This window comes from Aegilops tauschii, chromosome 3 (assembly GCF_002575655.3).
Source record: "Aegilops tauschii subsp. strangulata cultivar AL8/78 chromosome 3, Aet v6.0, whole genome shotgun sequence".
NCBI lineage: Eukaryota > Viridiplantae > Streptophyta > Magnoliopsida > Poales > Poaceae > Aegilops > Aegilops tauschii.
In genome coordinates this window covers 485,444,998-485,517,086 of record NC_053037.3, presented here as the reverse complement: position 1 = coordinate 485,517,086, position 72,089 = coordinate 485,444,998, and positions in this window count along the sequence as shown.

Genomic DNA, 72,089 nt, shown 5'->3' with positions numbered 1-72,089 from the left:
ATTTCCTTGCCAATGAATACCCGAGCCTTCTTGGAGCTGCTCTTCTTGTGAGATGAAGACTTTGAGGATTTTGATGATGAAGATTTTGAGGATTTCTTCTTTTTCTTCGCATCATCAGAACTGTAATCCTTGTATTTCTTCTTCTTTGATTCCTTTTCCCACTGAGGACAATCTTGAATGTAGTGTCCAGGTTTCTTGCATTTGTGACAAAGCCTCTTCTTGTAGTCATTGGATGAGGAATCATTGCTCCTTGAGGGTCTTCCAAAGCGACCACGTCTTGAGAACTTCTGAAATTTCTTCACGAGCAGTGCTAGTTCATGGCTCAGTTCTTCGGGATCACCAAGGCTGCTGCCAGAGTCTTCATCTTCAGACTCAGAAACTGCCTTGGCCTTCAGTGCACGTGATCTGCCATAGCTCGAACCATAGAGATCTCTCTTTTCAGCAAGCTGGAACTCATGAGTATTTAGCCTCTCGAGGATATCAGCGGGATCAAGTGACTTGTAATCAGCACGTTCTTGTATCATCAATGCCAGAGTATCAAATGAGGAATCAAGCGATCTCAACAATTTCTTCACCACCTCATGGTCGGTGATGTCAGTGGCACCAAGCGCTTGAAGCTCATTTGAGATGTCAGTGTGGCGATCGAAGGTTTGTTGAACATTTTCATTGTCGAGTCTTTTGAAGCGGTTGAAGAGATTGCGAGGAACATCAACTCGAGAGTCACGCTGTGTTGAGATTCCTTCATTGACTTTGGATAGCCTATCCCAGATAAGCTTAGCAGTTTCCAAAGCACTCACTCTTCCACACTGTCCTTTGCTCAGATGGCCACAAATGATATTCTTCGCTTGAGAATCGAGTTGCTTGAATCTCTTCACATCAGCAGCATTCAGAGAAGGTGTGACTGAGGGAACACCATTTTCCACAACATACCAGAGATCGTTATCAATTGCCTCAAGATGCATTCGCATCTTATTCTTCCAGTAGGGGTAGTCCGTCCCATCGAAGGTAGGTGTAGCGACCAGACCTCAAATGGCCTGTGCTGCTGTGCACCAGTGTCATCCCTGGATCAGTAATGCTGACACGCACAGTACAAATGGAGGATTTATAACAGAGTAGCAATCACACACTTATTACATCGAATATCTCCGAAGAGATTAAGTATGATAAACATGGCTTAAGGCCATCTAATAACGATAACAGCGGAAGACTTGGAAGAATAGTGAGTCCATCAACTCCAGCGGCATCACTGAGTATAAGACCACGACCTAAGGCACCTTACTCGTCGTCTGAAAAGTCTGCAACATGAAACGTTGCAGCCCGAAAACGGGTCAGCACATAGAATATGCTGGCAAAGTAACACATAGAGGACAATGAACAATGATAAGGCTATACTATATGCATATATGGCTGGTGGAAAGCTCTATGGTTACAGTTTTTGCGAAAAGCCAATTTTATCCTACTGCAAAGGAATAAATTTTATTTAACTATCATGGTGGTTGAAACATTGAGAAGGTACCTCCAACTCAATCCCAATTAAGTATCATCATTAACCCAACAAAATTAATTATAAGTATCACGGTGATGAGATTCAAATGATAATCCAGATACTAGATACTCAAGTTGTCCATAACCGGGGACACGGCTAATCATGATCAGTTTGTACACTCTACAGAGGTTTGCGCACTTTTCCCCACAAGACTCGATCGCCTCCGCTTGATTCTCGCACTGCATGTTGTTTGAGAAACGGATGACCGAGACACAGTCTTTCAGAAACAGTCACTCTCTACTCTGGATGGACCGGTACACCTACTTTCCCCTACATCTGCTAGTCCACCTCTTCAAGAGATCCTGTAACCTACTCAGCTATGCTAGAGCCCATAATAGCTTGTGGCTGCACACGGAAGTTTCTAGCATGAATAATCTTATGATCCCTTTGAGCTTGGGCGGCGGACCTTATACATACAGACAACACTGGGTTCTCCAGGTGCCTCAATCCACCCAGATGTGAGTTTTAATTGCCACCTTAAGTTGAACCATTATTAAATATCTCACATCTGTCATGAATATCTCTCAAACCCAATCCACGTCTACGAGCATAGCATGGCAATAAGAATAGCAACGTAGAAGTAACTCCCAAGGGTTTGATAAATGAAATAGGTAATAGGTACTACCTCAACTACTTCCCAATACCCACAGTTTAATTAGATCCTAATCATGCAATGTGTTTGAGGAATAGATCTAATGCAATAAAAACTGGGTATGAACGGGGTATGATCAAAGTGTTACTTGCCTTGCTGATGATCCGCAAAACCTAGCGAGTCGAAGTAACAAGCGGCACACTCCGAGTATTCTATCGCAAACAAACAAGCATACAATCAGTACTCATCTAATGCACAGGTAAAACTCGAATGAAAGATCCAACCAGAAAGTTCAACTTAAGAACTCCGGTTTGCAAAAGAATCAACTCGAAAGAAGCAACGAAAGTCAAACGGCGAAAGAAAGAAACTTCGTTTGCTAATCTGGATCTAGGTCAAATTTTACTGTAGAAAAAACTTGTTTGAGTAGGTTAAATGGAAAGAGAATTTCGAGACGAAACTCTAGGCGCTTGAATCACCTGATTCCGATAAACGAGCGAAAAGTTAAACAGGTTTGAAAATTCGATCAGAAATCGAATCTAAGAAAATAACGAGAAAATCCGACGAAAAAGAAAAACGGACGAACGGTTAAATAACGGACGTTCGTTAACAGAGAAAAACCGATGAACGCGTTCGTTAAAACGAACGGTTCGGTGAACGCTCGTGAAATAAGAAAACCAAAAAAAAAACCGATCTAGGGTTTTTTTAAACAAAAGGTTTTTTTTACAGAAAACCGGTCAACACGAGACGACCGGCGGCAGTACCTCGTGGCGGGGCTCCGGCGAGGGGGCTCCGGCGGGCGGGGCTCGGCGGCGAGGGGTGCGGGCTCGGGGGGGGGGGGGGGCTCCGGCGGCGAGGGGTGCGGGCTCGGGCGCTCCTGGCGGCGGGCGGCGGCGGCGGCGGCGGGCTCCTCCGGCGGCGGTGATGAGGAAAATGGAGGGGGGGTATTTATGAGGGGGGTGCGGGCGGCTTGGGGGAGGGGCAAACCCGAGGCGGCGGCGGCGTCGTGGCGAGCTCGGACTCCGGCGGCGTCGCGCCGTGGGGAGAGAGGAGAGGGGCGACGGGCGGGTCGTCGGCTGGGCTCGGCCCAGTCGGCGCGGGCGCGTTTGTTTTTTTTAAAGGTTCCGCGGGAAAAATTGCGTAGAAAAATAAATAAAAATCAGAAAAATATGAAATAAATTTTCCTCGTCTAGTTAGAAAATCTAGAATAGGGTGAACAGTTTTAAAATCAAAAATAAATACTTTGAAAACATGCATATTTTTAAATGCAATAAAAATTGCAAATAAAATCCAAATAAATTCCAAATAATGATTTTAACATTTTTCCTCCAGTATTTCAATGTTTTGGAGAAGTCATATTTTCTCCTCTCATTTTTTTTAAAATGAAATATTTTTTCGGAGAGAAAAATAATTAAAATCCCAATCCTCGTTTGAAAAATCAAATAAGAAAATTTGAGAAAATCCCCAACTCTCTCCGAGGGTCCTTGAGTTGCTTAGGATTTATCGAGGATTTGTCAAAATGCAACAAAGCATGATATGCAAATGATGATCTATGTATAACATTCCAAATTGAAAATTTGGGATGTTACAAACCTACCCCCCTTAAGATGAATCTCGCCCTCGAGATTCGGGTTGGCTAGAAAACAGGTGGGAGTGGTTTTTCCGTAGATCTTCCTCTCGCTCCCAGGTGGCCTCATCTTCTGTGTGGTGACTCCACTGGACTTTGCAAAACTTGATAACCTTGCTGCGGGTAACTCGGCTGGCATACTTGAGAATCTTAACTGGTTTCTCCTCATAGGTCAAATCACTTTCCAGCTGAATCGCTTCCAGTGGCACAGTATCTCTTAGCGGTATCTCAACCATCTCTGCGTGGCATTTCTTCAACTGCGAAACATGAAATACATCATGTACTCTAGACAATCCTTCGGGCAATTCCAGCTTATAGGCAACTTCTCCCATACGTTCCAACACTCTGTATGGTCCGATAAAATGAGGCGTTAACTTTCCCTTAACTCCAAAGCGCTTTACTCCTCGAAGTGGTGATACTCGAAGATACACTCTGTCTCCGACTTCGTGAACGGTCTCCTTGCGTTTAGAATCAGCATAACTCTTCTGCCTGGACTGGGCTACCTTGAGCCTATCGCGAATCAACCTTACTTTCTGTTCAGACTCCTTAATCAAATCTGGTCCAAACAACTGACGATCTCCAACTTCGTCCCATAACAACGGTGTTCTACACCTCCTTCCGTACAAAGCTTCGAAAGGGGCCATCTTCAAACTGGTTTGATAACTGTTGTTATACGAAAACTCCGCATATGGAAAATTGTCGTCCCAACTAGATCCATAATCTAGTGCACATGCTCTCAACATGTCCTCCAAAATCTGGTTGACTCTCTCGGTCTGTCCATCTGTCTGTGGGTGAAATGTTGTACTAAATTCCAGCCTGGTTCCCAATGTTTCATGTAACTGCTTCCAAAACTTCGAGGTAAATTGGGTTCCTCTGTCGGATACAATGGTCCTCGGAACTCCATGCAAACATACTATCCTGGTCATGTATATCTTCGCCAACTTAGCACTGGTGTAAGTGGTCTTTACTGGAATGAAATGAGCCACTTTCGTCAAACGGTCGACTACAACCCATATCGAGTCATAGCCTGAACGAGTCCTGGGTAATCCTGTGATAAAATCCATGCCTATTTTATCCCACTTCCATTCGGGTATCGGCAATGGTTGTAGCAATCCTGCTGGCTTCTGATGCTCTGCCTTCACTCTCTGACATACATCACAAACTGCTACAAACTCCGCAATATCCTTCTTCATTCCGGTCCACCAGAAAGTATTCTTCAAATCCAAATACATCTTGGTATTCCCTGGGTGAATCGAGTATGGTGAATCATGGGCTTCTTGAAAAATCAACTTCCTGATCTCCGGATCATTTGGCACATATACACGGTCCTCGAACCATAAGGTATCGTGCTCATCCTCACGAAATCCCTTGGCTTTTCCTTTGCTCATCTTCTCCTTTATCTCTTCAATCTCCTTGTCTGCCTTCTGAGCTTCTCTGATCCTTTCCATCAAGGTAGACTGAATCTCCAATGTCGCTAAATAGCCTCTAGGGACTATCTCCAAACATAGCTCGCGTAGGTCCTCGGCTAACTTCTGAGGTAACTCTCCTGTCATGAGGGTGTTGACATGACTCTTGCGGCTCAACGCGTCGGCTACTACGTTAGCCTTTCCAGGGTGATAATGCAATCTCATATCATAGTCTTTGATGAGCTCCAACCATCTCCTTTGTCTGAGGTTTAACTCCTTCTGCGTGAAAATTTACTTCAAACTCTTGTGATCCGTGTACACCTCACAATGGTTTCCGATGAGAAAATGTCTCCATGTCTTCAATGCATGCACCACGGCTGCTAATTCCAAATCATGCGTAGCATAATTCTTCTCATGGGGTTTAAGTTGTCGTGAAGCATACGAAACAACTCTTCCTTCCTGCATAAGCACTGCTCCAAGTCCTCGATGAGAAGCGTCGCAATAAACTTCATAGTCCTTGCGTTGATCTGGCAGAATCAACACTGGTGAGGTAACCAATCGTTTCTTCAACTCTTGGAAACTAGCTTCACACTCCTCAGTCCAATTGAATTTGGTGTCCTTCTTCAATAGCTCAGTCATGGGTTTAGCAATCCTTGAGAAATTCTCGATAAATCTCCGGTAGTATCCTGCAAGTCCAAGAAAACTCCGTATTTCTCCAACTGTCGTGGGTGATTCCCAACTTGTCACTGTGTCAACCTTGGCAGGGTCTACTGCTATTCCTTCTCCCGAAATAACATGTCCAAGGAATCCAACTTCCTTCAACCAAAACTCACATTTGCTGAACTTGGCATATAACTGATGTTCTCTGAGCTTCTCAAGTACCAATCGTAAATGCTCCTCATGCTCTTCTTCATCCTTGGAAAAGATTAAAATATCATCAATGAACACCACGACGAACTTATCCAAAAACTCCATAAACACTTTGTTCATCAGGTTCATGAAATAGGCCGGTGCGTTAGTCAGTCCAAATGACATAACGGTATACTCATACAATCCATATCTGGTGGTAAATGCTGTCTTGGGTATATCCTGCTCTCGAATCTTCAACTGATGGTATCCTGATCGTAGATCGATCTTGGAAAATACTTTAGCTCCTTGCAGGCGGTCAAACAAATCATTGATCATCGGCAGTGGGTACTTGTTTTTGATGGTCACTTCATTCAATCCTCGGTAATCAACAACCATCCTTAGTGATCCATCTTTCTTCTCTACTAGAAGTACTGGTGATCCCCACGGTGACGAACTTGGGCGAATATAGCCTTTATCCAGTAACTCCTTGATCTGCTTCTTAATTTCCTCCAAATCCTTTGCGGGCATCCTGTACGGTCTCTTAGATATTGGCCCTGTGCCTGGCAAAAGTTCAATCAAGAACTCAATGTCTCTATCTGGTGGCATGCCTGGCAACTCTTCTGGAAATACATCCGGATAATCCTTCACCACTCGTACTTCCTCCTGTACGACTCCTGATAAAGAATTCACTTGAGTCCTCTTAGGCATATGCCCGGATACATACTTGATACTTTTTCCTTCCGGGGTGGTAAGCAAAATCATCTTGCTGGCACAATCGATGTTTCCTCCATACAACGATAGCCAATCCATTCCCAAAATCACATCCAAACCTTGTGATTCCAAAACAATGAGGTCTGTGGGGAAAACATGCCTTCCAATGGCCAACGGTATCTGAAAACATCCTTGGGTGGCCATATACTCTGCTCCTGACGAGGTTACTAACATGGGGCTTTTGAGGACTTGGGTGGACATCTTAAACTTGTTTACGAATCCCCTTGATATGTATGAATGCGATGCACCAGTATCGAAAAGAACAGTTGCAGTAAATGACTTAACCAAAAACTTACCTATTACTGCATCAGGCTGAGCTTCAATCTCCTCCACGCTCACGTGGTTCACATGTCCTTTGTTGAACGGGTTCGGCTTCTTCCCAGAGCTTCCATTGCCATTTCCATTTTGGGCTTCGGGACAATCAGTAGCATAATGTCCCGTCTTCTGGCACTTGAAACAAGTAATGTGACTTAGATCCCTCTTGGTTGGGGTAGATGGGTTGGTGCGGTTCTGTCCGTTTCCTCCTCCATTCCCATTACCATTCTTGGAGCCATTATGGTTGTGCGAACTACCTCCTCCATGGGTATGCTGAAACTGTCCTCCCGGCTTCGGGGTAAATCGTGGCTTCTGCTGGGCTCCAGAATTGTACTTCCCTTGTCCATACTTCCTCTTGCGGTTTTCAATCTGCTGTTGCTTCCCTTCAATCATGAGAGCTCTATCTACCAGCTCCTGGTAGTTGTTGAAGGTTGCTACCATCAACTGCATACTCAGCTCATCATTCAGTCCTTCCAGAAATTTCTCCTGCTTGGCAGCATCCGTAGCAACGTCATCTGGTGCATAACGTGCTAACTTACTGAAATCCTCCACATACTGGCCTACGGTGCGTCCTCCTTGGCGTAGGTTGCGAAACTCACGCTTCTTCATAGCCATAGCTCCTGCTGAAACATGAGCTGTACGGAAAGCTTGCTGAAACTGGTCCCATGTGACAGTGTCAATAGGGTGCGTGGCTGTATAATTCTCCCACCATGATGCTGCGGGTCCATCAAGCTGATGTGCGGCAAAACGCACTCTTTCCGCATCTGTGCATCCTGCAGTGGTCAACTCCCTTCCAACTTTGCGGAGCCAATCATCTGCTACAATCGGCTCGGTGCTACTGGAAAACACCGGCGGGTTTAGCCTTAAGAAACGGGCTAAGTGATCAACATGTGGTGGTGGCTGTGGGTTGTTGTTGTTGTTGTTGCCTTGGTTCTAAACTAACACTTGCATCAAGGCATTCTGTTGCTGAATCAACTGGGTGATCTTTGGCGGGAAAACAAATCCGGTGTCGCGTCTCGGAGGCATCTGATAGTTTTAGAAAAGATGAGATTTAAGAATAGAATGAGGTCTAGAGAGAAAACACTACCCATATGCTCATGAGACAAATACAATCAATATCACTCAATCAATCCAAACAAGGCAAAACAATCGATCTATCTAGCGTTACAAAGTGCTTGAACTATACTACTAAATGGGGGAAAAACTACTACTGATATGGTAGTCTACTAAAAATTCTGATCCGTTGAAGACTCCATGATGTCTGCTCCAGCTTCATCAATCCATTCGTTTTCACTTGGTTCCGAGTCGGTGTCGTCGATGATGATGTAGTTATCCGGACAAGTGCATTCGTCGACTTCTGCTTTTGGCACTGGATTTCCCACGAATGCTCCAATCTTATTCTCCAGGTCGTCAATCTTCCCGACTAGTGCGTTGATTTCCTCCAAGTAATCTTCGCGTGTAGTCTTGAGTTCTTCTTGGAGCTCCTTGATCTTCGCGAATGCCTTCTTTAGTTCTTCCTTGTCCGTGCACATCTGATTCTCCTGGCGTCGAATATGTTGGTTCTGCTCCTGGATGAAAGCTGCAATTGATCCATCCTTCTTGGTCTTGATCATCTCCCATTGCGCGTCTCGACGTCCACAAATTTGATAAATGGTATCCTTAAGCTCCTGATGATAGACTTCTCTAATGCGTCCCATGGCGATATGTGCGGCCATGCTCTTCCCTAAGCTCCAAGTTGGTGCTTCGAAAACCAATCTTATGGGTTCCGTAATTGGCGCAAACGTTCTTCCTGGAATGATAACTTGAATCTTCCAGCTCTCCTCTTCAGGTAATGTAGCGTTGTAGGTTCCGGTGACGCTTGGTATTCCTATGTTCAAGTACTTGGTGACTTCCTTCAAGTGTCGTCCAAACGGCGTGTCTTCATCTCATGATCAGATAAGAGAGTGTTATGATGACCTTGAAGGTTGTCAAACCTAGTCTGAAGTCTCTGAAGATTTTCAGTCAAGGTTTTAGTGCGATCCATTTCTTCACCCAACATATCATCACTTTTGTCTAGCATGTTTTGAACCTTTTCAAAAGCCCTTTGTTGTTTCACAGCAATCTTAGCAAGTTTAGAGTAGCTGGGCTTGAGGTTTTCATCAGATTCATTCTCACTAGATTCAGGGGAGGTATATCTGAGTACCTTGGCACCCTTTTCCATGAAGCAATAGGTGGGAGCGTAGTCATCATTGCCTTCATCAGCCTTGTTGGTGAAGCCATTTTCTTCAGAGTTGAAGATAGACTTGCTGACGAATGCAGTAGCGAGAGCTAGACTTGCTACTCCAGATTCGGACTCCTCAGATGCCTCCTCTTCCTCATGTTCCTCAGATTCAGCTTCAGAGTCCATTTCCTTGCCAATGAATACCCGGGCCTTCTTGGAGCTGCTCTTCTTGTGAGATGAAGACTTTGAGGATTTTGATGATGAAGATTTTGAGGATTTCTTCTTTTTCTTCGCATCATCAGAACTGTAATCCTTGTATTTCTTCTTCTTTGATTCCTTTTCCCACTGAGGACAATCTTGAATGTAGTGTCCAGGTTTCTTGCATTTGTGACAAAGCCTCTTCTTGTAGTCATTGGATGAGGAATCATTGCTCCTTGAGGGTCTTCCAAAGCGACCACGTCTTGAGAACTTCTGAAATTTCTTCACGAGCAGTGCTAGTTCATGGCTCAGTTCTTCGGGATCACCAAGGCTGCTGCCAGAGTCTTCATCTTCAGACTCAGAAACTGCCTTGGCCTTCAGTGCACGTGATCTGCCATAGCTCGAACCATAGAGATCTCTCTTTTCAGCAAGCTGGAACTCATGAGTATTTAGCCTCTCGAGGATATCAGCGGGATCAAGTGACTTGTAATCAGCACGTTCTTGTATCATCAATGCCAGAGTATCAAATGAGGAATCAAGCGATCTCAACAATTTCTTCACCACCTCATGGTCGGTGATGTCAGTGGCACCAAGCGCTTGAAGCTCATTTGAGATGTCAGTGTGGCGATCGAAGGTTTGTTGAACATTTTCATTGTCGAGTCTTTTGAAGCGGTTGAAGAGATTGCGAAGAACATCAACTCAAGAGTCACGCTGTGTTGAGATTCCTTCATTGACTTTGGATAGCCTATCCCAGATAAGCTTAGCAGTTTCCAAAGCACTCACTCTTCCACACTGTCCTTTGCTCAGATGGCCACAAATGATATTCTTCGCTTGAGAATCGAGTTGCTTGAATCTCTTCACATCAGCAGCATTCAGAGAAGGTGTGACTGAGGGAACACCATTTTCCACAACATACCAGAGATCGTTATCAATTGCCTCAAGATGCATTCGCATCTTATTCTTCCAGTAGGGGTAGTCCGTCCCATCGAAGGTAGGTGTAGCGACCAGACCTCAAATGGCCTGTGCTGCTGTGCACCAGTGTCATCCCTGGATCAGTAATGCTGACACGCACAGTACAAATGGAGGATTTATAACAGAGTAGCAATCACACACTTATTACATCGAATATCTCCGAAGAGATTAAGTATGATAAACATGGCTTAAGGCCATCTAATAACGATAACAGCGGAAGACTTGGAAGAATAGTGAGTCCATCAACTCCAGCGGCATCACTGAGTATAAGACCACGACCTAAGGCACCTTACTCGTCGTCTGAAAAGTCTGCAACATGAAACGTTGCAGCCCGAAAACGGGTCAGCACATAGAATATGCTGGCAAAGTAACACATAGAGGACAATGAACAATGATAAGGCTATACTATATGCATATATGGCTGGTGGAAAGCTCTATGGTTACAGTTTTTGCGAAAAGCCAATTTTATCCTACTGCAAAGGAATAAATTTTATTTAACTATCATGGTGGTTGAAACATTGAGAAGGTACCTCCAACTCAATCCCAATTAAGTATCATCATTAACCCAACAAAATTAATTATAAGTATCACGGTGATGAGATTCAAATGATAATCCAGATACTAGATACTCAAGTTGTCCATAACCGGGGACACGGCTAATCATGATCAGTTTGTACACTCTACAGAGGTTTGCGCACTTTTCCCCACAAGACTCGATCGCCTCCGCTTGATTCTCGCACTGCATGTTGTTTGAGAAACGGATGACCGAGACACAGTCTTTCAGAAACAGTCACTCTCTACTCTGGATGGACCGGTACACCTACTTTCCCCTACATCTGCTAGTCCACCTCTTCAAGAGATCCTGTAACCTACTCAGCTATGCTAGAGCCCATAATAGCTTGTGGCTGCACACGGAAGTTTCTAGCATGAATAATCTTATGATCCCTTTGAGCTTGGGCGGCGGACCTTATACATACAGACAACACTGGGTTCTCCAGGTGCCTCAATCCACCCAGATGTGAGTTTTAGTTGCCACCTTAAGTTGAACCATTATTAAATATCTCACATCTGTCATGAATATCTCTCAAACCCAATCCACGTCTACGAGCATAGCATGGCAATAAGAATAGCAACGTAGAAGGAACTCCCAAGGGTTTGATAAATGAAATAGGTAATAGGTACTACCTCAACTACTTCCCAATACCCACAGTTTAATTAGATCCTAATCATGCAATGTGTTTGAGGAATAGATCTAATGCAATAAAAACTGGGTATGAACGGGGTATGATCAAAGTGTTACTTGCCTTGCTGATGATCCGCAAAACCTAGCGAGTCAAAGTAACAAGCGGCACACTCCGAGTATTCTATCGCAAACAAACAAGCATACAATCAGTACTCATCTAATGCACAGGTAAAACTCGAATGAAAGATCCAACCAGAAAGTTCAACTTAAGAACTCCGGTTTGCAAAAGAATCAACTCGAAAGAAGCAACGAAAGTCAAACGGCGAAAGAAAGAAACTTCGTTTGCTAATCTGGATCTAGGTCAAATTTTACTGTAGCAAAAACTTGTTTGAGTAGGTTAAACGGAAAGAGAATTTCGAGACGAAACTCTAGGCGCTTGAATCACCTGATTCCGATAAACGAGCGAAAAGTTAAACAGGTTTGAAAATTCGATCAGAAATCGAATCTGAGAAAATAACGAGAAAATCCGACGAAAAAGAAAAATGGACGAACGGTTAAATAACGGACGTTCGTTAACAGAAAAAAACCGACGAACGCGTTCGTTAAAACGAACGGTTCGGTGAACGCCCGTGAAATAAGAAAACCGAAAAAAACCGATCTAGGGTTTTTTTAAAAACAAAAGGTTTTTTTTACAGAAAACCGGTCAACACGAGACGACCGGCGGCAGTACCTCGTGGCGGGGCTCCGGCGGGCGGGGCTCGGCGGCGAGGGGTGCGGGCTCGGGGGGGGGGTCCGGCGGCGAGGGGTGCGGGCTCGGGCGCTCCTGGCGGCGGGCGACAAGGCAACGGCGGGCGGCGGCGGCGGCTAGATGCGGCGGCGGCGGCGGGCTCCTCCGGCGGCGGTGATGAGGAAAACGGAGGGGGGGGGTATTTATGAGGGGGGGGTGCGGGCGGCTTGGGGGAGGGGCAAACCCGAGGCGGCGGTGGCGTCGTGGCGAGCTCAGACTCCGGCGGCGTCGCGTCGTGGGGAGAGAGGAGAGGGGCGACGGGCAGGCCGTTGGCTGGGCTCGGCCCAGTCGGCGCGGGCGCGTTTTTTTTAAGGTTCCGCGGGAAAAATTGCGTAGAAAAATAAATAAAAATCAGAAAAATATGAAATAAATTTTCCCCGTCTGTTAGAAAATCTAGAATAGGGTGAACATTTTTAAAATCAAAAATAAATACTTTGAAAACATGCATATTTTGAAATGCAATAAAAATTGCAAATAAAATCCAAATAAATTCCAAATAATGATTTTAACATTTTTCCTCCAGTATTTCAATGTTTTGGAGAAGTCATATTTTCTCCTCTCGTTTTTTTAAATGAAATATTTTTCCGGAGAGAAAAATAATTAAAATCCCAATCCTCGTTTGAAAAATCAAATAAGAAAATTTGAGAAAATCCCCAACTCTCTCCGAGGGTCCTTGAGTTGCTTAGGATTTATCGAGGATTTGTCAAAATGCAACAAAGCATGATATGCAAATGATGATCTATGTATAACATTCCAAATTGAAAATTTGGGATGTTACAGTAGGACACCCAGCAGAGACCTTGATCATACCTGCGGTCGACATAACTAAAACTCCAGGCGGTTAAACCAAAATCACACAGAACAAGGGAGTACCTCACTCTGATACCAATTGAAAGTGCGTTATATCGACTAGAGGGGGGGTGAATAGGCGATTTTTACGAATTCTTCACTAGGAACTTGCCGGTGAGGAAATTCCTTAGCAAAGAACTACTTGTAGCGGAATAAGTACTCAAAAGTATGCATAACATAATACAAGCATGGTCATCCTGATGAAATGAAGACAAGCACAGAGTACAGAAAGCGTAATCACAGGATAACACAGGATGAAGACAAACAGACTGAAAAAATTGAACTGAGGAAATTGAGAAAGTCTTCAAACACAGATATGAACAAGCGCACAACACCGTTATGAGGAAATGAAAGAGTTGAGGAACTAGAACCAGTAAGCTTGGTGAAGACAATGATTTGGTAGACCAGTTCCAACTGTTGTCTCAGTTGTACATCTGCTTGGAGCGGCTAGGTATTTAAACCCGAGGACACACAGTCCTCACCGTATTCTCCTTGAGCTAAGGTCACACAGACCTCGCCCAATCACTCGTGGTAAGTCTTCAGGTGACTTCCGAACCTTCACAAACTCGGTCACTCGGCGATCCACAATTCCTCTTGGATACTCTAGACCATGACGCCTAACCGTCTGGAAGAAGCACGGTCTTCAAAGGTAACAAGCGTCGGATCCACGCGGGATCACTCTATTCAGTGATGCTCAATCACTTTGGGTTTGAAGGTGTTTGGGTTTGGGTTTTCCTCACTCGATGATTTTCGCTCAAAGTCCTCGGAGGATGGGATGCTCTTAAATGACAAGTGTCAGTTTCTCTCGGAGCAGCCAACCAGCTAGTGGTTGTAGGGGGTGGCTATTTATAGCCTAGGGAGCAGCCCGACATGATAAGACATAAATGCCCTTCAATGATATGACCGTTAGGTGGGTAGATATTTTGGGACAGCTGGCGTGTAGCACAGCAACGGTCGGAAATTTGAGACTCAAATTTCTCAGAGCTATCATGTTCCTCACTGTGTAGGCAATCCGCACTGGCGAATTCCTAACTCCTCAGTCAGAACAAATTCCTCAGAGACCAGAAGAACTTTGTCTGTGTCACTGAAGAATATGACTGAACTATATGAGATTTCCAATGGCTTCACTCGAAGGGATTGGTAGGTGTAGGATTTTGAGTTGAGCATCACTTGGAAAATTTTCCTTAGTATTTCCTCGACCCCCTTTAACAGTACGGTGTTTCCTATGACTCAAGAAAGAGAAAATGAAACTACGAAAACAAAAGTCTTCACGCTTCATGTTCCTCGAATGAATACCAAGTCTTCAAGGTCACACCAATTTCTTCACTTTCAAAGTCTTCAGAAGTCCAAAGTCTTCAGTCGAAGAACTTCATTTTTAGGGGTCGACTTTCTCTGTAAATATCAAACTCCTCATAGACTTATAGACCTGTGTACACTCATAAACACATTAGTTCCTTAACCTATAAGTCTTCAATACACCAAAATCACTAAGGGGCACTAGATGCACTTACACTATGGAAATGACATAATAGGTAGGTATGGTGGCTGTTTTGAAGAAGGTATATGGTGGGTGTATGATACCGGCGAAGGTTGCACGGCACTAGAGAGGCTAGCAATGGTGGAACGGTGAGAGTGCGTATAATCCATGGACTCAACATTAGTCATAAAGAACTCACATACTTATTGCAAAAATCTATTAGTCATAAAAAGTACTATGTGCATGCTCCTAGGGGGATAGATTGGTAGGAAAAGTCCATCGCTCGTCCCCGGCCGCCACTCATAAGGAAGACAATCAATAAATTAATCATGCTCCGACTTCATCACATAACGGTTCACCATACGTGTATGCTACGGGAATCACAAACCTTAACACAAGTATTTCTTCAATTCACAATTACTCACTAGCATGACTCTAATATCACCATCTCTATATCTCAAAACAATCATAAGGAATCAAACTTCTCATAGTATTCAATGCACTTTATATGAAAGTTTTTATTATACCCCTCTTGGATGCCTATCATAGTAGGACTAAATTCATAACCAAAGCAAATTACCATGTTGTTTAAAGACTCTCAAAATAATATAAGTGAATCATGAGAGTTCAATAATTTCTACAAAATAAAGCCACTGCCGTGCTCTAAAAAGATATAAGTGAAGCACTAGAGCAAAATTGTCTAGCTCAAAAGATATAAGTGAAACACATAGAGTATTCTAATAAATCACGACTCATGCGTGTCCCTCTAAAAAGGTGTGTACAGCAAGGATGATTGTGGCAAACTAAAAAGTAAAGACTCATATCATACAAAATGCTCCAAGCAAAACACATATCATGTGGTGAATAAAAATATAACCTCAAGTAAAGTTACCGATAGACGAAGATGAAAGAGGGGATGCCTTTCGGGGCATCCCCAAGCCTAGGCTATTGGTTGTCCTTGAATATTACCTTGAGGTGCCTTGGGAATCCCCAAGCTTAGGCTCTTGCCACTCGTTATTCCATAGTCCATCAAATCCTTACCCAAAACTTGAAAACTTCACAACACAAAACTCAACAGAAAATCTCATAAGCTCCGTTAGTATAAGAAAATAAATCACCACTTTTGATACTGTTGTGAACTCATTCTTTATTTATTTTGGTGTAATATCTACTGTATTCCAGCTCTTCCATGGTTCATACTGTTGGAGATATGCCCTAGAGGCAATCATGTGATGATGATATTTCCATATGTATTCATGAGTCCTTTGTATTGTCCTTGAACATCATCAATGATATGTATCAATAAGTATGTGACTTGTTTGTGGAACTATGTGTTGTATGATGATTGTTCTAATGGTCCCTAGTTGATAAGGTTATGCGGACACATATCCTTGACTAGTATACAACTCGGTTGATGACTATGTTTCACAAGTCATGTGCATGGAGATGCTAAACCGATAGTATGGACTCGGGGATGGAGATCACCGAGTCGGACAGACCCACTTTGAGACGCAGCGAGAGATTGTCATCTGTTAGTCTCAAGTACAATGTCTATGGCATGTCCTAGACCTGAGGTCCTCACATGTTCTCGGGATGAGGATCGACTCACTTAGGGTCTATCAAACGCTACTCCGTAACTGGGTAGTTATAAAGGTAGCTTTCGGGTGAGTCGTGAGACATGCCGCGAGACATGGTTGACCAAGATGGGATTTGCCCCTCCTATTTGGAGAGATATTCTCTGGGCCCTCTCGAGTGATCAGATTCAGAAAGCATGGCCATGCGTCTTGGGTTAAGTGTTAACCCAGTTCGGGAATCTGTATCACGGTTTCGAGAAGAGAGGTCGAGCTATCACAAGGGTGACAAGTACTCGCCTTGAGCTCGATAACAAATATCATGAGGCAAAAGGAATGTTGCATATGACACATTGTCGAGGTTCGTCAAACGACTTTACGCACACATGGGAGTTGGCATGTTCTGCTAGGAGCCGCTACCAACTATCGACTTGGTCGTGTCCATGTGTACGTGAACCTATAGGGTTGCACACTTAAGGGGCTGCAGCCCGTTCGGATTGGATCCGAGTGGAAAATGGACGCAGACTCCTAGTGGGCTCAAGTGCTGAGCCCAACTCGGAGGTCTATATAAAGGGGAGTGGGCGCCCCACTTAGGGTTGATCTTGATCCATCCCTCGATAGCCGCCGCCACTCCCCACGCCCATGACGTGTGACTGGACCTAGCAGTCCGCCGCCCGCCGCTGCACCCCGCACGTGTGGATACCTTGGAGGCATCGCATCTGCGGTGCTTGGACGAACCGTTCGAGGGAACCGCGAGGCGCCGTTCATGGGTCTTCGCTGTTCACGGGAGATCACCGTTCACGGGTCTTCGCTGTTCACGGGAGATCGACGACGCGAGGAGGAGACGGCTCGGGAGATCGGCTACACGCATCACCAACTCTACTTCCGCTGCGGTGACTGCGCGTCTACTGGTAAACCCGATCCCGTGACCTATTTCCAGCAACATGATCTTGGGTGCGCGGTAGAAAATTTTATTTGGCGCTAGCGTAGCGTACCGCGTGTTCCAACAGTGGTATCAGAGCCTCCGCTATGTGGTGATAGATTTGATGATATGCATATGAGATATGTAGATCGGTTCAAGTGCGGGTCGATGAGACCGGTCGCGCACGTCAGTGTTGAAGGTTGGTTTCGTGATCTTGTTTCCGTGATTGTGACGCAGAGGTCGTGACACGACTTACCCCTACCGGTCGGTTTCCGCCATCGGGGTAGACAGTGAAACGTAAATCCGGATACAACACGCGAAGATCAATGAGATTGATCGAATCGGAACATAGATCAACACCTTGGAAATGTGACTCCCGCGGTGCTGAAATCTGTTGGAGCGGTCTCGGTAAAACGGCTGTAACTTTTGCATACGAACTCCGATTTTGCTCCACGACCTATCAAACTGAAGCTAACGAAAAGTTGGATTAGCGGCGAAATTCGAAACGAGATTTTGGTGATTCTGGCTAGGCCAAAATCCGCTTGGAAGATAGAGTTTCAGGAGGTTTTATCTTCGGCGGTAGAATGTCTGACTCGTTTTTGCAGGGAATGACTGTGATTTGGTATAGTCCATGTATGTTGCTTGTATATTATTGTTTCATGATCTGCATGTCATGAGTGCGGCAACCGGCAGGAGCCATATGGTTGTTCCATTATTGTATTAATGACCCGCGTGTCAACATGAGAAGCCATGTAATGTAATTTAATTTCAGTAGCTATTAGTTTTTAATAGCATAGTATCTTATGTAACATTCGGCGGTTGACACCATGGTGTGGAGATGGAGATCACCACGAGGACAACAACGCATGGGCAGACCGCGCACGTGGAGATGGAGATCACCATGCGCTGTGAAAAGGGGCTATACCATATCACACATATATAAACTGCATGTGAAAGTTTATCCCTTTTATGCACCCTTCTTTTGCATGGTAGATGTTTTAAGTAGGGTGATCCCTCAAAGAATGTCAAGTACAAATGCCTCCCCAATTGCTGCACCTTCACATGTCAAGTATATTTAGTGGCGGGCCTATGAAATTAGGGTGCCATTAGATCTCCTTGAAGTGATGGGTTTGTGTCGGACACTTACACGCGAAGCATTGGTTGACTTGTCGTGGCTATCAAAACAGTTTTGGGCCACGAGGCATAGGAGTTGGCGAGGCATGAGATGTCCCCAACAATAAGAGTCGTATGGAGATACGATTAGCAAGAGTTTCTTACCGAGTGATCTTGTCCTCTAGCGGTGATGCAAAAGCTCACTAGTTGACATGTTGATCTTGGATCTTGAATCACTAAGTATCAACCGAGGGACGTTGATTTTAGTGGGAGTAATGATCTTATTAAAATGTTTAATATGAATTACTCTTCATGAATACATGTCTTAGTGTTTTGCATATTTCTGTTGTAGATCAATGGCACCACCTACTCAAGTTACCCCTTTTGCGTTGAAATCAATCCTGGAAAAAGATAAATTGAATGGAACAAACTTTACCACCTGGTATAGAAACTTGAGAATTGTTCTTAGGCATGAGAAAAAGGAACAAGTTCTAGAGAATCCGCTTCCAGAGGAACCTGCCGATAATGCTAATGCCACAGCCAGAAATGCCTACCAGAAACTCGTTGATGAATCAAACAAGATCAGCTGTCTCATACTGGCTTCTATGGAGCCCGATCTGCAGCAGCAGTTCGAAAATATTGAGGCTTTCAATATGATCGAGAACCTTAAGAGCATGTTTCAAATGCAGGCTAGGACCGAAAGGTTCAACGTCTGGCGATCCTTGATGGATTGTAAGCTGAAAGAGGGTGATCCACTGAGCCCGCATGTGATCAAGATGATCGGGTACATGCAAGCTCTGGATAGGCTGGGCTTCCCACTTGGGGATGAGTTGTCCACAGATACAATTTTGTCTTCTCTTTCGGATAGCTATGGGTCGTTCATCTCGAACTACCATATGCATGGGATGGAAAAGAAGCTCACTAAATTGCATGGGATGCTCAAAGTGGCAGAGCAGGATATCAAGAAAGGTACGCATCGTCAAGTGTTGATGGTGCAGAATTCGGCTAAGTTCAAGAAGAGCAGGTCCAAGAAAAAGGCTAAGGCAAAGGGCAAGGAGGCAATTCCAACTACCGCTGCTGCGCCTAAGTCAGGGATGGCCTCGGGAAGTATTTGCTTTCATTGCAAGGAACCCGGACACTGGAAAAGGAACTGCAGCAAGTGGCTTGCCGAGAAGGGCAAGAAGACTGGAAATATGACTTCTTCTTGAGGCACACTTGTTGTATATGTTATAGACAATTATCTTGCTGATGTTTCTAGTAGCTCTTGGGTATATGATACCGGATCGATTGTTCACATATGCAACTCGATGCAGGGGCTAAGCAGAACTAGGAATGTCGCAAGAGGAGAAGTCGACATACGCGTCGGGAATAAAGCAAGAGTTGCTGCATTGGTTGTTGGCACTATGCAACTTAATTTACCTTCAGGATTTGTAATGGAACTTGATAATTGTTATTATGTTCCTGCTTTGAGTCGAAACATTATTTCTGCCTCATGTTTGATGAGACAAGGTTATGAATTCAGTATTAAGGACAATGGTTGTTCTATTTACTTGAATAATATGTTTCATGGCTTTGCACCCATTGTGAATGGGTTATTTATCCTAGATCTTGAAGGTGAACCAGTCTATAACATAAATGTCAAGAGGCATAAGCCTAATGATATAAATCCGACTTACATCTGGCATTGTCGACTAGGACACATTAGTCAAAAGCGCATGAAGAAGCTCCATGATGATGGAATTCTAACTTCGTTTGAGTTTGAATCATTCGAGACATGCGAGTCTTGCCTACTCGGTAAGATGATTAAGACTCCTTTTGCAGAGAGTTGCGAGAGGGCATCCGAGCTGTTGGAACTTATACATAGTGATGTATGTGGACCAATGAGAACGACAACCAGAGGTGGTTTCCAATACTTCATGACTTTCACCGACGACTTGAGTAGATATGGATATGTTTACTTGATGAGGCACAAGTCATAAACTTTTGAAAATTTCAAGGAGTTTCAGAACGAAGTGGAAAATCAACTTGGCAAGAGAATCAAACTTCTACGATCTGATCGTGGCGGTGAGTATATGAGCCAGGAGTTTGATGATCATCTGAAGAGTCATGGAATAGTTCCACAACTAACTCCTTCGGGTACGCCACAGAGAAATGGTGTGTCAGAACGAAGGAATCGAACCCTGTTGGACATGGTCCGATCGATGATGAGTCAGTCGGATTTACCCTTGTCATTTTAGGGATACGCTCTAGAAACTGCAGCTTTCACACTAAACAGGGTACCATCTACATCCGTAGATAAGACACCATATGAGATATGGACTGCGAAGAGTCACAATTTGTCTTTTCTGAAAGTTTGGGATGTGAAGCATATGTCAAGCGACTCCAGTCGGATAAGCTCACACCCAAATCGGACAAGTGCATATTTGTGGGATATCCAAGGGAAACCTTGGGATATTACTTCTACAACCGTGAAGAGGGCAAAGTGTTTGTCGCTCGACATGGAGTTTTCCTTGAGAAAGAGTTTCTCAATCGGAAGGCTAGTGGGAGGACGGTCCGACTGGAAGAAATTCGAGAACCACACGGGGACGTTCCGGTAGGTGATACTATCACACCAGAGTTAGTCAGGGAACCCGTAGTGGAGTCGACACCGGTTCCACGGAGGTCAGAAAGGTTGGGAAATTTGCATGACTGCAATGTGTTGTTCTTGGAGAACAACGAGCCGACTATGTATGCGGAAGCGATGGAGAGCCCTGATTCCGAGTTATGGCTTGAGGCCATGAGATCCAAATTAAAGTCCATGGATGACAATCAAGTTTGGAACTTGGTTGATCTGCCAGATGGCGTTCGAGCCATTGAGTGCAAGTGGATCTTTAAGAAGAAAACTGATATGGACGGAAATGTCACAGTCCAAATCAGCCCCTTACGAAGCAACTCATAAACTAGGGTTTAAGCTTCTGTCACTCTAGCAACCCATCATCTACTTATTACTTCGCAATGCCTTCCTCCAGGCCCAAACAATGGTGAAGTGTCATGTAGTCGACGTTCACATAACACCACTAGAGGAAAGACAACATACATCTCATCAAAATATTGAACGATTACCAAATTCACATGACTACTTATAGCAAGACTTCTCCCATGTCCTCAGGAACAAATGTAGCTACTCACAAATCATACTCATGTTCATAATCAGAGGGGTATTAATATGCATTAAGGATCTGAACATATGATCTTGCACCAAATAAACCAACTAGCATCAACTACAAGGAGTAATCAATACTACTAGCAACCCACAGGTACCAATCTGAGGCTTTGGGACAAAGATTGGATACAAGAGATGAACTAGGGTTTTAGAGGAGATGGTGCTGGTGAAGATGTTGATGGAAATTGACCCCCTCCCAATGAGAGGATTGTTGGTGATGACAATGGCGATGATTTCCCCCTCCCGGAGGGAAGTTTCCCCGGCAGAACAGCTCCGTCGGAGCCCTAGATTGGTTCCGCCTCGTGGCGGCGGTGTTTCTTCCCGAAAGCTTGCTTATGATTTTTTCCAGGGTAAAAGACCTCATATAGCAGAAGATGGGCATCGGAGGCCTGCCAGGGGGCCCACGAGGCAGGGGCGCGCCCAGGGGGGGTAGGGCGTTCAACTTTAATAGGTGCAACTACTTTTACTTCAGTGGGAGGATTATAGTTAAACCACTTCTCCTTAGGGAGATCAACATGAGTAGCAAAGGATTCACAGAAAGAAGCTACTATCTCAGAGTCAAGTCCATATTTAGTGCTAAATTCACGGAAAACATCGGTATCCATAAAAGATTTAACACGATCAAACTTAGGTGTCATACCTGACTCCGTACCTTCGTTGAGATCCCAATCTTCAGAGTTGCCTTTAATTCTTTCCAGTAAATCCCATTTGAATTCAATAGTCTTCATCATAAAAGAACCAGTACAAGAAGTATCGAGCATGGAGCGATTGTTGAGAGAAAGCCGAGCATAAAATTTTTGAATAATAATTTCTCTTGAGAGCTCATGGTTGGGGCATGAATATAACATTGACTTAAGCCTCCCCCAAGCTTGAGCGATGCTTTCTCCTTCGCGAGGCCAAAGATTATATATATAATTACGATCACGATGAACAAGATGCATAGGATAAAACTTCTGATAAAATTCCAATTTCAATCGGTTGTAGTTCCATGATCCCATATCATCACATAGCCTAAACCATGTCAATGCCTTTCCCTTCAAAGCTAAAGGGAATACCTTCTTCTTGATAACGTCCTCAGGCATACCTGCAAGCTTAAATAATCCACAAACTTCATCCACATAGATTAGGTGCAAATCGGGATGTAATGTTCCATCACATGTAAAAGGATTAGCTAGCAGTTTCTCTATCATACTCGAAGGAATTTCAAAGTAAACATTTTCAGTAGGTTGAGGAGCAACTCTTTGCTCTACTGGTCGGGGTGAAGATACCCCGAACAAGCCCCTCAAAGGATTATGTTCCATAGTAACAAGTGACAGTAAATTTCAGCACACTATATAAATTTTCCTTACCAAATTCCACCTACCAAAGGCGCTACCTCCCCGGCAACGGCGCCAGAAAAGAGTCTTGATGACCCAGAAGTATAGGGGATCTATCGTAGTCCTTTCGATAAGTAAGAGTGTCGAACCCAACGAGGAGCAGAAGGAAATGACAAGCGGTTTTCAGTAAGGTATTCTCTGCAAGCACTGAAATTATCGGTAACAGATAGTTTTGTGATAAGGTAATTGTAACGAGTAACAAGTAATGAAAGTAAATAAGATGCAGCAAGATGGCCCAATCCTTTTTGTAGCAAAGGACAAGCCTGGACAAACTCTTATATAGGGAAAAGCGCTCCCGAGGACACATGGGAATTATCGTCAAGCTAGTTTTCATCACGCTCATATGATTCGCGTTCGTTACTTTGATAATTTGGTATGTGGGTGGACCGGTGCTTGGGTGTTGTCCTTTCTTGTACAAGCATCCCACTTATGATTAACCCCTATTGCAAGCATCCGCAACTACAAGAGAAGTGTTAAGGTAAACCTAACCATAGCATGAAACATATGGATCCAAATCAGCCCCTTACGAAGCAACTCATAAACTAGGGTTTAAGCTTCTGTCACTCTAGCAACCCATCATCTACTTATTACTTCCCAATGCCTTCCTCTAGGCCCAAACCATGGTGAAGTGTCATGTAGTCGATGTTCACATAACACCACTAGAGGAAAGACAACATACATCTCATCAAAATATCGAACGAATACCAAATTCACATGACTATTTATATCAAGACTTCTCACATGTCCTCAGGAACAAACGTAACTACTCACAAATCATACTCATGTTCATAATCAGAGGGGTATTAATATGCATTAAGGATCTGAACATATGATCTTCCACCAAATAAACCAACTAGCATCAACTACAAGGAGTAATCAACACTACTAGCAACCCACAGGTACCAATCCGAGGCTTTGGGACAAAGATTGGATACAGGAGATGAACTAGGGTTTTAGAGGAGATGGTGCTGGTGAAGATGTTGATGGAGATTGACCCCCTCCTGATGAGAGGATCATTGGTGATGACGATGGCGATGATTTCCCCCTCCCGGAGGGAAGTTTCCCCGGCAGAATAGCTCCGCCGGAGCCCTAGATTGGTTCCGCCTCGTGGCGGCGGTGTTTCTTCCCGAAAGCTTGCTTATGATTTTTTCCAGGGTAAAAGACCTCATATAGCAGAAGATGGGCATCGGAGGCCTGCCAGGGGGCCCACGAGGCAGGGGCGCGCCCAGGGGGGTAGGGCGTGCCCCCACCCTTGTGGCCAGGGTGTGGGCCCCCTCTGATTAATTCTTTCTCCAGTATTTTTTATTAATTCCAAAAACTACCTCCGTAAAGTTTCAGGACTTTTGGAGCTGTGCAGAATAGGTCTCTAATATTTGCTCCTTTTCCAGCCCAGAACTCCAGCTGCCGGCATTCTCCCTCTTCATATAAACCTGGTAAAATAAGAGAAAATAGGCATAAGTAATGTGACATAACGTTTAATAACAGCCCATAATGCAATAAATATTGATATAAAAGCATGATGCAAAATGGACGTATCAACTCCCCCAAGCTTAGACCTCGCTTGTCCTCAAGCGGAAGCCGATATAGAAAAATATGTCCACATGTTTAGAGATAGAGGTGTCGATAAAATAAAATACAGACATGAGGGCATCATGATCATTCTTATAACAAAAACATATATAAATATTGTCATATGATTTCTTATGCTCAAGTAACAATCTATTCACAATGTAAAGTATGAATCAGAAACTTCATTGAGAACCAACAAACTATAATCTCAGTCATTGAAGTAATTGCAATTTATCATAACATCGGAAAGAGTCAATATAAGAGCTTTTCAACAAGTCCACATACTCAACTATCATTTAGTCTTTCATAATTGCTAACACTCATGCAATACTTATGGGTATGGAGTTTTAATCGGACACAGAGAAAGATAGGGGCTTATAGTGTTGCCTCCCAACCTTTTACCTCAAGGGTAATGTCAACAATAATAGTTCATGATAACTTACATCCAATTGAATATATATATCAAGATCTTTCCAACACAATGTGCTTGCCAAAGGATAAAATGTAAAAAGGAAAGGTGAAGATCACCATGACTCTTGCATAAAGTATAAGACAAGAATAAAAGATAGGCCCTTCGCAGAGGGAAGCAGAGGTTGTCATGTGCTTTTATGGTTGGATGCACGAAATCTTAATGCAAAAGAACGTCACTTTATATTGCCACTTGTGATATGGACCTTTATTATGCAGTTCGTCGCTTTTATTGCTTCCATATCACAAGATCGTATAAAGCTTATTTTCTCCACACCAATAAATCATACATATTTAGAGAGCAATTTTTATTGCATACAACAATGACAACTTACTTGAAGGATCTTACTCAATCCATAGGTAGGTATGGTGGACTCTCATGGCAAAACTGGGTTTAAGGATATTTGGAGGCACAAGTAGTATCTCTACTTGGTGCAAAGAATTTGGCTAGCATGAAGGGGAAAGGCAAGCTCAACATGTTGGATGATCCATGATAATATACTTTATTTCAGATATAAGAAAACATAACCCATTACGTTGTCTTCCTTGTCCAACATCAACTCTTTAGCATGTCATATTTTAATGAGTGCCCACAATCATAAAAGATGTCCAAGATAGTGTATTTATATGTGAAAACTTCTCTTTCTTTATTACTTCCTATTAATTGCAACGATGACCAAAACTATGTTTGTCAACTCTCAACAACTTTTATTCATCATACTCTTTATATGTGAAGTCATTACTCTCCATAAGATCAATATGATCTCTTTATTTCTTTTTATTCTTTCTCTTTCTTTTATTTTTATTCCCTCAAGATCATAGCAAGATAATCAGGCCCTTGACTCAACACTAATCTTTATTATATATAGCTCACGGACTCGATTACATAGAAGGATCATAAAGCAAAACTCAAAACTAAATCATACTAAAACTTTATTCTACTAGATCAAGATATTACCAAAAGGATCGAACTAAGAAAAACGGTAAAGATAGGAGTGTGATGGTGATACGATACCGGGGCACCTCCCCCAAGCTTGGCAGTTGCCAAGGGGAGTGCCCGTACCCATGTGATTATGTCTGCTTCCTCGGAAGTGGTGGTGATGGGGTTGTTGATGATGTAGGCTTGCCGTCCATCTTCAAAGGCATAGGCTCACCATCATAGAAGGATGATCGAGTCTCCGGGATCCTTAAATCTGCAGCCAAACTCATCCTCTTGAATCTATATTCATACTCACAGTTTTGGTTTTGCAGGTCATAGATCTGCGCTTGGAGGTGCTCGATTTTCTCGTGAAGCTTGAAGATGGCCTCCCCAATGTGCTTGGTGTCTAGCTTGTGGTTGTTGGTGAACTCCGTGATCATTATGTGATTAGCGTCGAGTCCACGTTCCACCATCTCCTGGCACTTGAAAACTTGTTGCTCCATTGCCTTGAGCCTTGTCTCCACGCTTCCGGTCCTCCTTGGTCCCTCAACATCGCGGATGTGCAGCACCCCCTCATGCATCTCAATGGTTTGAGGGTGTTGCAGCACTTCCGTGAGGTAGGGGTTGATGACCTTCTCGAAGAACTTGTCCTTGGGGGCACTTGGAGACGTCATGGTGATCTAGATCTGTCAGAAAAACAGCTTGAAACAAAAATAGAGGACATTTGCGTGGTACGGTGGTCAAAACCTTCGGGAAATTATATAATGAATTTTTACCGGCCAAAATAAGTATCGTGCAAGAAAACGGAGTCCGGAGGGCACACGAGGTGCCCACAAGGCAGGAGGGCGCGCCCAGGGGGTAGGGCGCGCCCTCCACCCTCGTGGACTCCTCGTGTCCTCTTCGGACTACTTCTTATTTTCCTATTTTCTTAAATATTCCAAAACGGAGAAAAATTGCCATTAGAACTGTTTTGGAGTCGGTTTACTTACCGTACCACATACTGTAAGTGCATCTAGTGCCACCCCTAGTTGGTTTTGGAGTATTGACGACAAACCTGGTTGAGGGACTAATGTGTTTGTGAGAATTGCAGGATAACACAGGTAGTAGTCCCTCATTGATTCGGTTTACCTACCGGAGATGACCCCTAAAAATGTATGAAGACATTGAAGACAATGGTGGTATGTGAAGACATTCACATTGAAGACTATGACAAGAGAAGACATCACGTGAAGACTATGGAGCGCGAAGACTTAGTTGTTTCATTGTTTCCATTTCTTCTTTGTTGAGTCATAGGAACCACCGTACTGTTAAGTGAGGTCCCAGTGAACAAAGTCAGAGTGACTGAAGTGATGCTCAACCAAAATCCTATGTCTTCGAGCGAAGACAATGAGAGCAAATCTTATCCAGAGCTGGATGAGTCAGCTTTACTTGTAGCCCAAGTCAAGTTGCCGCGTGTGTTTGAAATCTAACCGTTGGAACACGTGTCAGTTCCTTAGTGACCCAGGGTCATTTCGGACAAATCAGGTTGGGTTGCCTAGTGGCTATAAATAGCCCACCCCCTACACCATAAATTGGTGGCAGCTCAGAGTTAGTGCACGACTTTTGTCGTTTGAGAGCAACCCACCTCCAAAGCTTCTGAGAGAGAGAAATCCTTGCGAGGACAAAGCCCAAACACCCAGAGCCAAAGAGTGTTAGGCATCACTGAAGTCTTTCTGTCCGCGTGACCTAAAGACTTGTTACACTTGAGGACTGTGAATCCTCCAGCCGGTTAGGCGTCGCGTTCTGAGCATCCAAGAGTCATTGTGGATCGCCGGTGAACGAAGTCTGTGAAGGTTTGGAAGTCTACCTTGAAGACTTACCAGAGTGATTGGGTGAGGACTGGGTGTCCTTAGCTCAAGGGGAATAAGGTGAAGACACGGTCTTCTGAGTTAAATCTCAGCCTCCCTAACCAGACGTACAGTTGTCACAGCAACTGGAACTGGTCCAACAAATCATTGTCTTCATCAAGTGTCTGGTTCTATCCTCTCCCTCTCTTTATTTACAGTTTGTCTTCGTGAAGTTATTGCCTGTTTGCATTACCTGTTTGACTTCACTGTGTGACTTCTATTGTTGTTTGGCTTCATACTATCTTCCATCCTGATCTTTACTACCTAGCTGCTATTAGTCTTCGTGCTTTCACTTCATTGAATTCTTGACTATGGCTTGCTTAGTGTAGTCTACCTTCCGCTGCATATCAATAGGTTCATTTCTATTGTTTGTCTTCGAAACTCTCATGTTTTGAAGACTTTCATAAAAATCACCTATTCACCCCCCTCTAGTCGATAACTAGCACTTTCAATTGGTATCTGAGAAAGGTACTCCCTTGTTCTGTGTGATTCGGTTTAACCACCTAGAGTTTTAGCTATGTCAACTGCAGGGATAATCAAAGTCTCCGCTGCGTGCTCCGTCTTCGATGGAACTGAATATCCCTACTGGAAGAATAAGATGAGAATGCATCTTGAAGCCATTGTGTCGACCTCTGGTATGTCGTCAAGAATGGTGTTCCCAAGACTGGTGAAGGTGTCACCCCTACTGATGTCAAGAAGTTCATTCAACTGGATTCTACTGCCAAGAACATCATCTGTGGTCATCTGACCAAAGGACAGTATGGCCGTGTGAGTGCCCTGGAAACGTCGAAGCTAGTCTGGGACTGGCTCTCCAAGGTCAATGAAGGCGTCTCAACCCAGAGAGATCAAAGGATAAGTGTTCTTCGCTACCTCTTCAACCGCTTAAAGAGAAACGACAACGAGAATGTCCAGCTCACGTTTGATCGCCTTACTGACATCACAAATGAGCTTCGTGCTCTCGGCGCCACTGAGATCACCAAGCATGAAATCGTCAAGATACTGCTGAGATCACTTGACAGCTCGTTCGACACCCTTGCCCTGATGATACAAGAACGCCTTGACTTCAAGACACTCAATCCGTCTGACATACTTGAGAGGCTCAACACACATGAGTTCCAGCTATCTAAGAAAAGAGATATCTATGGTCCCAACTATGGCCGAACTTGCGCTTTGAAGGCAAAAGCTATTTCCTCATCCGAAGAAGAATCTGACTGCAGTTCTGGTGATCCTGAAGACATTGGAAAGGAGCTTGCTATGCTTGTGAAGAAGTTCCAGAAGTTCACTAAGAAGAAGAGCTTCAGAAAGTCTTCACGATCCAGCTCAAGAAATGATGAAGCTTCCACTCATGACTACAAGAAGAGAACATGTCACAAGTGCAAGAAACCTGGACACTACATCTCTGAGTGTCCATAGTGGGACAATGAGAACAACAACAAGAAGAAGAGAAAGGAATATGATTATGATGACAACAAGAAGAAGAAATCCTCAAAGTCTTCTTCCAAGTCTTCGTCCAAGTCTTCATCACACAAGAAGAGCTCATCTGGCAAGGCTCGTGCTTTTGTTGGCAAGGAGATGGATTCAGAGGAGGAGTCTGCTTTTGAGGAGGCGGTGGTGGAGCCTGAGGAGGAGTCCGACCCTGGCATTGCAAGTCTGGCTCTAGCTACAACCTACGTTGCCAAGTCCATCTCCAACATTGAAGACAATGGCCCTGTCACCAACGCTGATGCTAATGACAAGGACGACTCTGCTCCCATCTACTACTTCATGTCACGCAGTGCCAAGGTAAAATCACGCGATGCTTACTTTCAAACATCAAGTGAAGATGACTCTGATTGTGAATCCAAACCCAGCTACAAAACACTTGCTAAAATTGCAACTGAACAACAGAAAGCTATGGAACATACTCAAACATTGTTAGACAAAAGCGATGACCTGTTGGACGCGGAAATGACCCGATCTCAGTCCTTAATTGAAGACATAAAAAATCTTCATGCTAAGTACCAGGAACTTGAAAGTCGTCATGAAACGCTCTCAACCACTCATGAAAAGCTTTCCTATGATTATCTTCAAAGGAAGCAAGAGCTTGAGAAATTGAGAGCGGCTCATGAAGATCTTCAAAAAGAGAATGAGTCACTTCGCGCTCAACAGATCAGTCCCGCTCAGGAAGGATTTGAACCACCATGTCTAAAATGCCTCGAGCGTGATAACACTACTTCTGTTGCTGAATGTTCTACTGCTGCTACTGTTGCAATATCTTCAACTGTTGATGTGGTAACTAACCCCTCTACTGAGGATACCACTACTATTGCTGATGAAAATGCTAGGTTGAAGACATTGCTTGAAACAGGGATGTACAAAAGTCTCAAAGGGCATTAGACGCTGTGCGATGTCCTCAAAAAGCAGATTCTGAACCGAAACCCTAGGAAAGAGGGTGTTGGGTTCGAGAGGAAAATGAATGTTGATGGTTCCTACTGGAAGCCTGAGCAGTATCCCAAAACCACATGGGTTGCTGCAAAGGGACCTTCAGTGGATCCATCCACCTTGTCTGGCTTCATTTGTGCTAACCCTATTATCATTGATGAATCCTTTGATGCAAACTATAAACTGTTTAAGAATCAGAATGGTGAAGTGTTTGCCAGGTATATTGGTACTAACTGCAGGAATGGGCCACCAATGAGGAAGATCTGGGTTCCCAAAAGTTGTCTTGAGAATCTTCCTGTGAATGTCATCATGACACCGCCTGGGAAGAAGACAAATCCCAGACCAAAAGCTTCATATGGTCCAAAGGCTTCATACAGATACATGACTCAACTGAGTCACCCTAACGCCAATGTTTTGCAGGGAAATCGTACTCAAACTTATGAATATGAGCGTGTTTCTTCAAACCGCTATGTTCATAAAACTAAGAACTTTTCTGCTTATTCATATGAGTACTATTGACCTCCTGCAAGGCTATTTGCTAGGGCTTCAAAGCCGAAGTTCTCAGATGCTGCACTTAGACTCATTGCTTCTAAGCCACCCCCGAAGATGTGGGTGGTTAAGAAGAATTAACTTTCTTTTGCAGGGAGAGGTCTCCAGCCGAAAATCAAAGGCGTCTGATACTAATGCTGGGGACCTAAAACATCTTGTAGGGCGCAAGATCAAATGCCCAAATGGTCTTACTATGTATTTTGTTCCTGAATCGCTTGCCAATCATCCTATCAGTCCTAATATTGATCTGAGCTTTGATAATCCTCTTGCCCGTCAAATGTTTATGCTTCACAATACTCTTGGTGAAGCCTATCCCCCTAACTGTACTGTAGGGTATGACACCTGATACGTCTCCAACGTATCTATAATTTTTGATTGTTCCATGCTATATTATATTCTGTTTTGGACATTTTTGGCTTTATTATACACTTTTATATTATTTTTGGGACTAACCTATTAACCGGAGGCCCGGCCCAGAATTGCTGTTTTTCCCTATTTCAGAGTTTTGCAGAAAAAGAATATCAAACGGAGTCCAAACGTAATGAAACCTTCGGGAACGTGATTTTCGGAACGAATGTGATCCAGAGGACTTGGACCCTACGTCAAGACATCAACCAGGAGGGCACGAGGTAGGGGGGCGTGCCTACCCCCCCAGGCACGCCCTCCACCCTCGTGGGCCCCCTGTTGCTCCACCGACGTACTCCTTCCTCCTATATATACCTACATACCCCCAAACTACCAGATACGGAGCCAAAAACCTAATTCCACCGCCGCAACCTTCTGTACTTGTGAGATCCCATCTTGGGGCTTGTTCCGGAGCTCCGCCGGAGGGGGCATCGATCACGGAGGCCTTCTACATCAAGACCATAGCCTCTCCGATGATGTGTGAGTAGTTTACCTTAGACCTTCGGGTCCATAGTTATTAGCTAGATGGCTTCTTCTCTCTTTTTGGATCTCAATACAATGTTCTCCCCCTCTCTCGTGGAGATCTATTCGATGTAATCTTCTTTTGCGGTGTGTTTGTTGAGACCGATGAATTGTGGGGTTATGATCAAGTTTATCTATGAACAATATTTGAATCTTCTCTGAATTCTTTTATGTATGATTGTTTATCTTTGCAAGTCTCTTCGAATTATCAGTTTGGTTTGGCCTACTAGATTGATCTTTCTTGCAATGGGAGAAGTGCTTAGCTTTGGGTTCAATCTTGCGGTGTCCTTTCCCAGTGACAGTAGGGGCAGCAAGGCACGTATTGTATTGTTGCCATCGAGGATAACAAGATGGGGTTTACATCATATTGCATGAGTTTATCCCTCTACATCATGTCATCTTGCTTAAAGCGTTACTCTGTTCTTATGAACTTAATACTCTAGATGCAGGCTGGATAGCGGTCGATGTGTGGAGTAATAGTAGTAGATGCAGGCAGGAGTCGGTCTACTTGTCTCGAACGTGATGCCTATATACATGATCATACCTAGATATTCTCATAACTATGCTCAATTCTGTCAATTGCTCAACAGTAATTTGTTCACCCACCGTAAATACTTATGCTCTTGAGAGAATCCACTAGTGAAACCTATGGCCCCCGGATCTATTTTCCATCATATTAATCTTCCAACACTTAGTTATTTTTATTGCCTTTTATTTTACTTTGCATCTTTATCATAAAAATACCAAAAAAATTATCTTATCATATCTATCAGATCTCACTCTCGTAAGTGACCGTGTAGGAATTGACAACCCCTTATCACGTTGGTTGCGAGGATTTATTTGTTTGTGTAGGTGCGAGGGACTCGTGCGTGGCCTCCTACTGGATTGATACCTTGGTTCTCAAAAATTGAGGGAAATACTTACGCTACTTTGCTGCATCACCCTTTCCTCTTCAAGGGAAAACCAACGCAGTGCTCAAGAGGCAGCAAGAAGGATTTCTGGCGCCGTTGCCGGGGAGGTCTTCGCAAAAGTCAACATACCAAGTACCCATCACAAACCCTTATCTCCCGCATTACATTATTTGCCATTTGCCTCTCTTTTTCCTCTCCCACACTTCACCCATGCCGTTTTATTCGCCCTCTCTTTTCCGTTTGCCTCTTTTTGCCCGTTTCTTGTTTGCTCGTGTGTTGGATCGCTTGCTTGTCGTTATGGCTAGCTCGGTCTTTACCCCTTCATCTCCCGACTTTTAAGTCCTTCACTTCAAGCAAAGACAAGGGGAAAATTTAAAAGATGCTTGGTTCAGGATGCTCGAATCTTATCGTAATTGCACTATAGAGGGAGATTTCAAAATTTTGCTTCGCAATTTTTATGTTGGGCTAACTTTGCCCCATAGACAACTCCTCGATTTTTCCGCCAAAGGTAGTTTTATCAATATTGATCCTGGCTTCGCTTATGAAATTATAGAGGGGATAGTGGGAGTCCTTGAAGGAAATATGCCCTAGAGGCAATAATAAAGTTATTATTTATTTCCTTATATCATGATAAATGTTTATTATTCATGCTAGAATTGTATTAACTGGAAACATAATACATGTGTGAATACATAGACAAACAGAGTGTCACTAGTATGCCTCTACTTGACTAGCTCGTTAATCAAAGATGGTTATGTTTCCTAGCCATAGACATGAGTTGTCATTTGATTAACGGGATCACCTCATTAGGAGAATGACGTGATTGACTTGACCCATGCCGTTGGCTTAGCACCCGATCGTTTAGTATGTTGCTATTGCTTTCTTCATGACTTATACATGTTCCTATGACTATGAGATTATGCTACTCCCGTTTACCGGAGGAACACTTTGTGTGCTACCAAACGTCACAACGTAACTGGGTGATTATAAAGGTGCTCTACAGGTGTCTTCGAAGGTACTTGTTGGGTTGGCGTATTTCGAGATTAGGATTTGTCACTCCGATTGTCGGAGAGGTATCTCTGGGCCCACTCAGTAATGCACATCACTATAAGCCTTGCAAGCATTGTAACTAATGAGTTAGTTACGGGATGATGTATTACGGAACGAGTAAAGAGACTTGTCGGTAACGAGATTGAACTAGGTATTGAGATACCGACGATCGAATCTCGGGCAAGTAACATACCGGTGACAAAGGGAACAACGTATGTTGTTATGCGGTTTGACCGATAAAGATCTTCGTAGAATATGTGGGAGCCAATATGAGCATCCAGGTTCCGCTATTGGTTATTGACCGGGGAGGTGTCTCGGTCATGTCTACATAGTTCTCGAACCCGTAGGGTCCGCACGCTTAACGTTACGATGACAGTTTTATTATGAGTTTATGATTTTTGATGTACCGAAGGAGTTCGGAGTCCCGGATGAGATCAGGGACATGACGAGGAGTCTCAAAATGGTCGAGACGTAAAGATCGGTATATTGGACGACTATATTCGGACATCGGAAAGGTTCTGAGTGATTCGGGTATTTTTCGGAGTACCGGAGAGTTACGGGAATTCGTATTGGGCCTTAATGGGCCATACGGGAAAGGAGAGAAAGGCCCCAAAAGGGTGGCCGCACCCCTCCCCATGGACTAGTCTGAATTGGACTAGGGAGGGGGGGCGCCCCCTTCCTTCCTTCTCCTTCTCCCTTCCCTTTTCCTACTCCAACAAGGAAAGGAGGAGTCCTACTCCCGGTGGGAGTAGGACTCCCCCCCTGGCGCGCCTCTCCTCCCTTGGCCGGCGGCCTCCCCCTTGCTCCTTTATATATGGGGGCAAGGGGGCACCTCTCTACACACAATTGATATACGATATTTTAGCCGTGTGCGGTGCCCCCCTCCACCATATTACACCTCGATAATATCGTAGCGGAGCTTAGGCGAAGCCCTGCGTCGGTAGAACATCATCATCGTCACCACGCCGTCGTGCTGACGAAACTCTCCCTCAACACTCGGCTGGATCGGAGTTCGAGGGATGTCATCGAGCTGAACGTGTGCTGAACTCGGAGGTGCCGTGCGTTCGGTACTTGATCGGTCGGATCGTGAAGACGTACGACTACATCAACCGCGTTGTGTTAACGCTTCCGCTTTCGGTCTACGAGGGTATGTGGACAACACTCTCGCCTCTTGTTGCTATGCATAACCATGATCTTGCGTGTGCGTAGGAATTTTTTTGAAATTACTACGTTCCCCAACAGTGGTATCAGAGCCTGGTTTTATGCGTTGATGTTATATGCACGAGTAGAACACAAGTGAGTTGTGGGCGATATAAGTCATACTGCTTACCAGCATGTCATACTTTGGTTCAGCGGTATTGTGAGATGAAGCAGCCTGGACCGAAATTACACGTACGCTTACGCGAGACTGGTTTCACCGTTGCGAGCACTCGTTGCTTAAAGGTGACTGGCGGGTGTCTGTCTCTCTCACTTTAGTTGAACCGAGTGTGGCTACGCCCGGTCCTTGCGAAGGTTAAAACAGCACCAACTTGACAAACTATCGTTGTGGTTTTGATGCGTAGGTAAGAACGGTTCTTGCTAAGCCCGTAGCAGCCACGTAAAACTTGCAACAACAAAGTAGAGGACGTCTAACTTGTTTTTGCAGGGCATGTTGTGATGTGATATGGTCAAGAAATGATGCTATATTTTATTGTATGAGATGATCATGTTTTGTAACCGAGTTATCGGCAACTGGCAGGAGCCATATGGTTGTCGCTTTATTGTATGAAATGCAATTGCCATGTAATTGTTTTACTTTATCACTAAGCGGTAGCGATAGTCATAAAAGCAATAGTTGGCGAGACGAAAATGATGCTACGATGGAGATCAAGGTGTCGCGCCGGTGACGATGGTGATCATGACGGTGCTTCGAAGATGGAGATCACAAGCACAAGATGATGATGGCCATATCATATCACTTATATTGATTGCATGTGATGTTAATCTTTTATGCATCTTATCTTGCTTTGATTGACGGTAGCATTATAATATGATCTCTCACTAAAATTTCAAGATAAAAGTGTTCTCCCTGAGTATGCACCGTTGCGAAAGTTCTTCGTGCTGAGACACCACGTGATGATCGGGTGTGATAGGCTCTACGTTCAAATACAATGGGTGCAAAACAGTTGCACACGCGGAATACTCAGGTTAAACTTGACGAGCCTAGCATATGCAGATATGGCTTCGGAACACGGAGACCGAAAGGTCGAGCGTGAATCATATAGTAGATATGATCAACATAGTGATGTTCACCATTGAAACTACTCCATCTCACGTGATGATCGGACATGGTTTAGTTGATATGGATCACGTGATCACTTAGAGGATTAGAGGGATGTCTATCTAAGTGGGAGTTCTTAAGTAATATGATTAACTGAACTTAAATTTATCATGAACTTAGTCCTGATAGTATTTTGCAAATTATGTTGTAGATCAATAGCTCGCGTTGTTGCTTCCCTGTGTTTATTTTGATATGTTCCTAGAGAAAAATTATGTTGAAAGATGTTAGTAGCAAAGATGCGGATTGGATCCGTGATCTGAGGATTATCCTCATTGCTGCACAGAAAAATTATGTCCTTGATGCACCGCTAGGTGACAGACCTATTGCGGGAGCAGATGTAGACGTTATGAACGTTTGGCTAGCTCAATATGATGACTACTTGATAGTTTAGTGCACCATGCTTAAAGGCTTAGAATCGGGACTTCAAAGACGTTTTGAACGTCATGGACCATATGAGATGTTCCAGGAGTTGAAGTTAATATTTCAAGCAAATACCCGAGTTGAGAGATATGAAGTCTCCAACAAGTTCTATAGCTAAAAGATGGAGGAGAATAGCTCAAGCAGTGAGCATGTGCTCAGATTGTCTGGGTACTACAATCGCTTGAATCAAGTGGGAGTTAATCTTCCAGATAAAATAGTGATTGACAGAATTCTCTAGTCACCATCACCAAGTTAGTAGAACTTCGTGATGAACTATAGTATGCAAGGGATGACGAAAGTAATTCCCGAGCTCTTCGTGATGTTGAAATCGACAAGGTAGAAATCCAGAAAAACATCAAGTGTTGATGGTTGACGAGACCACTAGTTTCAAGAAAAGGGCAAAGGGAAGAAGGGGAACTTCAAGAAGAACGGCAAGCAAGTTGCTGCTCAAGTGAAGAAGCCTAAGTCTAGTCCTAAGCCTGAGACTAAGTGCTTCTACTACAAAGGGACTGGTCACTGGAAGTGGAACTACCCCAAGTATTTGGTGGATAAGAAGGATGGCAAAGTGAACAAAAGTATATTGGATATACATGTTATCGATGTGTACTTTACTAGTGTTTATAGCAACCCCTCGGCATTTGATACTGGTTTAGTTGCTAAGAGTAGTAACTCGAAACGGGAGTTGCAGAATAAACAGAGACTAGTAAAAGGCGAGGTGACGATGTGTGTTGGAAGTAATTCCAAGATTGATATGATCATCATCACACACTCCCTATACTTTTGGGATTAGTGTTGAAACTAAATAAGTGTTATTTGGTGTTTGCGTTGAGCATGAATATGATTTGATCATGTTTTTTGCAATACGGTTATTCATTTAAATTAGAGAATAATTGTTGTTCTGTTTTAATGAATAAAACCTTCTATGGTCATACACCCAATAAAATGGTTTGTTGGATCTCGATCGTAGTGATACACATATTCATAATAATGAAGCCAAAAGATGCAAAGTTAATAATGATAGTGCAACTTATTTGTGGCACTACCGTTTAGGTCATATTGGTGTAAGCGCATGAAGAAACTCCATACTGATGGGATTTTGGAGTCACTCGATTATGAATCACTTGATGCTTGCGAACCGTGCCTCATGGGCAAGATGACTAAAACGCCGTTCTCCGGAACTATGGAGAGAGCAACAGATTTGTTGGAAATCATACATACAGATGTATGTGGTCCGATGAATATTGAGGCTCGTAGCAGGTATCATTATTTTCTAACCTTCACAGATGATTTGAGCAGATATGGGTATATCTACTTAATGAAACAGAAGTCTGAAAAGTTCATATAATTTCAGAGTGAAGCGGAAAATCATCGTAACAAGAAAATAAAGTTTCTACGATCTGATCGTGGAAGAAAAGTATTTGAGTTACGAGTTTGGCCTTCAGTTAAAACAATGTGAAATAGTTTCACTACTCATGCCACCTGGAACACCACGGTGTAATGGTATGTCCGAACATCGTAACCGTACTTTATTAGACATGGTGCGATATATGATGTCTCTTACCGATCTACCACTATCGTTTTGGGGTGATGCATTAGAGACAGCTGCATTCACGTTAAATAGGGTACCATCTAAATCCGTTGAGACGACATCTTATGAACTGTGTTTTGGCAAGAAACCAAAGTTGTCGTTTCTTAAAGTTTGGGGTTGCGATGCTTATGTGAAAAAGTTTCATCCTGATAAGCTCAAACCCAAATAGGAAAAGTACGTCTTCATAGGATACCCAAAAGTTACTGTTGGGTACACCTTCCATCATAGATCCGAAGGCAAGATATTCGTTGGTAAGAATGGATCCTTTCTAGAGAAAGAGTTTCTCTCGAAAGAAGTGAGTGGGAGGAAAGTAGAACTTGATGAGGTAACTATACCTGCTCCCTTATTGGAAAGTAGTTCATCACAGAAATCTGTTCCTGTGACTCCTACACCAATTAGTAAGGAAGTTAATGATGATGATCATGTAACTTCAGATCAAGTTACTACCAAACCTCGTAGGTAAACCAGAGTGAGATCCACACCAGAGTGGTATGGTAATCCTGTTCTGGAGGTCATGTTATTTGACCATGACGAACCTACGAACTATGAGGAAGCGATGATGAGCCCAGATTCCGCAAAATGGTTTGAGGCCATGAAATCTGAGATAAGATCCATATATGAGAACAAAGTATGGACTTTGATTGACTTGCCCAATGATCGGCGAGCCATTGAGATTAAATGGATCTTCAAGAAGAAGACGGACACTGATAGTAGTGTTACTATCTACAAAGCTAGAATTGTCGCAAAAAGTTTTTGACAAGTTCAAGGTGTTGACTACGATGAGAGTTTCTCACTTGTATCTATGCTTAAGTCTGTCTGAATCATGTTAGCAATTGCCGCATTTTATGAAATATGGCAAATGGATAAACAAAACTGCATTCCTTAATGGATTTATTAAAGAAGAGTTGTATATGATGTAACCAGGAGGTTTTGTCAATCCTAAAAGTGCTAACAAAATATGCAAGCTCCAGCGATCCATCTATGGACTGGTGCAAGCATCTCGGAGTTGGAATATACGCTTTGATAAGTTGATCAAAGGATATAGTTTTATACAGACTTGCGGTGAAGCCTGTATTTACAAGAAAGTGAGTGGGAGCACTACAGCATTTCTGATAAGTATATGTGAATGACATATTGTTGATCGGAAATAATGTAGAATTATTCTGCAAAGCATAAAGGAGTGTTTGAAAGGAGTTTTTCAAAGAAATACCTCGGTGAAGCTGCTTACATATTGAGCATCAAGATCTATAGATAGATCAAGACGCTTGATAAGTTTTTTCAATGAGTACATACCTTAACAAGATTTTGAAGTAGTTCAAAATAGAACAGTCAAAGAAAGAGTTCTTGCCTATGTTTCAAGGTGTGAAATTGAGTAAGACTCAAAGCCCAACCACGGCAGAAGATAGAAAGAGAATGAAAGTCATTCCCTATGCCTTGGCCATAGGTTCTATAAAGTATGCCATGCTGTGTACCAGATCTATTGTATACCCTACACTGATTTTGGCAAGGGAGTACAATAGTGATCTAGGAGTAGATCACTGGACAGCAGTCAAAATTATCCTTAGTGGAATAAGGATATGTTTCTCGATTATGGAAGTGACAAAAGGTTCGTCGTAAAGGGTTACGCCGATGCAAGTTTTGACACTAATCTAGATGACTCTAAGTCTCGGTCTAGATACATATTGAAAGTGGGAGCAATTAGCTAGAGTAGTTCCGTGCAGAGCATTGTAGACATAGAAATTTGCAAAATACTTACGGATCTGAATGTGACAGACCCGTTGACTAAAATTATCTCACAATCAAAACATGATCACACCTTAGTAATCTTTGGGTGTTAATCACATAGCGATGTGAACTAGATTATTGACTCTAGTAAACCCTTTGGGTGTTGGTCACATGACGATGTGAACTATGGGTGTTAATCACATGGTGATGTGAACTATTGATGTTAAATCACATGGCGACGTGAACTAGATTATTGACTCTAGTGCAAGTGGGAGACTGAAGGAAATATGCCCTAGAGGCAATAATAAAGTTATTATTTATTTCCTTATATCATGATAAATGTTTATTATTCATGCTAGAATTGTATTAATCGGAAACATAATACATGTGTGAATACATAGACAAACAGAGTGTCACTAGTATGCCTCTACTTGACTAGCTCGTTAATCAAAGATGGTTATATTTCAAAGATGGTTATATTTCCTAGCCATAGAGATGAGTTGTCATTTGATTAACGGGATCACCTCATTAGGAGAATGACGTGATTGACTTGACCCATTCCGTTGGCTTAGCACCCGATCGTTTAGTATGTTGCTATTGCTTTCTTCATGACTTATACATGTTCCTATGACTATGAGATTATGCAACTTCTGTTTACCGGAGGAACACTTTGTGTGCTACCAAACGTCACAACGTAACTGGGTGATTATAAAGGTGCTCTACAGGTGTCTCCGAAGGTACTTGTTGGGTTGGCGTATTTCGAGATTAGGATTTGTCACTCCGATTGCCGGAGAGGTATCTCTGGGCCCACTCAGTAATGCACATCACTATAAGCCATGCAAGCATTGTAACTAATGAGTTAGTTGCGGGATGATGTATTACGGAACGAGTAAAGAGACTTGCCGGTAATGAGATTGAATTGGTATTGAGATACCGACAATCGAATCTCGGGCAAGTAACATACCGGTGACAAAGGGAACAACGTATGTTGTTATGCGGTTTGACCGATAAAGATCTTCGTAGAATATGTGGGAGCCAATATGAGCATCCAGGTTCCGCTATTGGTTATTGACCGGAGAGGTGTCTCGGTCATGTCTACATAGTTCTCGAACCCGTAGGGTCCGCACGCTTAACGTTACGATGACAGTTTTATTATGAGTTTATGATTTTTGATGTACCGAAGGAGTTCGGAGTCCCGGATGAGACCGGGGACATGACGAGGAGTCTCGAAATGGTCGAGACGTAAAGATCGGTATATTGGACGACTATATTCGGACATCGGAAAGGTTCCGAGTGATTCGGGTATTTTTCGGAGTACGGGAGAGTTACGGGAATTCGTATTGCGCCTTAATGGGCCATACGGGAAAGGAGAGAAAGGCCCCAAAAGGGTGGCCGCACCCCTCCCCATGGACTAGTCCGAATTGGACTAGGGAGGGGGGGCGCCCCCTTCCTTCCTTCTCCTTCTCCCTTCCCTTTTCCTACTCCAACAAGGAAAGGAGGAGTCCTACTCCCGGTGGGAGTAGGACTCCCCCTGGTGCGCCTCTCCTCCCTTGGCCGGCGGCCTCCCCCTTGCTCCTTTATATACGGGGGCAGGGGGGCACCTCTCTACACACAATTGATATATGATATTTTAGCCGTGTGCGGTGCCCCCCTCCACCATATTACACCTCGATAATATCGTAGCGGAGCTTAGGCGAAGCCCTGCGTCGGTAGAACATCATCATCATCACCACGCCGTCGTGCTGACGAAACTCTCCCTCAACACTCGGCTGGATCATAGTTCAAGGGACGTCATCGAGCTGAACGTGTGCTGAACTCGGAGGTGCCGTGCGTTCGGTACTTGATCGGTCGGATCGTGAAGACGTACGACTACATCAACCGCGTTGTGTTAACGCTTCCGCTTTCGGTCTACGAGGGTACGTGGACAACACTCTCCCCTCTCGTTGCTATGCATCACCATGATCTTGCGTGTGCGTAGATTTTTTTTTGAAATTACTACGTTCCCCAACAGTCCTCCCCCTACAAAAAGTATCATCCCTTACCCAAGAAGAGACTCAAATTCTAGAGAAATTATGTGAGTTACAAAAAATTGTTGAACCTCTTAAAAGTATTGGTGGAAATATTAACCGCATGAATAATCTGATTACACTTTGCAATAAGCGGCTGGATGCTTTAGATCAAAGGATCACCGAGCATAACTCCATTAAGAAATTGCCTACCAAAGATGCCAATACCTAGATCTATCCTTACTTTTATGCCTAGCTAGGGGCGTTAAACGATAGTGCTTGTTGGGAGGCAACCCAATTTTATTTTTAGTTTTTTGCTTTTTTCTTCTGTTTAGGAATAAATCTTTGATCTAGCCTCTGGTTAGATGTGTTTCTATGTTTTAATTAGTGTTTGTGCCAAGTTTAACCTATAGGATCTTCTTGGATGATAGTTATTTGATCTTGCTGAAAATTCCAGAAACTTTCTGTTCACGAAAATAAACGTGATAAAATATTGATTCCAATTGCTACTGATCAATAAACGAATTTTCTAGGTCGTCCTATTTTGGCTGAATTTTTGGAGTTCTAGAAGTTTGCGTTAGTTACAGATTACTACAGACTGTTCTGTTTTTGACAGATTCTGTTTTTCGTGTGTTGTTTGCTTATTTTGATGAATCTATGGCTAGTAAAAGAGTTTATAAACCATCGAGAAGTTGGAATACAGTAGGTTTAACACCAATATAAATAAAGAATGGGTTCATTACAGTACCTTGAAGTGGTGTTTTGTTTTCTTTCGCTAACAGAGCTCACGAGATTTTCTGTTTAAGTTTTGTGTTGTGAAGTTTTCAAGTTTTGGGCGAAAGATTTGATGGATTATGGAACAAGGAGTGGCAAGAGCATAAGCTTGGGGATGCCCAAGGCACCCCAAGATAATCTAAGGACACCTAAAAGCCAAAGCTTGGGGATGCCCCGGAAGGCATCCCCTCTTTCGTCCACTTCCATCGGTAACTTTACTTGGAGCTATATTTTTATTCACCACATGATATGTGTTTTGCTTGGAGCGTCTTGTATTATTTGAGTCTTTATTTGTTAGCTTACCACAATCATCCTTGCTGTACACACCTTTTGAGACACACACACATGATTCGGAAATTAATAGAATACTCTATGTGCTTCACTTATATCTTTTGAGTTATATAGTTTTGCTCTAGTGCTTCACTTATATCTTTTAGAGCACGGTGGTGGATTTTTTTTATAGAAAATATTGATCTCTCATGCTTCACTTATATTATTTTGAGAGTCTTAAAATAGCATGGCAATTTGCTTTAATTAATATCATGAGAAATTTGATGCTTGATAATTGTTTTGAGATATAAAGGTGGTAATATCATAGTTGTGCTAGTTGAGTAATTGTGGAATTGAAAAAATACATGTCTTGGAGTTTGTGATTCCCGTAGCATGCACGTATGGTGAACCGTTATGTAACGAAGTCGGAGCATGAAGTATTTGTTGATTGTCTTCCTTTGTGTGGAGGTCGGGATCGCGCGATGGTTAACTCCTACCAACCCTTCCCCTAGGAGCATGCGTAGTAGTACTTTGCTTCGAGGGCTAATAAATTTTTGCAATAAGTATATGAGTTCTTTATGACTAATGTGAGTCCATGGATTATACGTACACTTACCTTTCCGCAATTTTCTAGCCTCTTCGGTACCGCGCATTGCCCTTTCTCACCTTGAGAGTTGGTGCAAACTTCGCCGGTGCATCCAAACCCCGTGATATGATACGCTCTATCACACATAAACCTCCTTATATCTTCCTCAAAACAGCCACCATACCTACCTATTATGGCATTTCCATAGCCATTCCGAGATATATTGCCATGCAACTTTCCACCGTTTCATTCATCATGACACGCTCCATTATTGTCATATTGCTTTGCATGATCATGTAGTTGACATAGTATTTGTGGCAAAGCCACCATTCATAATTCTTTCATACATGTCACTCTTGATTCATTGCATATCCCGGTACACCGCCGGAGGCATTCATATAGAGTCATATTTTGTTCTAAGTATTGAGTTGTAATTCATGAGTTGTAAGTAAATAAAAGTGTGATGATCATCATTATTAGAGCATTGTCCCAAGTGAGGAAAGGATGATGGAGACTATGATTCCCCCACAAGTCGGGATGAGACTCCGGACTAAATAAAAAAAGAAAAAAAAGAGGCCATAAAAAAGAAAGAGAAAAGGCCCAAATAAATAAAAAAAGAGAGAAAAAGAGAGAAGGGACAATGTTACTATCCTTTTACCACACCTGTGCTTCAAAGTAGCACCGTGATCTTCATAATAGAGAGTCTCTCATTTTGTCACTTTCATATACTAGTGGGAAATTTCATTATAGAACTTCGCTTGTATATTCCAATGACGGGATTCCTCAAATGCCCGAGGTCTTCGTGAGCAAGCAAGTTGGATGCACACCCACTTAGTTTCTTTTTGAGCTTTCATACACTTATAGCTCTAGTGCATCCGTTGCATGGCAATCCCTACTCCTCGCATTAACATCAATTGATGGGCATCTCCATAGCCCGCTGATTAGCCTCGTTGATGTGAGACTTTCTTTTTTTTTTGTCTTCCCACATAACCCCTACCATTATACCTTATTCCACCATAGTGCTATATCCATGGCTTGCGCTCATGTATTGCGTAAGTGTTGAAAAGGCTGAAGCGCGTTAAAAGTATGAACCAATTGCTTGGCTAAAACCGGGGTCGTACATGATATGAATATTTTGTGTGGGGAAGATGGAGCATAGCCAGACTATATGATTTTGTAGGGATAACTTGCTTTGGTTATGTTATTTTGATAAGACATAATTGCTTAGTTAGTATGCTAGAAGTATTATTGTTTTTATGTCAACATTAAACTTTTATCTTGAATCATATCAAATCTGAACATTCATGCCACAATAAGAAGAATTATATTGAAATTATGCCAAGTAGCATTCCACATCAAAAATTCTGTTTTTATCATTTACCTACTCGAGGACGAACAGGAATTAAGCTTGGGGATGCTTGATACGTCTCTAACGTATCTATAATTTTTGATTGTTCCATGCTATATTATATTCTGTTTTGCACATTATTGGGCTTTATTATACACTTTTATATTATTTTTGGGACTAACCTATTAACCGGAGGCCCAGCCCAGAATTGCTGTTTTTTGCCTATTTCAGGGTTTCGCAGAAAAAGAATATCAAACGGAGTCCAAACGGAATGAAACCTTCGGGAACGTGATTTTCGGAACGAACGTGATCCAGAGGACTTGGACCCTACGTCAAGACATCAACCAGGAGGGCACGAGGTAGGGGGCGCGCCTACCCCCCCAGGCGCGCCCTCCACCCTCGTGGGCCCCCTGTTGCTCCACCGACGTACTCCTTCCTCCTATATATACCTACGTACCCCCAAACTACCAGATACGGAGCCAAAAACCTAATTCCACCGCCGCAACCTTCTGTACTTGTGAGATCCCATCTTGGGGCCTGTTCCGGAGCTCCGCCGGAGGGGGCATCAATCACGGAGGGCTTCTACATCAACACCATAGCCTCTCCGATGATGTGTGAGTAGTTTACCTCAGACCTTCGGGTCCATAGTTATTAGCTAGATGGCTTCTTCTCTCTTTTTGGATCTCAATACAATGTTCTCCCCCTCTCTCGTGGAGATCTATTCGATGTAATCTTCTTTTGCGGTGTGTTTGTTGAGACCGATGAATTGTGGGTTTATGATCACGTTTATCTATGAACAATATTTGAATCTTCTCTGAATTCTTTTATGTATGATTGGTTATCTTTGCAAGTCTCTTCAAATTATCAGTTTGGTTTGGCCTACTAGATTGATCTTTCTTGCAATGGGAGAAGTGCTTAGCTTTGGGTTCAATCTTGCGGTGTCCTTTCCCAGTGACAGTAGGGGCAACAAGGCACGTATTGTATTGTTGCCATCGAGGATAACAAGATGGGGTTTACATCATATTGCATGAGTTTATCCCTCTACATCATGTCATCTTGCTTAAAGCGTTACTCTTTTATTATGAACTTAATACTTTAGATGCATGCTGGATAGCGGTCGATGTGTGGAGTAATAGTAGTAGATGCAGGCAGGAGTCGGTCTACTTGTCTCGGACGTGATGCCTATATACATGATCATACCTAGATATTCTCATAACTATGCTCAATTCTGTCAATTGCTCAACAGTAATTTGTTCACCCACCGTAAATACTTATGCTCTTGAGAGAAGCCACTAGTGAAACCTATGGCCCCGGGTCTATTTTTCATCATATTAATCTTCCAACACTTAGTTATTTTTATTGCCTTTTATTTTACTTCGCATCTTTATCATAAAAATACCAAAAATATTATCTTATCATATCTATCAGATCTCACTCTCGTAAGTGACCGTGTAGGGATTGACAACCCCTTATCGCGTTGGTTGCGAGGATTTATTTGTTTGTGTAGGTGCGAGGGACTTGTGCGTGGCCTCCTACTGGATTAATACCTTGGTTCTCAAAAACTGAGGGAAATACTTATGCTACTTTGCTGCACCACCCTTTCCTCTTCAAGGGAAAACCAACGCAGTGCTCAAGAGGTAGCAACACCTCATGCTTCAGAATGGATTATGGACAGCGGATGCACTAATCATATGACTGGTGATCGAAGTCTTCTCATGGACTCAACCTTACGTCCATCTGACAAGAGTCACATCACATTTGCTGACACTGGTAAAAGCAAGGTATTGGGTCTAGGTAGAGTTGCAATCTCAAAGGATCAGCACATGGATAAAGTGATGCTTGTTGAATCCCTTGGTTTCAACTTAATGTCTGTCTCAATGCTTTGTTACTTGAACATGATTGTGATATTTGGAAAATATCGTTGCCTTGTACTAATGGAATCTGACAAGTCTCTAGTCTTTGAAAGGTATCGGATAGATGATCTGTACATGGTAGATTTCTCAGCAGGACCACAGCTTGCCGTATGTCTTCTAGCAAAAGCTTCAGAGTGCTGGCTCTGGCATCGGAGGCTAGGGCATGATGGAATGAGGAACTTACGCACTCTCGCAAAGAAGAAGCATGTCATAGCCATTGAGGGCGCCAAGTTCAAGAAAGATCATCTGTGCGGTGCCTGCGAAGCTAGAAAGATGACTAGGGCCAAGCATCCCTCGAAGACAATCATGACGACATCTCAACCCTTTGAGCTGCTACACATGGACTTATTTGGCCCTACTCACTACTCTACTCTCACTACTACTGCTTGTCTCTATGGCTTCGTCATTGTCGATGATTATTCAAGATATACATGGGTGCATATAATTCTCTACAAGACTGAAGTGCAGGATGTCTTCAGACGCTTCGCCAACTGTGCTATGAACAACTATGGCGTCAAGATCAAGCACATCAGAAGTGACAACGGCACAGAGTTCAAAAACACCGGCCTCGACCTTTACCTGGATACATTAGGCATCACCCACGAGTTCTCCGCTCCATACACTCCTCAGCAAAATGGCATCATGGAGCGCAAGAACAGAACACTCATTGAGATGGCTCGGACGATGCTTGATGAATACAAGACTCCAAGAAAGTTCTGGCCTGAAGCCATTGATACTGCATGTCACGTCATCAACCGTGTTTATCTTCACAAGCTTCTGAAGAAGACATCCTATGAACTCCTCACTGGTAAGAAGCCAAATGTCAGTTACTTCAGAGTATTTGGTGCTAGGTGCTGGATCAAGGATCCACATCTCTCTTCAAAATTTGCACCGAAAGCACATGAAGGTTTTATGCTTGGTTACGGAAAGGATTCGCACTCCTACAGAGTCTTCAACCTCTTTCACTATAAAGTGGTTGAAACTGTGGATGTGCGGTGCGATGAGACTAACGGCTCGCAAAGAGAGCACCTGCCAAATGTGCTAGAAGAAGTTCCACCTAGTGAATCCATCAAGCTAATGGGAACAGGAGAAATCATACCATCTGAAGCACAACCTGAAGAGGAACTTATCATTTCTGCACCTAATCAACCTGAAGACAATGCTCAGCCCGAAGACAATCCTCCTAACGATGACAATGATCAGCTGTAGCGACCCGACCCGAATGGATCAAGTCTCTGTGCTTAAGTGTCATCCCTAGATCGGTATGCTGACACACACAGTACTCGAGGATTTATAACAGAGGTAAATCACATGTATAAAGTAACGTAAATACTATTACCTCAAACCAAATAGCGGAAGTAATAAGGTTGTGGATTCCCATCAACACCAACGGCAAAGTTGAGTGTAGAAATCGTAACCCTAACGTATCACTTACTCGTCGTAAGAATCCTGCAACATGAAACGTTGCAGCCCGAAAACGGGTCAGCACATGGAATATGCTGGCAATGTAACACATAGAGAAAAATGAACATAATAATGCTATACTACATGCATATATGGCTGGTGGAAAGCTCTATGGTTACAGTTTTGCGAAAAGCCAATTTTTCCCTACTGCAAAGGAATAAATTTTATTTAACTATCATGGTGGTTGTTAAACATTGAGATGGTTGACAGCATCTCAATCCCAATTAAGTATCATCATTAACCCAACAATATTAATTAAAGTAACATGATGAGATCAACGGGATAATCCAAGAACTAGATACTCAAGATGTCCATAACCGGGGACACGGCTAATCATGATTGGTTTATACACTCTGCAGAGGTTTGTGCACTTTTCCCCACAAGACTCGATCGCCTCCGCTTGATTCTCGCACTGCATGATGTTTGAGAAACGGATGGCCGAGACACAGTCTTTCAGAAGTGTTTGCACCTTACGAATGGGTAGACAGTTACACCTACTTTCCCCTACATCTGCTAGTCTACCACTATAAGAGTTCACACAACTTAATCAACTATGCTAGAGCCCATAATAGCTTGCGGCTGCACACGGAAGTTTCTAGCATGAATAATCTCATGATCCCTTTGAGCCTGGGTGGCGGTCCAAAAAGAAAAACAGGCAATCCTGGAATACCCAGGTACCTCAATCCACCCAGATGTGAGTTTTAGTTGCCACCTTAAGTAAACCATTAATTATCAATCTCACATCTGTCATGAATATCTCTCAAACCCAATCCACGTCTACAAGCATAGCATGGCAATATAATAGCAAACGTAGAAGTAACTCCCAAGGGTTTGATATTAAACAGGGCAATAGGTACTACCTCAACTACTTCCCAATACCCACATTTTAATTAGATCCTAAATATGCAATGTTTGAGGATTGATCTAATGCAATAAAAACTGGGTATGGAAAAGTATGATCAAAGTGTTACTTGCCTGCAATGTTGATGAAGATGATTCGCACTCAATACTCTGGATAGATCTACTCGTCACACTCAGGTCAATCTATCGAGAGCAAGCAATGGTAACCACACATAAGCAATCACTCAAAAGATCAGAAAGAACGAGGAAAACAATTCGAAAAACTTCAAAACCAAGCAAATAACTCTTGCAACATAAGACAATTTCTAACAGTACCAAAATTATGTGAATTGGCCTTATCAGAAAGTTTAGGTCAAGAGCTTCGCTTTGCAAAAAGAATCAACTCAAACGGAGTTACGGAACTTAAGTTATGAACAAAAGAAGTTTGAATATGAATTTGAACAAATTTCGAAATTTGAAAATTTCAAAAAGTTGACGTGACAGGTTAACTGGATAGGTGAAAACAAGACGAAACTATAGGCGCTGGTTTCATCTAATTTGGATGAACGAATAAAAAGTTATGGCTATTTGAAAAATCAGGGCCAAGCTGTTTTGCAGAAGAAAAAAAAATAGCTACGGATAAAAGAATTCTAGATTTAACGTATAAATACAGAGAACGAATAAATATACCTTTATAAGGTATAGAAAAGACGATTTCGGAGTGTGGAGACAACTTTCAGAAGTCACGCCGGAGAGGAGAAATATATTTTTAGCTAGTCAAACCAAAATATTGATTTAACCCGCAATGGATAATTTTTGGAGGCTCTATGGGTCTATCTTTATAGGTGGAAAAAAGGTTTAGGGGTTAAATGCTAGGCAATGTGGGACTAAACGTAGACGAACAAATAAAATAAACGGGGAACCGCATGGGTTAAAAGAACCACGGGCCGGCTGCGCGCACGTACATGGCCCTGCAGTTTTTTTTTTGAAATTGAAAAAAAAACTATGGAGAGAAAAAAAAATGGGGAAGCATTATGGCCGGCTGGGCCTGGCCCATTTAGGAGAGAAAAAAAAACGATGGGACGCCAGATGCTATTATGCAGCGCAAGGGCGATAAATAAATATGGGCCGTACGTACAGTTTTTTTTTATTAGAAACAGAAAGGAAAACTGTATAACGAAAATAAAAATAAAATTGTACATAGGCATATTATATATCAAAATTTTCAGAAAAAGATTTCCTACAGCGTGAGCATTTTTCTAGCATTAAATAAAATCCACAAAAATTCAAATAAATCAAAGAGTGCTACTGCTCTACTAAAATCCAATAAAAATCATTTTGAAAATACCAAAATTAATTAAAATTTATTTCTCTCCAATTTTCTGTTGTAGGGAATCATGTTACCCTATTTTCCATATATTTTTGTTTTGGAGAAAAATAATTTGAATAAAACCCAAATACTCCAAATTGAAATTAATTTCCAAAAGGACTTTAAATTAGATCATTTTAAACTTCCAACTCATATTTCATATGTTTTGAAGAAGTCACTTTATCTTCTCTCATGAAAATCATTGAGTTGCTTGAAGTTTCTGAATTGGAAATATTTTCAAATGATATTCAAATATTTTCAACACCCATTTTCATTTAAATAAATGGAAGAAGTCATGCCATCTTCTCTCGAGGGTTTTGTGATGAAAAGAATTTGAATTCATGGAGATCATAAAAGCAAAATGAAAGTTTGGGAAAGTCCTTTTATTCCCTCTCATTTAACTTTCAAAAGATTTCGAATTTCACTCACTTTCAGTCAATCAATCACACAACAATCCAACAAACAATCAAATCTATCTATTTATTATAAGATTCCAAAATTTAGAATTTTGGGATGTTACAAACCTACCACCCTTAAAATGAATCTCGTCCTCGAGATTCGGAGAGGCTAGAAAGAAATAGGTTAGGGTTTGGGGTCTTCTCAAAATCCATCGATCATCACCGGGGTCTGGGGTGCTACCACCCTTAGAAGCATGGTTACGGTTCCATCAAAACTCATATACTCCATCCATTATTCTTGACAGTGTCGGTCTTCTCAGATCTTCAGTATAATTCCTTCTCTGGGCTCTTCCAGTGGTGGCATAACCTTTTCCTCAATTCTTGTGTCCATTCCATCTTGGTAAGGTTATTCCATGACTGGGTCTTCTTAGCTGACGGGTCAGGCGCCAATACTAAACAACTATCGACATCTCATGGTGGTCAACAATTTACGGTTTCTCCTCTAGGAAATGGGTCTGGTTGATCCTCACCGTATAACCTACGATTGGCATCAACTGCCGTGTACAAGGGAAACATTCTTATACCATTCTAAGGTTCAAGCAAGGTTTAATACCGTCGTCTCTCTACTATAGGTAGGTCACTCAGATTTACCATACCATATAGCAAAGCGAACAATAAGAGTAAGTCGGTATGGTGATCAATCCATCCCGCACCCAAATCATTACCTTGTATATGGTTTAGCGAATCTTGCATTCTAACACTCGGTCATCCTCGCAAGCATTGCAGAATTTCTCTTGTCGACGAACCAAGTTCGGATAAATCCATGGATTCTGCAAGCCAAACAAACATCTACCGTTCCTTCACAACTCTCAGGTTTTTGCGTTACTCCTATAAAATCGTTTGTCGATAAAATCGTAACTTCTTCCAGGGTTTTTCCTTCAGTAAGAGTGTGCTTGCTTCTTGGCAGGTCCTGGGGCCTGTGGGTTATGGCCCATCTCATCACTTGTAGTCCTTGAACTTATCATCGGGGAAACTGATCCTTAATCCAACATCCAACTTCCTAGTATTCTTAAATCCATCCAATTGTACTGTCTTCCTTCCTTCTATTGGCACCAAACTAGGACATGATTACTCAGACTCATCATGGAATTTCCATTGATCCATATTTCCAACATCATACCTCCTTTATATCCAATAGTAATTCATCTCTTCATCCTCGGGGGATATCCCACATACCGAGATAAAAAAACTTATACTATTAAATCCATATTCCACTTCATGGAACATCATTATCCTTTCCAGGGTCAAGCGTCCTTACAGGGGAATATTGGCCATCTCTGCATGGCACTTCTTCAACTGGGAAACGTGAAACACATCATGAACTCCTGACAGTCCTTCGGGTGACTCCAACTTGTTGGCCACTTCTCCCATACGCTCCAAATCTCGGTATGGTCCTACAAATCTCGGGGCTAACTTTCACTTAACTCCAAATAGTTTAACTCCTTGCAGAGGGACACACGAAGACATGCTCTGTCTCCAATTTCATAGACTACCTCCTTTACATCCAATAATACTCCATACCCTCATATTCTTGGGGTATCCAACATATCGAGATAAAACTCATACTTATTTTGTCCGAAATCCACTTCGTGGAATATCATTACCTTTTTCGAAGGGTCAAGTTTCCTCACAGGTACTACCACCTTTAAAATGCACAATCTTCCATAGACCATATTTCTCATATCCTCGAAAATGGTCAAAATCTTTCTTCATAGAGTAACAACTCATAGAATCCAAATCAATACCAATGATGCTAACTTTATTGATTCTCAAATTATTACAATCTCCTGCATTCCATTACATGCCTCAATCCGACACCTCACTAATAAAAGAAATGTCCACACTACTACTACTATATTTCTCGTTGCACTCAACTATTTGTCACAAGTCTCCGTCTCCTTGGGGCATTCTCTGGCAAAGTGCCCTGCTTCATCACAACGGAAACATATTACTTCTGACATATCTCGAGGTTTCCTTGTGATTATATAGCCTCCTGGGGTCCTCATCTTCCCTTTTGGGCAATCATTGAAGTAGTGTCCTGAATTTTTGCACCTGAAACATGTGATATGACTCAGGTCTTTCTTTGTAGAAATTGGGTTGTTCCTGAGATCCAATCTACTTCTCTTCCTGGAATTTTCCGTTCCAATCGGAGCTTCTATTTCCTGTGGGTCATACTCTACTTCCTCTGTCGGGAATTCTACTAAATCCCCATTCAGACAATTTTGGGAGATGTGTCCTTCTTCTCCACATGAATAGCATGACTTGGTGCAGGGTTTAATTGGTTCTTCTTTGGGTGTGTCCTCCACCTCTTCCTTCATCACAGATTCCTCTAAAATTTCCATGTGGGCTCTTTTCATTTCTTCTTTCTTCCGCTGGATGGTCCTTTGTACCATGGGGTAGATGTGACACTGAGCAGGGTAGTGGGTAGTCCCTCCACACAAGAAACAACTGATCTGCCTAGTTGGGCATTCTTCAGCTGGGTGACTTCCTTCACAATTAGGGCATTCATCCTTGTGTTCCTTATGGTTGTGTCCTATTTCTCCACAAGGCTTGTATGCACAAAGTTTCTTCACATCCTTTCCATAAGGCTTCAATTTCTGGGACACAAGACGAGATCTTTGTAGAGTCCACTTAAATTCTTTCCAAGTGGTTACTCCTTGCCATCCATTGATGGTTTGGTACATCCTCCACCAAGTAGCAGCACCTCTTTCAAAACATTGAAGAGCATGCCGGGTCATATCCTTTTCGGCTATAAGGTTATTCTCCATGTGATCCTTCATGTTCTGAATCCATCGGTCCGTCTCCAATTGACTCATCGGTCCACAAAATATAAGCTCATCTTCATTCATCCTCTATTGGGTCCATGGGTTTGGGGTGGGGTAGGAGAGTTCAAGAGGGATACACACAATGCAAACAATGGTTTTAAAAAGACAGATTTTATTTTGTGGCTGTCGGAAAAAAACATCAAACAAATGACAGCTCACAAACGTCGCATCTAACGCAAGTATATAACAGGGGTTTGGTCTTCTAAAGGTCAATAAATCTCAACGTCATCAAACTCTTCAAGTCTTGGTCATGTCTCCGATGGCTTCTTCCAATCATGCTTGTCCTTCTCAAGTTCTTTTGCCAGATCATCTCTGTTGACGCGAAGTCTCTCGTGATGTCCTTTATATTTCTGGAGTTGCGTTCCAAACTTCTGGGTTTCAACATCCTTGACATGAACCATGATCCTACTGTCCTTTAGTTCCTGACGAATCTTTGATGTCTCAAGGTTTTGCTCCTCTAGCTTGGCTACTTTCAGCTTCTGCGTCCTGAGTTCTTCACGAAACGCTTCCTTATCAAATACTATTTCCTGCAGGTCCATCTTAACTTCTTGATGTAATACTCCAGATCCTGGTGATACCCTGGTCTAAAGTTAAAACTTCATCTTGCTGATAGGTGCTCCATCAGCCTTCTACCATCCAATCCTTCCATGCATCTGCATGCTTAACTCCGCACGGTGACAATAGCATAAACGGGTAATAACACCATGGTCAGCCGTGTCTATGCCCATGTTACTGCCATGAGCTTTCATTCCATAACTGATATCTCCTGTCTTTGGGTTTTCCTTCAAAACTTTGGATTCTTATGCTCCATGTTCCGGTCTTTCTCCGATACACCTTGATCTCATGCATTGACGGCTTCCATAGTCTGCCAAGTTCCATAAGGGTAACCTTCCTAGGTCATACACATCTGGAAATTCTTCAGAGCCTTCAATTCTCCCAGTCTTCGGAGTCTTCAACCGTTGTAGTTCCATTATCATAATGCACGGTGAAATCCTCTTCATTCCGAATGGTCTTAGTTGTCCGATATCTAGTACTTCTTGGAGTGGTCTTATCCGTCGAATCTTCGAGTGGTCAAAAGGGGAAAGGGATATGGTCTCACTAAAGGGAATATTTGAATAAGATCAGAAAAGGAGAGAGGTAAAATATCTTTTTGAAAAGGAAAGTTTTAGGGAAAATCCTTCCTATGGGCTTGCCAATTTCTAGGGTCACGTCCTACAGTCAACATGTGGTCTGATACCATCTTGTAGCGACCCGACCCGAATGGATCAAGTCTCTGTGCTTAAGTGTCATCCCTGGATCGGTATGCTGACACACACAGTACTCGAGGATTTATAACAGAGGTAAATCACATGTATAAAGTAACGTAAATACTATTACCTCAAACCAAATAGCGGAAGTAACAAGGTTGTGGATTCCCATCAACACCAACGGCAAAGTTGAGTGTAGAAATCGTAACCCTAACGTATCACTTACTCGTCGTAAGAATCCTGCAACATGAAACGTTGCAGCCCGAAAACGGGTCAGCACATGGAATATGCTGGCAATGTAACACATAGAGAATAATGAAGATAATAATGCTATACTACATGCATATATGGCTGGTGGAAAGCTCTATGGTTACAGTTTTGCGAAAAGCCAATTTTTCCCTACTGCAAAGGAATAAATTTTATTTAACTATCATGGTGGTTGTTAAACATTGAGATGGTTGACAGCATCTCAATCCCAATTAAGTATCATCATTAACCCAACAATATTAATTAAAGTAACATGATGAGATCAACGGGATAATCCAAGAACTAGATACTCAAGATGTCCATAACCGGGGACACGGCTAATCATGATTGGTTTATACACTCTGCAGAGGTTTGTGCACTTTTCCCCACAAGACTCGATCGCCTCCGCTTGATTCTCGCACTGCATGATGTTTGAGAAACGGATGACCGAGACACAGTCTTTCAGAAGTGTTTGCACCTTACGAATGGGTAGACAGTTACACCTACTTTCCCCTACATCTGCTAGTCTACCACTGTAAGAGTTCACACAACTTAATCAACTATGCTAGAGCCCATAATAGCTTGCGGCTGCACACGGAAGTTTCTAGCATGAATAATCTCATGATCCCTTTGAGCCTGGGTGGCGGTCCAAAAAGAAAAACAGGCAATCCTGGAATACCCAGGTACCTCAATCCACCCAGACGTGAGTTTTAGTTGCCACCTTAAGTAAACCATTAATTATCAATCTCACATCTGTCATGAATATCTCTCAAACCCAATCCACGTCTACAAGCATAGCATGGCAATATAATAGCAAACGTAGAAGTAACTCCCAAGGGTTTGATATTAAACAGGGCAATAGGTACTACCTCAACTACTTCCCAATACCCACATTTTAATTAGATCCTAAATATGCAATGTTTGAGGATTGATCTAATGCAATAAAAACTGGGTATGGAAAAGTATGATCAAAGTGTTACTTGCCTGCAATGTTGATGAAGATGATTCGCACTCAATACTCTGGATAGATCTACTCGTCACACTCAGGTCAATCTATCGAGAGCAAGCAATGGTAACCACACATAAGCAATCACTCAAAAGATCAGAAAGAACGAGGAAAACAATTCGAAAAACTTCAAAATCAAGCAAATAACTCTTGGAACATAAGACAATTTCTAACAGTACCAAAATTATGTGAATTTGGCCTTATCAGAAAGTTTAGGTCAAGAGCTTCGCTTTGCAAAAAGAATCAACTCAAACGGAGTTACGGAACTTAAGTTATGAACAAAAGAAGTTTGAATATGAATTTGAACAAATTTCGAAATTTGAAAATTTCAAAAAGTTGACGTGACAGGTTAACTGGATAGGTGAAAACAAGACGAAACTATAGGCGCTGGTTTCATCTAATTTGGATGAACGAGTAAAAGGTTATGGCTATTTGAAAAATCAGGGCCAAGCTGTTTTGCAGAAGAAAAAAAATAGCTACGGATAAAAGAATTGTAGATTTAACGTATAAATACAGAGAACGAATAAATATACCTTTATAAGGTATAGAAAAGACGACTTTGGAGTGTGGAGACAACTTCCAAAAGTCACGCCGGAGAGGAGAAATATATTTTTAGCTAGTCAAACCAAAATATTGATTTAACCCGCAATGGATAATTTTTGGAGGCTCTATGGGTCTATATTTATAGGTGGAAAAGAGGTTTAGGGGTTAAAGGCTAGGCAATGTGGGACTAAACGTAGACGAACAAATAAAATAAACGGGGAACCGCATGGGTTAAAAGAACCACGAGCCGGCTGCGCGCGCACGTACATGGCGCTGCAGTTTTTTTTTAAAATTGAAAAAAAGAAAAACTATGGAGAAAAAAAAATGGGGAAGCATTATGGCCGGCTGGGCCTGGCCCATTTAGGAGAGAAAAAAAAACGATGGGACGCCAGATGCTATTATGCAGCGCAAGGGCGATAAATAAATATGGGCCGTACGTACAGTTTTTTTATTAGAAACAGAAAGTAAAACTATATAACGAAGACAAAAATAAAATTGTACTTAGGCATATTATATATCAAAATTTTCAGAAAAAGATTTCCTACAGCGTGAGCATTTGTCTAGCATTAAATAAAATCCACAAAAATTCAAATAAATCAAAGAGTGCTACTGCTCTACTAAAATCCAATAAAAATCATTTTCAAAATACCAAAATTAATTAAAATTTGTTTCTCTCCAATTTTCTGTTGTAGGGAATCATGTTACCCTATTTTCCATATATTTTTATTTTGGAGAAAAATAATTTGAATAAAACCTAAATACTCCAAATTGAAATTAATTTTCAAAAGGACTTTAAATTAGATCCTTTTAAACTTCCAACTCATATTTCATATGTTTTGAAGAAGTCATTTTATCTTCTCTCATGAAAATCATTGAGTTGCTTGAAGTTTCTGAATTGGAAATATTTTCAAATGATATTCAAATATTTTCAACACCCCTTTTCATTTAAATAAATGGAAGAAGTGATGTCATCTTCTCTCGAGGGTTTTGTGATGAAAAGAATTTGAATTCATGGAGATCATAAAAGCAAAATGAAAGTTTGGGAAAGTCCTTTTATTCCCTCTCATTTAACTTTCAAAAGATTTCGAATTTCACTCACTTTCAGTCAATCAATCACACAACAATCCAACAAACAATCAAATCTATCTATTTATTATAACATTCCAAAATTTAGAATTTTGGGATGTTACATCAGCAAGAGCAAAATCTTCGTCCAGTTCATCCTCGTGTTGCAAATGAAGTACAGATTGAGAAGATAATTGATAGCATCAATGCGCCTGGTCCACTCACTCGTTCAAGAGCAACACAGCTAGCGAATTTCTGTGGGCACTTTGCATTTGTCTCAATATCTGAACCCAAGAAAGTTGTTGAAGCCTTCATGCAACCTGAATGGATTCAAGCCATGCAAGAAGAGCTTCAATAGTTCAAGCTGAACAATGTGTGGGAACTAATCAAGCGTCCTGACCCTCGCAAGCACAACATAATAGGCACAAAATGGATTTATCGCAACAAGCAAGATGAGCATGGTCAAGTTGTCAGAAACAAGGATCGTCTCGTTGCTCAAGGATACACTCAAGTTGAAGGGATTGACTTCGATGAAACATTTGCTCCCGTGGCTAGCCTCGAAGCCATTCGCATACTGCTAGCCTATGCAAATCATCACAACATCCTTCTGTATCAAATGGATGTGAAGAGTGCATTTCTCAACGGCAAGATAGAAGAAGAAGTGTATGTTGCACAACCTCCTGGCTTTGAGGATCCAAAACATCCTGATATGGTGTACAAGCTTAACAAGGCTTTGTATGGCCTCAAACAAGCCCCTCGCGCTTGGTATGACACACTCAAAGACTTCCTGAAGAGCAAAGGCTTCAAACCTGGTTCCCTGGATCCCACACTCTTCACGAAGACATATGATGGTGAACTATTTGTGTGCCAAATATACGTGGATGACATTATCTTCGGCTGCACCAACCAGAAATACAGTGATGAGTTTGGACACATGATGCAAGAGCAATATCAGATGTCCATGATGGGTGAGCTGAAGTTCTTCCTTGGTCTTCAAATTCATCAGCAAAGCAATGGCATCTTCATCTCAAGAGAAATACCTCAAAGACTGCCTGAAGAAGTTTGGAATGCAAGACTGCAAAGGTTACACGACGCCAATGCCAACCAAGAGTCATCTGGGTCCCGACGCCAATGGTAAAGAGTTCGATCAAAAGGTATACCGCTCCATGATTGGTTCTTTACTTTATTTATGTGCATCTAGGCCAGATATCATGCTTAGTGTTTGCATGTGCGCTCGTTTCCAAGCGGCACCAAAGGAATCGCATCACTTAGCTGTGAAGCGAATTCTTCGATATTTGGCTTACACCCCAACACTAGGATTATGGTATCCAAAGGGCTCAGAGTTTGATCTAGTTGGATTCTCGGATGCTGATTATGCTGGTGACAAGGTGGATCGCAAGTCTATATCAGGCACATGTCACTTTCTGGGACGATCACTTGTCTGTTGGTCTTCAAAGAAGCAGAACTGTGTATCACTCTCCACTGCTAAATCTGAATACATTGCTGCTGGATCTTGCTGCGCTCAGCTTCTATGGATGAAGCAAACTCTCAAGGACTATGGCATCCATCTGAAACAAGTACCACTCTACTGCGACAACGAAAGCGCCATCAAGACTGCCAACAATCCAGTTTAGCACTCGAAGACAAAGCACATTGAAATTCGTCATCACTTTCTCAGAGATCATGTTATGAAGGAAGATATTGATATCATACACGTCAACACTGAAGACCAATTGGCAGATATCTTCACAAAGCCCTTGGATGAGAAAAGGTTTTGCAAGTTGCAGTGTGAGCTAAATATCTTGGAATCCTCGAATGTCCTGTGATCAGGCACACATCCTAACACTTATGCATGTTGATGACTTAGATGTGCAACACACGAAGTAATGTATATCTTCAATCAATGAAGACTTATAGTCTAAGTGTGAATATATTAATGCGGAATTTGACTTCGGAGCGCCACGATAATTGTGCGCTGTGTCTGGGTCTAATACTTCCTATACGGTGGGTAACGCCACCACCAAACTTTTGTTTGGAATGTTTTTCTCTTGGCGTTACATTTGCTAAGTCTTCGCATTTGGTTTGTCTTCAACGGTAACATGACTTCATGTTTATCTTCACAATGTTGATTTGGTCTTGTTCTGATATATACATATGTTAGTGTTCTGTCCTCTACAGCATTCACTTATAGCTATGTCTTCTTGTTTGAATCTTTTGGACTAAGTGAATGTGATCGGACCCTAACCTCTCTATGCTTCCTACCTCAAACTCTATCTATCCAAATCATATGCATTCTATTGAAACCATCGAATGTCTTCTCTGCGTCCTTGTCAGCAGAAAATACAGAGACAAACATTAAATCTATTTTAAATGCTCAATCCTTATTGCCTGAAACCCGGAGAAGCCGGAACGACCACCCGACAGTCCAGGCGTGCATGGGAACATGGAACAACTTCCAATGTGTTGCATGTTCACCACGTGTCCCTCAGATGTGAACCGCCAGGGGTGATACGTCTCCGTCGTATCTACTTTTCCAAACACTTTTGCCCTTGTTTTGGACTCTAACTTGCATGATTTGAATGGAACTAACCCGGACTGACGCTGTTTTCAGCAGAATTGCCATGGTGTTATTTATGTGCAGAAACAGAAGTTCTCGGAATGACCTGAAACTCCACGGAACTTATTTTTGGAAAATATTAAAAATACTGGAAGAAGAATCCACGTTAGGGGGGCCTCCACCTGCCCACGAGGGTGGGGGCACGCCTGCCCCCTGGGCGCGCCCCCTGCCTCGTGGGCCCCCTGTTGCTCCACCGACCTCAACTCCAACTCCATATATTCGTGTTCGGGGATAAAAAAAAATCAGAGAGAAGGATTCATCGCATTTTACGATACAGATCCGCCGCCAAGCCCTAAAACCTCTCGGGAGGGCTGATCTGGAGTCCGTTCGGGGCTCCGGAGAGGGGATGTAACATCCCAAATTTTCAATTTGGTATGTTATACATAGATCATCATTGCATATCATGTTTTATTGCATTTTGACAAATCCTCGATAAATCCTAAGCAACTCAAGGACCCTCGGAGAGAGTTGCGGATTTTCTCGAATTTTCATATTTGATTTACATCAAATAATAAGACGAGGATTTTGGTTTTAATTATTTTCTCTCCGGAAAAATATTTCATTTTAAAAATAAATGAGAGGAGAAAATATGACTTCTCCAAAACAATTGAAATACTGGAGGTAAAATGTTAAAATCATTTATTGGAATTTATTTGGAATTTATTTGCAATTTTTATTGCATTAAAAATATTGCATGTTTTCAAAATATTTATTTTGTGTTAAAATAATGTTCACCCTATTCTAGATTTTCTAACTAGACGGGGAAAATTTATTTTATATTTTTTTGACTTTTATTTATTTTTCTACGCATTATTTTCCGCGGAACATTTAAAAAAAACGCGCGCGCCCGCCGGGCCGAGCCCAGCCGCGCCAGGCCGCCGGCCCACCCCGCGCCCCTCTCCTCTCCGCGCACGGGACGCCGCCGCGCCGTGTCCGCCATGGACACGGGAGTCCGAGCCGCCGCCGGAGCTTGCCCCCTCCTCCAAGCTGCTCCCCCCCTTTATATACCCCGCAACCCCCCCTTTTTCCCTCATCCCGCCGCCGCCGCCGCACTTGCCCGCCGCCGCCGCCCGCACGGGAGCCACTGCCGTTTGCCGCCCCCTCGCCCTTCCCCGAGCCCCCGCACCCCCGCCTCACCCCCGCGCCCTCGCCGGAGCTCCGCCGGAGCCGCTCCCGACGAGGTACTGCCTCGCCTCGTTCGTCGCCGGTTTTTGTTTAAAAAAAACCATTCGTTTAAAAAAAACAAAAAAAAACCCTAGATCGTTTTTTTTCGGTTTTGTTATTTTGCGAGCGTTCACCGAACCGTTCGTTTTAACGAACGCGTTCGTCGGTTTTTCTCTGTTAACGAACGTCCGTTCTTTAACCGTTCGTCCGTTTTTTCTTTTTCGTCGGATTTTTCTGCGATTATCTCAGATTCGATTTCTGATCGAATCTTCGTTTCTGTTTAACTTCTCGCTCGTTTATCGGAATCAGGCGATTCAAGCGCCTAGAGTTTCGTCTCGAAATTCTCTTTCCGTTTAACCTACTCAAACAAGTTTTTGATACTGTAAAATTTGACCTAGATCCAGATTAGTAAACGAAGCTTGTTTCTTTCGCAGTTTGACTTTCGTTGCTTCGTTCGAGTTGATTCTTTTTGCAAACCGGAGTTCTTAAGTTGAACTTTCTAGTTGGATCTTTCATTCGAGTTTTACCTGTGCATTAGTTGTGTACTGATTGTTTGCTTGTTTGTTTGCGATAGAGTACCCGGAGTGTGCCGCTTGTTACTTCGAATCGCTAGGTTTTGCGGATCATCAGCAAGGCAAGTAACACTTTGATCATACCTTCCATACCTAGTTTTATTGCATTAGATCTATTCCTCAAACATTGCATGATTAGGATCTAATTAAATTGTGGGTATTGGGAAGTAGTTGAGGTAGTACCTATTGCCCTGTTTATTATCAAACCCTTGGGAGTTACTTCTACGTTTGCTATTATATTGCCATGCTATGCTTGTAGACGTGGATTGGGTTTGAGAGATATTCATGACAGATGTGAGATTGATAATTAATGGTTTACTTAAGGTGGCAACTAAAACTCACATCTGGGTGGATTGAGGTACCTGGGTATTCCAGGATTGCCTGTTTTTCTTTTGGACCGCCACCCAGGTTCAAAGGGATCATGAGATTATTCATGCTAGAAACTTCCGTGTGCAGCCGCAAGCTATTATGGGCTCTAGCATAGTTGACTAAGTTGTGTGAACTCTTACAGTGGTAGACTAGCAGATGTAGGGGAAAGTAGGTGTAACTGTCTACCCATACGTAAGGTGCAAACACTTCTGAAAGACTGTGTCTCGGTCATCCGTTACTCAAACACCATGTAGTGCGAGTAATCCAACGGAGGCGATCGAGTCTTGTGGGGAAAAGTGCACAAACCTCTGCAGAGTGTACAAACTAATCATGGTTAGCCGTGTCCCCGGTTATGGACAACTTGAGTATCTAGTACTTGGATTATCATGTGAATCTCATCACTATGTTACTTCTAATAAATTTTTTTGGGTTAATGATGATTTCTTAATTGGGATTGAGATGCTGTCAACCATCTCAATGTTACACAACCACCATGGTAGTTAAATAAAATTTATTCCTTTGAAGTAGGATAAAATTGGCTTTTCGCAAAATTGTAACCATAGAGCTTTCCACCAGCCATATATGCATGTAGTATAGCATTTTTTTGTTCATTATTCTCTATGTGTTACATTGCCAGCATATTCTATGTGCTGACCCGTTTTCGGGCTGCAACGTTTCATGTTGCAGACTTTTCAGACGACGAGTAAGGTGCCTTAGGTCGTGGTCTTATACTCAGTGATGCCGCTGGAGTTGATGGACTCACTTATCTTCCAAGTCTTCCGCTGTTATCGTTTTTAGATGGCCTTAAGCCATATTTATCATACTTATTCTCTTTGGAGATCTTTGATGTAATAAGTGTGTGATTGCTACTCTGTTATAAATCCTCCATTTGTACTGTGCGTGTCAGCATTACTGATCCAGGGATGACACTGGTGCACAGCAGCACAGACCATTTGAGGTCTGGTCGCTACAAAGTTGGTATCAGAGCACACGCTGACTGTAGGACACGACCACTAAGCTTAAGCCCTAGAAAGCTTCTCTCTTCTCATTTCTGACCCCTCTCCACTTTCTACTCTTTTAGGAATGGCGGATGCAAGGAGCAAGTTCATGCAACCAGATGAAGACACGCCGTTTGGTCGACACTTGAAGGAAATCACCAAGTACTTAAACATAGGAATACCAAGCATCACCGGAACCTACAACGCCACATTACCCGAAGAGGAGAGCTGGAAGATTCAAGTTCACATTCCAGGAAGGACGTTTGTGCCAGTTACTGAACCTATAAGATTGGTTTTCGAAGCACCAACCTGGAGTTTAGGGAAGAGCATGGCCGCACACATCGCCATGGGACGCATTGGAGAAGTCTATCACCAGGAGCTTAAGGATACAATTTAGCAAATTTGTGGACGCCGAGACGCACAATGGGAGATGATCAAGACCAAGAAGGATGGATCAATTGCAGCTTTCATCCAGGAGCAGAACCAACATATTCGTCGCCAGGAGAACCAGATGTGCACGGACAAGGAAGAACTGAAGAAGGCACTAACCAAGATCAAGGAGCTCCAAGAAGAACTCAAGGCTACACGCGAGGATTATATGGAGGAAATCATCGCACTAGTAGGGAAGAATGACGACCTGGAGAAGAAGATTGGAGTATTCATGGGAAATCCAGTGCCAAAAGCAGAAGTCGACGAATGCACTTGTCCGGATAACTACATCATCATCGACGACACCGACTCGGAACCAAGTGAAGATGACTTTGTTGACGAAGCTGGAGCAGACATCATGGAGTCTTCAACGGATTAGAATTTTATTAGACCACCATATCAGTAGTAGTTTTCCCCCATTTAATAGTATAGTTCAAGCACTTTGTAACGCTAGTTCGATCGATTGTTTTGCCTTGTTTGAATTGATTGAGTGATATTGATTGTATTTGTCTCATGAGCATATGGGTAGTGTTTTTCTCTCTAGACCTCATTCTATTCTTAACTCTCATCTTTTCTAAAACCTATCAGATGCCTCCGAGACACGACACCGGATTTGTTTTCCCGCCAGAGATCACCCAGTTGATTCAGCAACAGAATGCCCTGATGCAAGTGTTAGTGCAGAACCAAGGCAACAACAACAACAACAACAACCCACCGCCAGCACCCCCTGTTGATCACTTAGCTCGTTTCTTAAGGCTAAACCCGCCGGTGTTTTCCAGTAGCACCGAGCCGATTGTTGCAGATGATTGGCTCCGCAAAGTTGGAAGGGAGTTAACCACTGCAGGATGCACAGATGCGGAAAGAGTGCGTTTTGCCGCACATCAGCTTGATGGACCCGCAGCATCATGGTGGGAGAATTATACAGCCACGCACCCTATTGACACTGTCACATGGGACCAGTTTCAGCAAGCTTTCCATACAGCTCATGTTTCAGCAGGAGCTATGGCTATGAAGAAGCGTGAGTTTCGCAACCTACGCCAAGGAGGACGCATCGTAGGCTAGTATGTGGAGGATTTCAGTAAGTTAGCACGTTATGCACCAGATGACGTTGCTACAGATGCTGCCAAGCAGGAGAAGTTTTTGGAAGGACTGAATGATGAGCTGAGTATGCAGTTGATGGTAGCAACTTTCAACAACTACCAGGAGCTGGTAGATAGAGCTCTCATAATTGAAGGAAAGCAACATCAGATTGAAAACCGTAAGAGGAAGTATGGACAAGGGAAGTATAACTCAGGAGCTCAACAGAAGCCTCGTTTTGCCCCGAAGCCGGGAGGACAGTTTCAGCATACCCATGGAGGAGGTAGTTCGCACAACCATAATGGCTCTAAGAATGGTAATGGGAATGGAGGAAGCAACGGACAGAACCGCACCAACCCATCTACCCCAGCCAAGAGGGACCTGAGCCAAGTCACTTGCTTTAAGTGCCAGAAGAATGGACATTATGCCAATGAATGTCCTGAAGCCCAAAATGGAAATGGCAATGGAAGCTCTGGGAAGAAGCCGAACCCGTTCAACAAAGGACACGTGAACCACGTGAGCGTGGAGGAGGTTGAAGCTCAGCCTGATGCAGTAATAGGTAAGTTTTTGGTTAAGTCATTTACTGCAACCGTTCTTTTCGATACTGGTGCATCGCATTCATACATATCAAGGGGATCTGTGAATAAGTTTAAGATGTCCACCAAAGTTCTCAGAACCCCTATGTTAGTAACCTCGCCAGGAGAAGAGTATATGGCAACCCAAGGATGTTTTCAGATACCATTGGCCATTGGTAGGCATGTTTTCCCCTCAGACCTCATAGTTTTGGAATCGCAAGGTTTGGATGTGATTTTGGGAATGGATTGGCTATCGTTGTATGGAGGAAACATCGATTGTGCCAGCAAGACGATTTTGCTTACCATCCCGGAAGGAAAAAGGATCAAGTATGTATCCCGGCATATGCCGAAGAGGACTCAAGTAAATTCCTTATCAGGAGTTGTACAGGAGGAAGTACCAGTGGTGAAGGATTATCCGGATGTATTTCCAGAAGAGTTGCCAGGCATGCCACCAGATAGGGACATTGAGTTCTTGATTGAACTTTTGCCAGGCACAGGGCCAATATCTAAGAGACCGTACAGGATGCCCGCAAAAGATTTGGAGGAAATTAAGAAGTAGATCAAGGAGTTACTGGATAAAGGCTATATTCGCCCAAGTTCGTCACCTTGGGGATCACCAGTACTTCTAGTGGAGAAGAAAGATGGATCACTGAGGATGGTTGTTGATTACCGAGGATTGAATGAAGTGACCATCAAAAACAAGTACCCGCTGCCGATGGTCAATGATTTGTTTGACCGCCTACAAGGAGCTAAAGTATTTTCCAAGATCGATCTACGATCAGGATACCATCAGTTAAAGATTCGAGAGCAGGATATACCCAAGACGGCCTTTACCACCAGATATGGATTGTATGAGTATACCGTTATGTCATTTGGTCTGACTAACGCACCTGCCTATTTCATGAACCTGATGAACAAAGTGTTTATGGAATTTCTGGATAAGTCCGTCGTGGTGTTCATTGATGATATTTTAATCTTTTCCAAGGATGAGGAAGAGCATGAGGAGCATTTGCGATTGGTACTTGAGAAGCTCAGAGAACATCAGCTATATGCCAAGTTCGGCAAATGTGAATTTTGGCTGAAGGAAGTTGGATTCCTTGGACACGTTATTTCCGGAGAGGGAATAGCAGTAGACCCTGCAAAAGTGGACACAGTGACAAGTTGGGAATCACCCACGACAGTTGGAGAAATCCGGAGTTTTCTTGGAGTTGCAGGATACTACCGGAGATTCATCGAGAATTTCTCGAAGATTGCTAAGCCCATGACTGAGCTATTGAAGAAGGACACCAAATTCAATTGGACTGAGGAATGTGAAGCTAGTTTCCAAGAGTTGAAGAGACGATTGGTTACATCACCAGTGTTGATTCTGCCAGATCAACGCAAGGATTATGAAGTTTATTGCGACGCTTCTCGTCGAGGACTTGGAGCAGTGCTTATGCAGGAAGGAAGAGTTGTGTCATATGCTTCACGACAACTTAAACCCCATGAGAAGAATTATGCTACGCATGATTTGGAATTAGCAGCCGTGGTGCATGCATTGAAGACATGGAGACATTTTCTCATCGGAAACCATTGTGAGGTGTACACGGATCATAAGAGTTTGAAGTATATTTTCACGCAGAAGGAGTTAAATCTCAGACAAAGGAGATGGTTGGAACTTATTAAGGACTATGATATGAGATTGCATTATCACCCAGGGAAGGCTAATGTAGTAGCAGACGCGTTGAGCCGCAAGAGCCATGTCAACACCCTCATGACAGGAGAGTTACCTCAGGAGTTAGCCGAGGACCTTCGCGAGCTATGTTTGGAGATAGTCCCAAGAGGCTATTTAGCGACATTGGAGATTCAGTCTACCTTGATGGAAAAGATCAGAGAAGCTCAGAAGACAGACAAGGAGATTGAAGAGATAAAGGAGAAAATGAGCAAAGGAAAAGCCAAGGGATTTCGTGAGGATGAGCACGATACCTTATGGTTTGAGGACCGCGTATATGTACCAAATGATCTGGAGATCAGGAAGTTGATTTTGCAAGAAGCCCATGATTCACCGTACTCGATTCACCCAGGAAATACCAAGATGTATTTGGATTTGAAGAATACTTTCTGGTGGACCGGAATGAAGAAGGATATTGCTGAATATGTAGCAGTTTGTGATGTGTGTCAGAGAGTGAAGGCAGAGCATCAGAAGCCAGCAGGATTGCTACAACCATTGCCGATACCCGAATGGAAGTGGGATAAAATAGGCATGGATTTTATCACAGGATTACCCAGGACTCGTTCAGGCTATGACTCGATATGGGTTGTAGTCGACCGTTTGACGAAAGTGGCTCATTTCATTCCAGTAAAGACCACTTACACCAGTGCTAAGTTGGCAAAGATATACATGACCAGGATAGTATGTTTGCATGGAGTTCCGAGGACCATTGTATCAGACAGAGGAACCTAATTTACCTCGAAGTTTTGGAAGCAGTTACATGAAACATTGGGAACCAGGCTGGAATTTAGTACATCTTTTGACCCGCAGACAGATGGACAGACCGAGAGAGTCAACCAGATTTTAGAGGACATGTTGAGAGCTTGTGCACTAGATTATGGATCTAGTTGGGACGACAATTTGCCATATGCGGAGTTTTCTTATAACAACAGTTATCAGACCAGTTTGAAGATGGCCCCTTTCGAAGCTTTGTACGGAAGGAGGTGTAGAACACCGTTGTTATGGGACGAAGTTGGAGACCGTCAGTTGTTTGGACCAGATTTGATTAAGGAGTCTGAACAGAAAGTGAGGTTGATTCGCGATAGGCTCAAGGTAGCCCAGTCCAGGCAGAAGAGTTATGCTGATTCTAAACGAAAGGAGACAGTTCACGAAGTCGGAGACCGAGTTTATCTTCGAGTATCACCACTTCGAGGAGTGAAGCGCTTTGGAGTTAAGGGAAAGTTAGCGCCCCGTTTTATCGGACCATACAGAGTTGTGGAACGTATGGGAGAAGTTGCCTACAAGCTGGAATTGCCCGAAGGATTGTCTGGAGTTCATGATGTATTTCACGTTTCCCAGTTGAAGAAGTGCCACGCAGAGATGGCTGAGATACCACTGAGAGATACTGTGCCACTGGAAGCGATTCAGCTGGAAGTGATTTGACCTATGAGGAGAAACCAGTTAAGATTCTTGAGTATGCCAGCCGAGTTACCCGCAACAAGGTTATCAAGTTTTGCAAAGTCTAGTGGAGTCACCACACGAAAGATGAAGCCACCTGGGAGCGAGAGGAATATCTACGGAAGGACCACTCCCACCTGTTTTCTAGCCAACCCGAATCTCGAGGGCGAGATTCATCTTAAGGGGGGTAGGTTTGTAACATCCCAAATTTTCAATTTGGTATGTTATACATAGATCATCATTGCATATCATGTTTTATTGCATTTTGACAAATCCTCGATAAATCCTAAGCAACTCAAGGACCCTCGGAGAGAGTTGGGGATTTTCTCGAATTTTCATATTTGATTTACATCAAATAATAAGACGAGGATTTTGGTTTTAATTATTTTCTCTCTGGAAAAATATTTCATTTTAAAAATAAATGAGAGGAGAAAATATGACTTCTCCAAAACAATTGAAATACTAGAGGTAAAATGTTAAAATCATTTATTGGAATTTATTTGGATTTTATTTGCGATTTTTATTGCATTAAAAATATTGCATGTTTTCAAAATATTTATTTTGTGTTAAAAAAATGTTCACCCTATTCTAGATTTTCTAACTAGACGGGGAAAATTTATTTTATATTTTTTGACTTTTATTTATTTTTCTACGCATTATTTTCCGCGGAACATTAAAAAAAAAACGCGCGCGCCCGCCGGGCCGAGCCCAGCCGCGCCAGGCCGCCGGCCCACCCCGCGCCCCTCTCCTCTCCGCGCACGGGACGCCGCCGCGCCGTGTCCGCCATGGACACGGGAGTCCGAGCCGCCGCCGGAGCTTGCCCCCTCCTCCAAGCTGCTCCCCCCCTTTATATACCCCGCAACCCCCCCTTTTTCCCTCATCCCGCCGCCGACCGCCTTGCACGCCGCCGCCGCCGCACTTGCCCGCCGCCGCCGCCCGCACGGGAGCCGCCGCCGCCGCCGTTTGCCGCCGCCGGAGCCGCCCCCTCGCCCTTCCCCGAGCCCCCGCTCCCCCGCCGCACCCCCGCGCCCTCGCCGGAGCTCCGCCGGAGCCGCTCCCGACGAGGTACTGCCTCGCCTCGTTCGTCGCCGGTTTTTGTTTAAAAAAAAACCATTCGTTTAAAAAAACCCCTAGATCGATTTTTTTTTCGGTTTTGTTATTTTGCGAGCGTTCACCGAACCGTTCGTTTTAACGAACGCGTTCGTCGGTTTTTCTCTGTTAACGAACGTCCGTTCTTTAACCGTTCGTCCATTTTTTCTTTTTCGTCGGATTTTTCTGCGATTATCTCAGATTCGATTTCTGATCGAATCTTCGTTTCTGTTTAACTTCTCGCTCGTTTATTGGAATCAGGCGATTCAAGCGCCTAGAGTTTTGTCTCGAAATTCTCTTTCCGTTTAACCTACTCAAACAAGTTTTTGCTACTGTAAAATTTGACCTAGATCCGGATTAGTAAACGAAGCTTGTTTCTTTCGCAGTTTGACTTTCGTTGCTTCGTTCGAGTTGATTCTTTTTGCAAACTGGAGTTCTTAAGTTGAACTTTCTGGTTGGATCTTTCATTCGAGTTTTACCTGTGCATTAGTTGTGTACTGATTGTTTGCTTGTTTGTTTGCGATAGAGTACCCGGAGTGTGCCGCTTGTTACTTCGAATCGCTAGATTTTGCGGATCATCAGCAAGGCAAGTAACACTTTGATCATGCCTTCCATACCCAGTTTTATTGCATTAGATCTATTCCTCAAACATTGCATGATTAGGATCTAATTAAATTGTGGGTATTGGTAAGTAGTTGAGGTAGTACCTATTGCCCTGTTTATTATCAAACCCTTGGGAGTTACTTCTACGTTTGCTATTATATTGCCATGCCATGCTTGTAGACGTGGATTGGGTTTGAGAGATATTCATGACAGATGTGAGATTGATAATTAATGGTTTACTTAAGGTGGCAACTAAAACTCACATCTGGGTGGATTGAGGTACCTGGGTATTCCAGGATTGCCTGTTTTTCTTTTGGACCGCCACCCAGGTTCAAAGGGTTCATGAGATTATTCATGCTAGAAACTTCCGTGTGCAGCCGCAAGCTATTATGGGCTCTAGCATAGTTGACTAAGTTGTGTGAACTCTTACAGTGGTAGACTAGCAGATGTAGGGGAAAGTAGGTGTAACTGTCTAACCATACGTAAGGTGCAAACACTTCTGAAAGACTGTGTCTCGGTCATCCGTTACTCAAACACCATGTAGTGCGAGTAATCCAACGGAGGCGATCGAGTCTTGTGGGGAAAAGTGCACAAACCTCTGCAGAGTGTACAAACTAATCATGGTTAGCCGTGTCCCCGGTTATGGACAACTTGAGTATCTAGTACTTGGATTATCATGTGAATCTCATCACTATGTTACTTCTAATAAATTTTGTTGGGTTAATGATGATTTCTTAATTGGGATTGAGATGCTGTCAACCATCTCAATGTTACACAACCACCATGATTGTTAAATAAAATTTATTCCTTTGAAGTAGGATAAAATTGGCTTTTCGCAAAATTGTAACCATAGAGCTTTCCACCAGCCATATATGCATGTAGTATAGCATTTTTTGTTCATTATTCTCTATGTGTTACATTGCCAGCATATTCTATGTGCTGACCCGTTTTCGGGCTGCAACGTTTCATGTTGCAGACTTTTCAGACGACGAGTAAGGTGCCTTAGGTCGTGGTCTTATACTCAGTGATGCCGCTGGAGTTGATGGACTCACTTATCTTCCAAGTCTTCCGCTGTTATCGTTTTTAGATGGCCTTAAGCCATATTTATCATACTTATTCTCTTTGGAGATCTTCGATGTAATAAGTGTGTGATTGCTACTCTGTTATAAATCCTCCATTTGTACTGTGCGTGTCAACATTACTGATCCAGGGATGACACTGGTGCACAGCAGCACAGACCATTTGAGGTCTGGTCGCTACAGGGGAATCCGTCGCCATCGTCATCATCAACCATCCTCCATCACCAATTTCATGATGCTCACTGCCGTGCGTGAGTATTCCATCGTAGGCTTGCTGGACGGTGATGGGTTGGATGAGATTTATCATGTAATCGAGTTAGTTTTGTTAGGGTTTGATCCCTAGTATCCACTATGTTCTGAGATTGATGTTGCTATGACTTTGCTATGCTTAATGCTTGTCACTAGGGCCCGAGTGCCATGATTTCAGATCTGAACCTATTATGTTTTCATGAATATATGTGAGTTCTTGATCCTATCTTGCAAGTCTATAGTCACCTACTATGTGTTATGATCCGGCAACCCCGAAGTGACAATAATCGGGACCACTCCCGGTGATGACCATAGTTTGAGGAGTTCATATATTCACTATGTGTTAATGCTTTGGTCCGGTACTCTATTAAAAGGAGGCCTTAATATCCCTTAGTTTCCATTAGGACCCCGCTGCCACGGGAGGGTAGGACAAAAGATGTCATGCAAGTTCTTT